Raw genomic sequence first — 68,061 nt, forward strand, 5'->3', positions numbered from 1 at the left:
ATATCTTTATCCACAAAACCATAGGTCCACCAAACCGCACACACACATCTCAGCAATGGCATAAAGACAATAAAGGCTTTAATTTGTTTTTAATTTAAACATGACTATGTTTCATATTCAAGGGAAATATTTTTAAATTTTTTACAAAGGTTACCTAATTAGATGGAGATGGGTATCTGAGGGCACGTATCTTACGTTAATATTTATCTAAAGTTCCCTTAACACCGAACAAAGCATATATTATATACTTATTTGTCTAGAGATGATAGGTCTATAATAGATGAGAGAAATAAATCTGCATTACTTCTTCGGAGAGATATTCATTAATAAACCAAGCACTGAAAACAGAGTTAAAGTGCTTCAAATCACAAATGCAGATTCTAGCAGAAAGAGGTTTTCCTAAGGCCTCAGAGTAGGAGAGGAATTGTATAAGATTTCCTTAATGCATTAGGAATAGCATCTCTGCAGAAACGTGAGGATGGTCTTTTTTCCCATTTTGCTTATAGTGGCTCAGCTGAAGGAGAGAAGGCCCCCACTGCAGAGAGCTGGAGTTGGAGGATTCAAGGGGTCTTCCCCAAGCTCAAATCCTCACTGTATTTCCTTTTCTTTCACCATCATCAGCCTGCCCTCACCAGCACCCCTGTCATGACCAACCTGTAAATGTCTCCATGCTAGCACAATGCACACCCATCACAATACATGTTCCCCCAGCCTGTGTACTATCCAGTAGTGCTCAAAAACCAGGACTCAACAGTCACGCTCCCCAGAAATGCTGAAGGCCATCAAGTGCACGAAGTCTGAGGTGGTCTCTATACCTTGAAAGATATTTCTTGTTATCTGAGTTAAATTTTCTCTGACTATGCAAGTGAGTGCTGCAATCTTTGCGAGGAGAGAAAATGGATGTCCCCATCTTCCTTTCTAGTTCTTTAGATTTCATCGACTTTGCTTCATGCATGTATAAAACAACACCACAACCAAGAGAAAAAATTCTTCTAAATACTCCCTAGAGAAGGATAAATATGGGTGAGAGGGAAGAGACAGTGAGGGAGAGAAAATCTAGCAGCCCCCTCCATAAGGATATCATAGGGATAGTTTCCCTCCAGTAACTAATATTTCACCAAATTATATCTTTTTAGGAAGGTGGAATTAGTTGCCACCAGCAGGAATCTCGTCCCAAGTACCCAGACATTCAAGCTCCTTCCTGCATTTTTGCTCCATAGATCCCAAGCAAGATTGGCTATTTGAGCAAAGAGGGGTTCTCGCCCTTTAGTTGAGTCTTAGGTTTTCATTTCCCTCTTTTTGGAGATAGGAAAATTAAATTTTCTTTCTTTTGGTAAGGCATCTTTTGAAGGTCCCTTAATTTCTGGTGTCAAGCTCAATTATTTTCAAATTAGAATGATTAGAATGTATCTTCTGCTGTGACTTCTGAGGGTATCTGGTCATGGGGAGAACTAGGCTGTAATCCATTTAGGGTATAATTTTTCTCCTTCCTCATAATGAAATATACTTACATCCTCTACCATCTGCCTCTTAGGACCCACTAAACTCCAGGTCTCAGCATCATGGTGGAATTGAGGGCAGTATTTCACCTAGTTAGAGATGAAATGTCCAGTGCTTCAGCTATGTCTTTTATATTTAGTCATTCTTATTTAAAAGGATATATAGGGTAAACAGTCCATTTTGATCCAGAAGAATGCTGTATTGAGGTCTACAACCCCTTCTGAGAAAAATGTTATTTTCCATTATCTTCTTTTAAAGTAACTGGAAATCCTAAAGAGACACACAGAAAGAGAGAGAGAGAGAGAGAGGGAGAGGGAGAGGGAGAGGGAGAGGGAGAGGGAGAGGGAGAGAGAAAGGAAGGAAGGGAAGGCAAGGGACGGCAAGGCAAGGGAAGGGAAGGGAAGGGAAAGGAAGAGAAGAGAAGAGATTGATCTGTCTCATTTCTAGGAGCAGCAAATTTAAACTTTAAAAGATGGAGGAAATGATTGAAAGTGATAAATACCTTTTCCAAGCATTCGGTTTGTTGGCTTTCTGACCAAAAGGGCCCGTTGTTAGATCTCTGAAAGGAAGCCAAATCCAGCCCCCTGCAAACACTCCTCCACCTCTTCCCCAACCCCCCTCAACTCCCTTGTCTAACTTGAAAATGAACTTGGACTTCCCTCTCAGACAGGCCCTAAAACCAGGAGAGATTTTATTTGTCTGTTTTTGAAGGACTTCCTAAAAGGAGGAGGTGTCTGGGGTGAGGGGAGGGGAACAGAGGGCCCTCTCCCACTGCAGGGATGGGGTAAGTGTAGGGGCTCTGGGGAGGCAAGAAGCCGAGAGATATATTTTGTTAATTTCTTAACTCTGTGTTTATTTCCGGAACTTCTGTCATTGGGGGTGGGGGGAGGGCAAGTGACTGGCTGAGATGCTGCTGAAAAAGAAAAGGGAGTAGGAGGGATGAGGATTAGAAAGGGGATGGGTCTGGGGAAGGAGAGGATGAGGAGGGTTGGGAAGGGTCTCTGTGAGGAGCTTGGCAGGGCTGAGAGGACAGTGATGGAAGCAATGGAAGAATGAGGGCCGAGGTAGGGACACTGGAGGCCACTGGAGGGGGCTTCCTGAGACTTCCCCATGGAAGCAGCTACCTGATCTCCCCACTCAAACACAGAGCACCACAGGTGTGATTGGGGGCAGGCTGGAGGAGAATCCAGGAAAAGATTGGTGATGGCAGCCTAAACCCCGACCCTCGAGTGGATCCCTGCAGAACTATAGAGGGAAGTTTGATGGGACTTCCCAAACGCTCAGCCAACACTGCCGTCCTAAATTGACAGCAGAAGAGATTGGATTTCCCTGACGTCTAGGAGAGGGAAGTGAATAGGGCCTGGAGGAAGGCAAGTTTGGGTTTGACAGCAGAAAACTCTGAAATTAGGAGCAAAGCGATGCCTCAGCCCATCCTGGTCCCATCTTCCTCAAGCTGGGGGCCCAAGGAGGAAGAACAATATAGGTGGAAGATGCCAGGGTGGCAGCTGCTGTCCAGGAGGTGAGTCTCAGACCGGGAGGAGAGGCCTGGGTGGCCCTCCTCTGAGTCCACACTGTGGGGGTGGAGAGATTAAAGTGGAGCAGGTTCCAGAGGGGTCCAGGAGCCTGGGAGTGGCATCTGCACACTCCTTGGGCCGCCCCCAACCTCTTAGAGCCAAGGGAGCTGGAGGGAAAGGAGGGAGGAGGGGACTGGGCAGGGCCAGGGAGCCCCAGGATCAGCCACTTTTCTTTCCTTCCCCACCAGTATCACCCTTTGTGACCCAACAGGAATTAATCTCCTCTGAGTGTGTAAGCCTCTCCCAGCTCAGTCACACTCCCAGGGGGCTCTCTCATAGTTCCACCCCCCCACCCCGGAACTCCCAACCCTTCCTGTAAGTGACCTCTCTATCCCAAACATCCCTTTTTTTCCTAGATAGCTCAAGCCCTACGTCCTCAATCCTCCACAAATCTCTTCCATCCTGCCTGCAGCCTGTATCCTGGACAGGAAAGGGCCCCCCAAACTCTATGCCCGCCCACCAAGGCCCCAAGTCTGGGCGAGAATCCAGACCCCATGGTGGTAAGGCTCTTTGTTCTCCTGCAGTCTCAACCCACCCCCTCCTTTTTTTAAACTGGAATTTCTCCCATAAAAAAAAAAGGGGGGGGGGGGGGGGGCAGGAGCTTCAGAGCTTCAAGCTCTTTTTTTTTTTTTTCCTGGGCAATATGGAGGAAACAGAGGAAAGAGGGGGAGGAAGGGAAATCAACTTATGCTTGCTTTCCAAAGAAGGCAATCTGGGCACTGAATAAGGGGCACACCAACCTCATTTCTCTCATCCCCTTCTCCCTCGGCTGGAATTCAAGCTTCACCCAGCCCTCGAGTGTGTACAGCAACTCCTGCTGCAAATGCTGCTAGCTTACCCCACCGACTTGGTCTCTAACACAGCGGACCAGGAATTTCACCCCTCAACTTCAGAAAGACACAGACATCTGCCTCTTCATTTTCCTGGGGGTGTCTAAGTAGAGAACAGGATGAGCATATAAATCAAGTGTGTATCCAGAGAAATAAACAGACCAGCAGAGATCTTTATTTGCATAGAGAGGATTTCGGCGAGGGCTGGGTATTTTCATGAATACACTTGGGCCGTATCCACAAGGGCATGTGCTGGAACAGTGCATGGAGCCTGCCCACAATCACAGACCCACAGGCCGGTCGTGTGCACACGTATACCGTGCAAACACACACACACACACACTTCCAGTGAGACGGCACATTGAATATCTCCTTTATATATTGGAGTCTTTGAAAACAAGAATTTCAGAGTTGAACTTAGCGGGGAACTCAGTCCATAGAGGAAGCTGAGAGCAGAGCGGCTCCCGTGGCCTCGCCATCACAAATGTCCCTTTGAAAAAAGAGCGGACAGCGCAGCCCGGGGCTTCTCGACGGGGCTAGAGGGGCCGTTTTCCATTTTCCTTTGGTGTGATGAAATGCTCCGTCCTTTCCCGCACACACCAACATCATCACAGCTAGGGACCGAAGGGTCACATTCCTATTCATTCCTCCCGATTTCCTCTCAACCAGGTCCGCAGTCCAGCTCCATCGGCCCACCCGCGAAGCCCCCGGCGGGGCGAGGTGTGGCTCAGCGGCGGGGGGTGAGCGCCGAAGCCGAGGGTTTCAGCGCCTGGCTTTCTAGGGCGGGATCGCCTCATCGCTTCGGCGATGTAATTACTGTTTCCAGTAGTGCATATTCTCCTGGAGGGTTTAATTTGGTTTTATTTGCGTCTCAGCGAGATCCACATCTTTTTTTTCGGGGGAGGAGGAAGAAGCGACCCCAGGCTTAAAGTTAATTAACCAACAAGGCTCTACTTTGAGGCGCCCGGCCGCAGGCTCTCGCCTCGTCGCCTTCCTCCCTGCTCCGGGTGCGCCCCAGTCTTGGAGTCGGCAGTTTCAGGCGCGGAAGGTCTTGGGGAACCCAGCGAAAGAGTGGGAAATCGTTCAGAGCATGCAGACCCTTCTCTGGCGCTTTCAACGCCCTGAGTCCTGAACTTTCGCCTCCAGCCTTCCCACTCTCTCAGGTCTCTGGGGGGCCTACATCTTCTTCGGCTGGTCTCCTTGACGAAGGGAACTTTTCCCTCTCTTTCCGCTCGTCGCTAAATTTTGGCCGCATAAAGCCCCTAATAAATGGAATTGTAAAATTGCTGGGTTAAATCTATATCTCATTGCAATAGGAATAGTTAATGCCCTTATATAAATCTGGAAAAGAACCTACTATTGATTTTATTTATTGCTGGGCCGCCTGCACCCAGAGCCTTTCTGCTGTTCTGCCCCTTACTCCCAAAGGCTGGGGGACCCGTCTTTGGGTTCTGGCCCGTGAAGACGCATCTGGCGTTGAGCTAGACCATTCCCGGACCCGGGAGGGAGCCCCAGGAACGGGGTGGCCATTTCAGGCCCTTTGTTTCGCCCGGCTGCCCCACTCAGCCCGGTCCACGTTGCTCCAGGTTCTCCACGCGGAACCGGACCCCGCACTGCACAGGAGGGGAAGCTAGGGCCTCCGCACCACCCCTACACCTGCGGAGGGAAAAAACGGCAGACCTCTCCACCCACCTACCCCCACCAGGCAGGCCGCAGGCAGACGCGGGGGGCCAAGGTCACACGACCCAGTCTAGACTAGCCAGGCCATGTTTGCTTTCCTCCTTTTACCTTGACCTTGGGACTCCGGAGGCAGAGAAGCCAGTTTCCTAGCCAAGAGCCGGCTCCCAGCAAGACCCACCTTCCCCTCCACTCCTCTCTCCTCCTTCCACCATCATCGCCCTCAACACACACTCAAGCTAGCCTGCTCATGTTCCAAGCTTCCTGATATATTTTTCCTCCTACTGCCAGCCCAGCCCAAAGCCTGCTTTCTGGAACTCTGAGGTGACCCTCCCGAATGAAGAGCACTCTGATAAAGATTGCGTCTCTTATCCTAAGTCACCCACGCCAGGGCGCTCTCCATCGTCCAACACCACTTTGCCCCTACCGGTAGAAGGGAGGCAGCCCGTGGGCCAGATCTCAGTACAGACCTGGCCATTTGCTCTCAAGTTGAAGGGATCCAGCGGGTTCGGCTTAGCCCGAGGCTATTTCCTGGCCGCGGTCTGGACAGGAGCACCCAGCATTTAAAATCTTTGGCAGAGGCAGGAAAGAGGGAGATGCTGTAGCCCCTCTCCCCTTTTTTCTCTCTCTCTTTATTACCTCTTCTCCTCAGGGAGGCCCTGTGCTGAAAGGGAACTTGGCTCAATCCCACGGAGATGCTCTCTGGAAAGGGGTGCCTCTACTGAGGCACCAAACTGAGCACAGGAAGCCCGACAAGTCTGGAGACTGGGAAGAGAGAAGAGGGGGGCTTTTTTAGAAAATTAGTAAGTTGGTGTTAATTTTTTCTTTGAAAAGATTGGGTAGTTTCAAAGCATCGAAACACTTCACGTTAAAAGGAGGGAATGCTATGGGAGCTAAAGTTGGGGTTATCCAGCTGGGAACTGCGTTGATCCCGGCTCTGCCTGGCCCCTCAGCCTATGGCCGGCTCAACCCAGGCGGCCGAGGGCGGAGGCGGATCCGCCGGGCTCGGATCGGGCCTCCTGGGGTCTCCCAGAGTAGCGCCTGGGAAATGTCCCTCCAAAGGGGCAGCGCTGCCGACTCTCCCTCGTCCCACGTTTCCTTTTGTACACGGATCTGAGAGCGCGTGCTCTTCTTGTTCGCATGAAGAGCTTTTCAGCTTTCCTAGACCGAATCCCTGCTCCTCCTCCCCCTTTTCTTTGAAAAATCTCACTCCGAGTCTTTTAACTTCTATTGTATGTTGAAATACCCCTCTATTCTATTGCCCCCATTTCTCTTCTTTATTCTATCTCAATTTTTCGTTGAGAGCATCCCGCCCTCCGTGTGATGATGTTTGTGTTTGGGGGCTATTACATCCTCCTAGCCTTCTCTGCTCCGCTGGAGGAAGACCTGCGGGCAACGAGCCTAGAGAGGGTCCCTCTTAGACAACTGGGGCTTTGGGGAAAGTGGCTGAAAGTCGGAAATGGAAACACAATCCCGGCATCAAAGTCTTGCTGCTCGGTGTCGGGTTCTTTCCAGCCGGAGCTCCCAGGGAGTCAGCCAAGGCCAGACCCAGGGCTCCCCACGCCCTGCCGGTGCGCTTCCGCCTGCTTTCCAGTTTTTTTATTTATTAAGAAAAAAAAAAATACGGTGTCTCCCTGACCCTTAGCTCCAAGCCCCAATCCAGTCAGCAATCTTTTGGGGTAGGAATCAGTCTCCCCCACACGTCTCCTAAGCCTAGTGGGAGGCTCCCAGGAAAAGTCCTGGTCTTGCCAGACCCCTTTGCGTCGGCCAAATTCAGCCTCCCCCTCCTCATTCTCCCTCCCCGAGGCCGGCCAGGGGGCGTTGCCCTGTCCCTTTAAATCTCCCAGCTCCCTCCTCTTTGCCCCTCCTGAGAGCCAATCAGCAGAGACCTCTTCCCTTTCGCCCCGCCCCACCTCTAGGGGTGGGAACCCCAGAAGACCCGGCCAAGGCATCACGTGCACGGGTGGCGTCACGTGGGCGCGGGAGGGTTGCAGAGGGGAGGCTGGCGGGAGCCGGTGATTTCTTAATGAAATGTCCCCGCATGCGTAGAGGACACGTAGGGAGGGAGGTGGAAGCACCAGGAGGAGGAGGGGAGGGGTAGAGAGAGAAGGGAGGAGGGATGGGGGAGGGGAAAAGGGAGCGAGGTGTCTCCCCAGCTCGCAGCCTCTGGCAAGTGGAGTTTTTAAAAAGCTCGAGCAGATCATGTCATGACGACTTCGCTGCTCCTGCATCCTCGCTGGCCGGAGAGCCTTATGTACGTCTATGAGGACAGCGCGGCGGAGAGCGGCAGCGGCGGCGGCGGCGGGGGAGGCGGCGGCGCGGGCGGCGCGGGGGGTGGCTGCAGCGGAGCGAGCCCCGGCAAAGCCCCGAGCATGGACGGGCTGGGCAGCAGCTGCCCGGCCAGCCACTGCCGCGACCTGCTTCCGCACCCCGTGCTGGGCCGCCCGCCGGCTCCCCTGGGCGCCCCTCAGGGCGCCGTCTACACGGACATCCCGGCCCCGGAGGCGGCGCGCCAATGCGCCCCGCCGCCGGCGCCCCCCACCTCGTCCAGCGCCACCCTGGGCTATGGCTACCCTTTCGGTGGCAGCTACTACGGCTGCCGCCTGTCGCACAACGTGAACCTGCAGCAAAAGCCTTGCGCCTACCACCCGGGCGATAAGTACCCCGAGCCGTCGGGCGCCCTGCCGGGTGACGACCTGTCCTCCAGGGCCAAGGAGTTCGCCTTCTATCCCAGCTTCGCCAGCTCCTACCAGGCGATGCCCGGCTACCTGGACGTGTCTGTGGTGCCTGGGATCAGCGGGCACCCGGAGCCGCGTCACGACGCGCTCATCCCCGTCGAAGGCTACCAGCACTGGGCTCTCTCCAACGGCTGGGACAGTCAGGTGTACTGCTCCAAGGAGCAGTCTCAGTCCGCCCACCTCTGGAAGTCTCCCTTTCCAGGTAAGGAAGGGGCCCGAGCGCCGCCGCCGCCGCCGCCAGGGACCCGTCCCAGCCCCGCCTGCCCCGGGGCTCCGCGCCCCAGCCACCCCCGCCGTCTGGCCCCGGCGCGCCGGCTCTGCTGGGCTGCCGATGGAGCCGGCCGGGCGAGCTGCGCTGAGGAATGCGCCGGGGAAGAAATCTGCTCCGACACGTTCCCCGGAGCTGCCGGGCGGAGAGTGAAGCAATCACAGGCGCCCGAGCGCCCGGCCGCCGGCTCCGCTCCAGTCGGGAGCTTGTCTCCTCCTCCCCCAGCGGGCTCCAGTCTCACGCGCGGCTCTTGGCCTCCTAAGCCCGCTTCCGGCCAGGAATGAGGGGTGGGGTGGGCCTTGGGTGCCTTGGAATCCAAAACCACTAGGACAAAACGCTCAACCCACCGATTAATTGGGGAAAAATATTAGAACCCCCAAACATTTTGTTTGCCTGAATGTCCAAGATCATTCAGGCACTTCAGGCACTGGACAGTTTTTGTTGTTGTTTTTAAATAGGGGTCTAATTTGCCGGGATCTACAGAAATGTAGGATGTTTTCTTTTTTCTTTTCTTGATTTATTTTAAGAATTTGGCCACGAATTTCCTGATTGTTAAAGGAACAAGAGAGCTAAAATCTCTGGAGAGGGTGTGGAGAAAAGGGAATTCACATCCCTCTCCTGGATTATCAAATTCTTTGCCTCTCTGGTGTACTGAACTCAAATCCTGTGGGTGTTCGCACTACCAACTCCCCCAGATGCGGGGGAGAACGAGAGTTACCCACGCCTTAGACACAGGGCAGTGTCTCTTTCTCTTAGAGGGGAGTGAGGATGAGGGTGGGGGGGAGACCTGCTTTGGAAGGATCTGAGGTCCAGGCCCAGGCGGGGGACCCCTCTGTATTGTCTGGCTCCATATGCGGTGGGGGATTGGAATTTACTGGTGTTCTGTTCCCTTTCCAGTTGAGGCTATCTCTGAACAGGAAGGGATCCTGCAAACCACCCCCGCCCCGCCACTCCACAGGGGAAAAGACCAGTTCCAGGTTTCTCAAAACCACATCAGGAGCTTCGTATTCAGCTTTGTGCTGAGAAATCAGGATTCAGGATCTAGTGAATCCAGAGCTTGAGTCTGCTCTTGCTATATATGAGCAGAGCTCAGTGGGAGAGGGCTGACTGGCTCCGTTCTGATGCCTACAGGGGTCCTGGGGGCCCCGAACAGCCATATATGGCTCCCCACACTGCCCAGAGCCCCCCCCTCCCCAACTCTACATGTGGACCCAGGGACATCTTCATTGGGAAGTGTAGACCTGAAGACCTCCTAAGGGTGGGCCTGAAATTCCTCTGCATCCGGGATTGGGGCAAGGACAGATGGTTAAAGACAATTCCTGAATGATATTAAAAAGTGTAGCAAATGACATTCTTGTAAATATTATAAGATGATTTAGTATAACACAACTGACCAAGGTGGGACCCACGCTAGACACCCAATTTCTGGCTGCCAGAAGATTTAGGTTGATAGAATTTTAGTCCATGGTGTCATGTGTTACCTACTCTGCATTGACTATATTTTTATATAATATGATTTCTGTTATTAACCACCTAATATGAAACACATAATAACACTTTTCTAGAAGATAGGCAGCTCACATGTAGGTGTACAATAGTGTGTTGTGGAGATATGGCCCTTTAATTTCCCATCCCACCCAGATGGGAAGCTGCTTAGGAGATGGGGGTTTAGCAGGAATTCCTGGAGCATCAGTAGCTGGTAGCCAACAGGCCATGCTAAGGGGCTGAAGGGCAGAGGGGCAGATGCCCACCAAGCCCACTGTGGGCAGAGGCACAAGTCTAGAGCAGTGGGCGGTGGGTTTAGTGTGAAGAGGGGATGAGAGGGAGCTGCTCTGGCATTGCTGTGTATGCATGTGGAGCAAGGTGGGAGTGAGAGATTGGAGAGATGCTCAGAAATATCTCTGAGCAAAATAAACATCTTAAAGATTCCCAGAAAAAAAAAAAACTAAAAGTAAGCACTTTTTTATCACAGCCTCCTAGAGAAAAATATCTTTGACATAAAAAAATATATAGCCCAATTGAGATTTAATACACTTGCAAATTATGGCATGGAAGTGGATATAAAAACCCAGTGTATCTCAACAGCTATGTGCTCACACACTCCCGGTGTGGAAATAGAATCGGGCTGGTGTATCTCAGTGAGTGCAGAGGTCCAGGCAAAAGGCAGATGAATAAGAAATTATGCTCAGACACCCTCCATCTTTCTACCCACACAGAGCTCCTTTAAAGTAGTGAGATTTCCAGATAACTCTGTCTATGCAATTATGGTTTGTTCGGCAGCATCTAGGCATAAACACTACTGTCTCTTTTCAGTGCCTCTGGCTCTGAGAGACCTCATCTATGGCAGTCTGGGCTGGTGTGGGAGATGAAGGCAATTGTTCAGAAAGATCCAGATAATTAGGGCCCAGATGAGTTGTGGCTTCTTCCTTCACCCAATTATCTAGACCCTTGCTTCTTTGCTCTTTTTTTTTTCTTCCTATAGTGCGTATAGACAGTTTTTAATTTTGACAGAGAGAGGCAGAAATTCCAAGAGAGAATCAGCAGGAATTCCAAGAGAGAAGCAAAGAGGAGGGGGGCGGGGTGGGGGAGACAGGGAGAGACAGAGACAGATAGGATAGGAGGAGACAGTAAGAGAGAGAAGGAGATAATGGGCTCTTTGGGCCATACTGGAAGTCTCTACTGACAAGTCTTTGGAATTTGCTTGAGAAGAGTGGCTAGGATTTCTAGCTGAACAAGGTCCTCTTCGGAGGACCAGAGCCCTGTTTTGGGAGTGGGTGGGTCAAGAGCCAGTGGGCAGTAGGAACATGTACACAGGACCCCAAGAGAGAGCTATGGCTGAGCATTGATCTGATTTTCATCTGCTCCTCAAAAGTGTCTTTTAGGTTCCCAGGTATGAAGTGGTGTGTGTGTGTGTGTGTGCGTGCGTGCACGCCCACACGCTCTGAAGGGAGATTAGGGAAAGGTTGATTGTAAAATTAATCACCAAGTCCTCTACTTACTTTAGGCAGCATAGACACAACTCGAGGCCTAAGCTTCCAGATGTTTCCACATCTGCAGATCCCACTTCCTTTCCAGACAAGACAGCAGACAATGAAAGGGGGCTTCTTTCAGAAGGCAAGACTGAAGGTATTTCCCCAGTTGGCCAAAACAACCAGCCGTTAGGTCTGATCCATGAAAAACTTGGCCAAATCAACTCTTGGCATTCTGTAGAGAAAAATAACCAATTTAGACCAGTTATCTGCTTTTTTTAAACTGCTTTTTTAGGGTTTGTTGATTAAGCCTCATTGGAAATTTATAGTTGGGGTTTAGGAGACCCAAAATTGGGTAGATAACTGTGGGCGTTTCCAGAAAGTGAAGTTTAAAAAAATCAGGGACGATTATCTGGTTAATTCAGGAACCCAAACCCACTTTTATCCCATTTGCTCTCCAGGAAAAAGGAGGTATTTTAAAGCTAAATTGTACCAAGTGGTCTGTTTCCATTTTAGAACTTACTGTGTCATTATGTTGAGTCCAAAAATCTGGGTTTAAAATCTGGCTCTGCCACTTAAGTTCTTTTACCTACTCTGAGCCTCAGATTCCTTATCTTGTAAAATGGGTTTGATAAAATAAGGCTGGAAAAAATGTTCCGAGGATTAAAAGAAAAGCCTCACGGTATCATTACTGACCCTCTCTGTTTTACTCCTATTGTAGAATCATGAGTTTCTCAAATCATAGTTACATCTGTGAGAGTAAGACACACATTTAGGAGCTGTGAGACTTTCAAAAATTATCTTGTGCAAAAAAAAAATCCTTTTTAACATAAAGGATCTGCTCTGCTGAAGTGAAGTTGTTTTGTTTTGCAGATTAAAAAAAAAAAACTCGGCCTATTCCTGTATAGGCAGAGAAAAGTGACAAGTCCAACAATTTTCCTGAAAAATTGTCGTCATGAAGACAGCCAAACCAGGCCACTGGAAACCCCTCTCTCCCATATTCTTTCTGCGTACTTTATTCCCCCCCTGCATTTGATGGTGACCTCTTCTCTCCCCATCCTGTGTAGACAAGGGTCCCTGAGAGAGAGCAGACCCAATGAGAATGGGTATAAGGAAGGTGTTTCATGAGGGCGGGGTGGGGGGGCAGTGAGAACACGCATTTCAGAAAGAGCTTTGTGTCCTTATTCTAGACTGTGTCTACACTTCCAAAGGGCAGTAAGAATGAAGGGGAAATCTCAAATATTCAGTCCTACTCATTAAATCCTGCATGAAGAAGTCTGCCAATTACGTTTTTAAAAATTGAAGGGTGAGTTACTCAGATAATTTCCCTAGTTCCCCACTTCGCCTTGAAAGTGTTGCTATGATCTTTTTATTGACAGAGGTGAGGGTGGAGTGGAAGGGGGGATATAAGTGACACGTATTACCTGTGACATTCTCAGAGCATGAAGAAATTGAACTAGTGGTGGGATGACAAGGTATTTAGGATTAGGGTTCCCGCATGGGGTGGGGACGGTCTCCTTCAGCCTCAGAGGAATGACAGAGATAGCACATGGGAGCAGGATTTGCTGTTTTGCTGAGTGGACATTTATGGGGGCAAGGGAGGGCCACTGATTTCTTTTTATAGAAGACCTAAGTGAACAGCTGGTTTCAACCGAAGAAGGGCTCTCTTAGTGTCTCCTCTGGTGGGCACACACCTGGGTGTGGACCCTCCACTTCTAGGGACCTGATTCCCTACGCCTCAGTGCTAGGACTTCCCACCTTGGATGTTACTAAGTGGCTCACAACACTGGACTCCTAGAGATTGGCTCCCAGGCAGTCTGGCTTCACCTGGCCACTTTTCTTCTCTCTAGCTGTCGGTGCTGGCCTCAGATTCCTAGTGCAGAGCCAGTGACCAAAGGCAAGAGGCCCCACTTGGGGGTCTGTGCCCACTGAAACTGTCTCCCTGCCCACCATGCCCTCCCTCAAACATACAAAAGAACACCTTCCTCTGATAATGGGGCAGAGGATAAACTGACCCATGCCCAAATGACCTACCTGCAGGAAAGAGGGATTTTCCTGAATACCTGCGATCCTGCAGGCTAGCAGACCAGGGTGCAATTTGGAGGGACCCCTCTAAGGGAACAAGGATTCTAATAAGGAGTGCTGTGTAGAGCCATACTGGAAGCTGAGGCAAAAGGAAAAATCAGTAATACTGGTCCCGTATTTATTTAAAATTTTCATATTTTGTTCATCATGGATTCCTGGGCATTCATTTATATATTTTAAAACATTGCATTAAAATATCATACATCTTGGTTACTGAGTTTTGGGCGCCCCCTCCTTTAAAGTTTGCGCCAGAGGCAATACCCCAGGGTCCTCACCTAAGTCGAGGCCTTGCTAATAACAGAGGTGCAAAAGATTTGGGGACAATCCGTCAGCTCCCTTTGAGTCCCTGCCGGAACCTGCGCCTCCGCAGCCGCGCGGACTTGAGGCCCCTCGCAGGGTCCTGGGTCCGACCATGCGACTCACTTCCTGCCGCCCGCCTTCTCTCTCCCCCCAGACGTGGTCCCCCTACAGCCCGAGGTCAACAGCTACCGCCGCGGGCGCAAGAAACGCGTGCCCTACACCAAGGTGCAGCTGAAGGAGCTGGAGAAGGAGTATGCGGCCAGCAAGTTCATCACCAAAGAGAAGCGCCGGCGCATCTCGGCTACCACGAACCTCTCGGAGCGCCAGGTCACCATCTGGTTCCAGAACCGGCGGGTCAAAGAGAAGAAGGTGGTCAGCAAATCAAAAGCGCCTCATCTTCACTCTACCTGACCGCCCACCCAGCTGCCCGCCCCGTCTATTTATGTCGCCGATTTGTACCATATCCGAACACACCGAAGGACGCTTTTCGGGTACAGACAAATATTTAATGTTAGCCAGAAAGAGGAACCACTCCGCTGGGAGGCAGAGGGTATCAAAGGGTGTGCTCTGCCGCCTTCTACTCCCCACCCCATCCTCAACCCTCACCCCTATGCAGATGGCACCTACCCCGCCTCAGCGGCTTTGGAGGTGGGTCCAGGCGGGCGTGGGAGGAAGGCAGCCTGCCTCCACTCCCTCTGGCCGTTGCCCCTCGCCTTGCCAGAGCGCCGAGTGGCAGCCAAGAGCCCAATCATTCCAGCCAAAGCAGAGTTGGGGAACCCCGAATGACCCCATTTTTGCCTCATCCTTTGCCCAGGCAGGTAGATGACCCCCCTGACGGTGCGACCCCGAGCAGGACCTGGCGAGCTCCTACTTTCCGTCCAGTCCTTCCTCCCGTTCCCTGTCCCTCTGGCACTCTTCAGTTAGGCAAGGTTTCCCAGTTAAGATTTTTCTGTGCATATTTTAAAAGTCACATTAATATTAATGATAAGTGTTAGGGACCTGGCATCGTGATTGGAGTACAGACAGCGCTTAGGTTTTTTCTTTCCTGTTTCAACAAAAGCTGGAATTGGATGAGGAGACACCTACCCTTCTCCCCCACCTGGACCAAGGAACTGAGTTTCTGAGGAGCCACCTTTGCCCCCATGGCCTCCTCTGTTCTGCTTCTCAATCAACATGCAGAAATCCAGGGAAGACAGAAACTCCCACCATGCTGCTAAATCTGTCTTCTCCCCTTCTCCCTCTGGGGCGAGACTGAGGGTCAGCCCATGCACAGAAGCAGAACTTTTTTCTAGGGAACGGACAAGCTTCTCTTCCAAGGGGATGGAGAGCGGGTCCCCCAGCCGATTCCCTCTCCAGTTGCTTCTCCATCAAGGCAGTAGCTGAGAAGGCCTCACATTTTCACTTTTACTCATTGTCCTGAGGACAGCAGTTTTTCTTCCAGGAGGCCAAGATAGCTGGCTCCCAATTAGCCAGCTAACGTAGACGCTGCCTGACATTTCCCTCCTCAAAGGCCAACTTGGTGCTGGGGGATGGGGGCTCACCTTCTCCCTTCCCACTGGTGCATTACAAAAGCGTGTTCTTTTGAAGTGTTCATCCAAAACAGGCTTTTTAAAAATGTTGTGTATCTGTATATAGTATTGTGATGTCTGAATGACAATGTACTGAATGCAAAAAGGAAAAAAATACCACAAACCTGTTTTTAAAATAAAATCTTTTTTTTTTTTTTGCCTTGATTTTATCGCTCAGATTCCTTCTGAAACTCCTTCTATCCACTGGCTCTTGGGGTAGGCTCTGTTGCCCTGACTCAGCCAGAATGGGCAGGGGGAAGAGTAGAGAGAACACCCCCAGCTGGATAGATCCCAAATTTATATTCTGCTCCATGTAAGTTTTTTAAGTGAGGTTTTCAGATTGTTGATACGATCTAGACAGAAGAAAACTCTTTCCCATCCTGATGCCCCAAATAGATGAGTACGGTTGGGAGAGAAGGATGTGATCAGCGACTGAAAAGGCCTGGGAGCAAGTGAGTGGGTTCACTTCCGTTAATAGTCAGAGCTCAGAGCTGGATCTCTGTGCTGAGAAAGCGGTGTCCTAGCTGGCGACTGGATGCTGTGGTGGTGGCAGCGTGGCGGCAGTGGGGCGCTAATCTTAGGCCCCTGAGGCTCTACTGCCCCCAGAGGGTCCCAAATCCCTCCAGACAGTTCAGAGCTGGAGCTGGGAAGGGGTCCCCTCAGTCTGCCCTGCTGGGAGGCCGCTGCAAGCTCCGCATTCCCAAGCTGCTCCCTTTTCCTCTCCACCAACCTATGCAAGAGGTCGGGCTACTAGGACCCCATGGGCCCCCAGTCCTCTAAGCCAATCTCACTTGTATTCTCCAGCATTCTCAGGAACCCCAGTCTTCCAGGCAATCAGGAGCCCTGTAGACTCTGCCACTAATTTGTTTTCCCTGCCGCGTCCGTCTGTGCCTATCTCCCTATCTGGCTGAGTTAATGAGATCATTAAGTTGTCAGGTTAAGAGACTTAAAAAGCGATATAGCCTAAAACAATGTTATCTCAGATTAAATCTTTACTGCAGCAATTTTTATTTATATATAATATTTTTTCCACTCCTGAGACACAGAAAGACTGGAGGCATTGGGTTGGAAATCAGAGTTCTCTGATCTCACTTTGCCTGATGGCTGAAGTTCTTAAAATTTTATTTAAATAAATGTTTCAGGGGTGTGTGTGTGTGCTACACACACACACACACACACACACACACACCCCGAATCTGAGAGACAAAGAGCCTGAGGAATTCACCCTCTGTGGAGGCTCCGCTACTGATACTGCTGCCAGTCCTTTTCTACTCCATTTCAACTCTGGGTTAACCACCAAAGAATCCCACGCTGGGCAGTACAGATCTAGGAGGGAATAGATGAATCTCCCAGGAATAATGTTCATTCTTAATTCCATCTCTCCTTTCTCTCCCCACTCACCACCTTAACCTCTCTCCAAAACCCCTGAGTCTCTCCTGAGATGGGAAGAATTGAAAATTAAATGTGTGTGTTTGGTCAGAAAAAGGAACTGAGTAGACAAGAGACCTGGGGCTCCCTTGATACCCCCACCCCTCTTGACTTGGGGGTACATTGGGCAGTCCCATGACACAGCTGTAGAGTCAGTGGCTGGAGACTCAGTGGGGAAAGAGAAGTCTATAGTTCTCCAAGGCATCCTTCCACTTCTGCACACAAATCCACATGAGGGCAAATGAGCGAGTCTTCCCACATGGAGGGATACGCCCTAAGGCCCCAGAAGGGGGCGATGGAAAAGAGAAGAAAGCTTGCGCGGGCTCACTGGGGTTGCACTGGGACACCAGTGACCCAAGCAAGCACTGCGGTCCCTCTGAGTCCCTGTGAGCCCCAGTGTGCGACAGGGTGTTTAAGATGCCTCCCATGCACTGGATCAAATATTCCTGGATCAATTTTGGAGATGCCTCTTCCATAAAAGTAAGCATGAGAATGGAAACTACTAGGTGAGACAGGTATTGTGTGAGTATGTGTTCTGGGGAGACACACACTTCCCAGAGTTGGGAAAAAGTATGATTCTTTCCCTGATTGTGTTGGTTCCTTACCTTTCCTTCCTCCGAGAGTCGGCATTCTCATTGGGGAACTCTGTGAGACATTCCTGTGAAGGTGTGTGTATACGTGTGTTTGTGTGTATGTGTGTGTGTAGAGCCTCTGACCAGTGCAGAATTTCCTCAGCCTTTTCTGCCTGTGTGTGTGCACGTGTAGCAATGTTGTCAGCCGGCACTGATCTCAGGGCATAGAGTGTGTTTTCTTTTCTTTATGCAAATCTATAGAAAGCCTTTCTTTCCAAGGCCAGTCCTCTAGTGTCTGTGTGAGAGTGAGGATGCAATAAATATGCGGGTGCAAGGGGATAGAAAATGTCTGAAGGATTTTGAGTATAGAGGCATCCCCGGGAAATGGACAGCTCTTCTCTGGGACTGAGGTTCCTGCTATCTTTCTCATAATCCGATGACATCCCCGGCTCCTTGTGGCTCCCCGTGGCAAGGGCTGGGGGGACCCGGGTGAGCTGGAGCCTCACAGGACTCTCGGTCTGGAGGGCTCTATACCAGGCTGCCAGGGAGGGCTCAGTTAGATCTTTTCCTGAGCTTGGGGAGAAAACCCCTTCCCCACCCACATCTTAGTCCTCAGACCTAGGGCCAGCAGAATGGGCCTTTTGGCCGGTAGTCAGTCCCACAGCTAGGAACCCACCTGAGGGAGCAAGGCCAGCAGTTCTCGGGAGATCCCTCCAGGACTGTCTCCAGACCATCTGCTCCTGAGGCTTTTCGACAGGCGGCTCGGTCAGCAGGCCCCGTGTGGGTATAAGGCGGGGGCAGCCCCTGGGACACTCTCCATCTCTCAGAGGATTGAAGCTGGGGACCCTGCAGCAGCCCCCTCTGTTCAGAAGAGAACTCCCCACCCTAGGATCCACCTGGGTCTGACTTGGATGGTGTCAGGAGCCCACTCCTCAAAAAACTCCAAGTGCCGGATCAGGCAGATGTGTATCTAGACCCGCGCTGGTGGAGGATTGAGGGGCCCTGGGGAGCCAGGGGCTTCTGGGAGGAGGAGGGGGCCAGAGCCTTTTCGCAACCAACCAGGCTCTTCCTCTTTTAGCCTTGACCGTGACTAGGTCTTTCTGACCTTGACATCACAGGGAGCACAGGGAAGGGGGGAGGGTGGAAAAGGCCTTGATCTTCCGGTGGCCAGAGAAGGGGAGGGCCACTCGCCCCCTTGACGCGCCATCCCCCTTCCCGCCAGAGCCCGCCGCCTCTGTTTACACACAGAGGTGTCGTCTCCAGTCTAGACAGGGGCGCTAATAACGCCCATAAAAGGCGGCCTCTCCAGAGATGCTCTGCAACTCGGCTCCCGCGCGCCTACCGCTGGCCGCAGCCTCCGCCTCTTCCGCCCCGCCCTCCTCAGATACCTCGTCTGGGCTTGCGGGCCGCCTTGGGAGGGGGCACCCAGAGGGTTTCTAGAGGCTGAGAACCCCTGCCCCGCACCCTTCTGAACCTCTTCCGTCTCCAAAGGTAAGTGGACCCCCGCTCTTCCAGCCCAGACAGCCTCGGGGATAGCGCATCCTCCCACCCCCACCAGCCTCCCGGGCCCGTTGCCCTTACCCCAATCCGCCCCTGCCCAGCGCCACACCCGCCCCCGCCCCGAACTGGAGGCTTGGATTTGGGTAGCAGTTGGGTAGCTGGGCAGATCAGACCCCAGGCAGAGCTCAGCCCCTCCCCAGAGCTAGGCCTGGTCAGAGGCCATGGTCACAGGGAGCGGCTGGCTGTGGGGCAGAGGGCACTCTGGGTAGTCCTCACCCCATACTGAGCTTCGAGGTCCACGGAGACCAGGCCCTGGGCTCCCCATACTTTGCTGGCGACTGTAGGTGTGGTGTTTGTGGAGAAGGTGCTTTTTTTTTTTTTTTATAACTTGGTCCCCACACCTTTCCTGATACTCAGTAATTCACTAGGCGGAAGAGATCCTCTGCTGGCGAGGGGGAAAATTTCAGAACCCCGAAATTATTTAACTATTAGTGCGCCGAAAGGACAGTGAAAATGGGGGAAGATGGCTCACTTAGGGATGCTCAGGTGAGGGGTGGAGGGATGGTCTCCCAGATGTTCCTGCCTGGGACCACCCCTATCCCTTCCCCATTTCCTGAGTAGCAATCGGGCTGGGATCTTGTGGTGGGAGGGGGACAAGTGGAGCCACTTAATGCTTGGAGGAGGTTAGGACGCTGCTGACCCCAGGCTGCTTGTGTGAGCCTGAGAGCCTGACTAGGCCCCCTCACCCAAGGTCCCTCTCACACCCCGCTCCTCCAGGCTGCAGAGCCCTGGAAGGCAGCACGGGGGAAGGGACCTCCTCATCTCCTCCTTAAGTCCTAGGCACCCGTAAGGAGGCCTGGGAGCCAGGTGGGCTCGGACCCCTGGATGAGCTGGTGAAGCGAAGAACGAGGAGTCTGAGCCCCCTACCTCCACCCGTCAGCCTTGGCTGAACCCGACAAAATCCTGCCCCAAGCCTAAGATGCCCTAAAGGGGCGACATAGAGAGAGCCGAGGGGTCGGGCTGGGGCCCAGACCTTCCCCACCCGCCGCTTTTCGTCTCGCCTCTCCCGCCCAGCCCAGCTCCTGCTCACCTCCCTTCAGAGACCCAGGCCCTGCCTCATGTGCATAGGCAGCAGAACCGTTTTGTTCAAACTAGGCAGTGACCTTGAACTGGGCCGCCTTGGCCTCTCGACTGTTGCGAGAGAAGGCAGCACCGCGCGGTATAATTTCGACCTCGGTTTGCCTGGGGAGCCCGAACACTGCGGCTCACAGCCACTCCGCGGTGGCCTAAGCCTCCCGCAGCTGCTCTGCCCCTGCCACCAGAGCCGGCGTAGATTTTATAATAACTCCTTTCGCCTGGCTCGGCGGTGGTGGGGACTCGAGGACCAGCGCAGAGCCCGTGAAGATGCAGGAGGGACGGAGGCTTAGACAGAGTCGGTGCGGGAGAGGCGGCGGCGCATCCAGCTGGTGGATGCGAGGAAGCAGGAGGGCTGCCGCGGGTCTTCAAGGAAAGCCTTGGACCACATCCTGGCCTTCAGTTTTAGTTAACCCCTGAGTTAATGAGCGGGCCATGGTTGAGCCAGGCCAGCTGCATCAGGAACCTGTGGTCCAGGGTCCAGCAGGCAGTCCACCTCTTCTAATCTCGTGATTTGATGAATGTGCGGAAGAGCGGGCACAGAGATTGCTCCGCGGGTCCAGAGCCTTGCCAGGCCAGTACAGTTTTCCATGTGAGCTGCGAAGTGCCGGCAGATTAAACCCAACTAGAAGCCGCTGCCCAGCGCCTTCGGCTGCTGCGAGTCCTAAGCATTCTCCTCACCAAGTCCCCCGTCGGCTCCTGGAGAGCAGCTCTCGCCGAGGCTGGATTTAGATCTGAAGCTTTGCACCCGAGCCTCCCGCCGGTCCCGGGGACCCAGGCTGGGAGCGGAGCTCTGCAGCCAGTTAGTCCGAGTAGGGTTAAGAAAGGGGTGCCTGAGCTGCGTGTGCGGCGGGGAGCCTTAAAGGCGCACAGAACCGCGGTGGTACACGAGGAGGCTGGGCGCCTAGATTGCCTGGGTCCTCGCCGGGGTCCTGATAACCCCTAGGTTCCTAGTGATCCTCGAGTGGCAGGGCACTGGGGATGTGAATTTTGCTGATGGGCCTCGGCAGCTCTTCCCTAGAGGAATCAGGTCGGCTGCACGGAAGGAAGAGGGGGAAGGAAGAGGGGTTCGTGCATGTGCCAGTGCCCAGGGTCCGAAACGTGGGGAAACTGGTCTTTTTTGATGGGGCCAAATCGGACCGGGAGAAACTGCGTGTCTGGAAGAAGGAAGTCCTCACTCCATCCTCATTTCCCCGGCATTGCATCTGCCGCCCTGTGGCCGCCTCTCTGCGTGCTCAGCGGCCTGGCCAGGAGGGCAGCGAGCACAGCTCCGGGCCTGAGATTTTCGAGCTGGCGAGGGATGAGAAAAGGCTAAGACCTTCCTCCTGGCGTCTCCCTTCCAGGAGATTGGAGTCATCTGGGAGGGGAAAAAGAGAATGGGGAGAAACCTCCACCGCACAAGGACTAGCGATTATCTCGCTAAGCTCAACTTGGCCTCCCCCACACCAACAATAGCGGCTGAGCGCGAGGCCTGGAGGCCTGGAGACCTCGCCGCCGGTGCAACGTTCTGATTGAAAACAGCAATGATATTAAAGTCACACCCTGTTTATCTTTATGACCAAAAATAACCCCCAAATAAAATTTTTAAATTAAATATTCAGTAACGCTCATTAATGCATCTTGAAAAGAGGCATAAATAAGATGTTGGAGATGCTGTGACGTGGATTTTGCAGCCGAGGGATGCTCTGTGCAGCCGCGCAGCCCCTTAATCAATTAGGCACGAAAAGGCCAATTCAGGCTCTCTCCTGCCCGCTCCTCGGCGCCCCGGCTCTCGTGGTTCTGACTGAAGGTGACTGCGCCGGGGCTGGCATCCCGCCGCTTGGCTTCGGTTCTGGCAAGTGGGCCCGGCGCGGGGCGGGCTCCTGGGGGGGCGGGAGGGACCTTGGCCGGCCAGGGCAGGGAAGAGGAAGAGGGGCGAGGGGCGGGTGCCGAGCTGCGAGCTGTGCCGGGCAGGGTGAAGCCCGCGCGGACACATTTCTGTCCCAGCTCTGGTTTGGGATATGAAATCGCCCAGGGAGCTGTGGAATTCGAAGAATCTGCGTTTCTCTCTGCCATGTCCTGCAGAAGAGAGAAAAAGAGGGAGATGAGAATCTTCTGCTTTGCTCTGCTTTTGTAGCTTCCGCTCGTTCTCAGATATTTAACTTTCACCCACATGGATTTCTTTCTCCCAGATACTCTCAGACTCACGTCTCTCTCATTTTCTCCAAATCTTCTGGTGTTTTGTCATATTTAGACTTTTGCTGAACTATTGATCTCACCTGGTATTACTTAAAGCCATGCTTTTGCTGGAGCCCGAAGTAATCGCATAGAAATCTGAGTATTGTGTCTACTGGACTCCAATAGAATACACCTAGTTTTGAGGGTTTGTTTCCTTTTTCATTTTAATCTGTTTGGCTGTGTCTGTGGACTTGGTTGAGACCGAATTGTGGTTTCCAGATGTCGATTAATTTCGCCTATGGCCAGCGTTGGGTTCTCAGCCTTCTGTGGAAGGAGCTACTGAGGTTAGCACTATAAAAATAATTTTAAACCCCTAACAAGATAATTCTCTGGCATTCTTTCCCTTACTCCCAGCACACCTATTGGGCTTGGCACAGTTATCTGATGGTCCCAGTGGTATGCTAGGCTGGTTCTGGGGTGTGAGTGTCTCCTCCACAGTGAGAATCAAGAGCCTCTTGGGCCAGCCAAGCCCTGCTGGGAGCCCAGAGCCTCTTGCTGCAAAGTCTCCAAGAGACGCCCCCAGAAGCCCCCCTGACCCACAGAAGTCATGGGGAAGAGTAGTTCAGCCCCCAGATTTTCAGGAGCAGGCAGGCAAGTCCTCATGGAGCTGGGTGCTTCCTTTTTCTGCTGCTTCTGCCTCTCTTCTGCATCCCTCCTCTGACGGTGAGTGAAGGTGTGTGGCTGGGTGGTTCCCAGCTGGAGAATGGGGAAGACCCAGCATTAGTAATCCTCCCTGAGCCCTTCCTATAGGAGAGGACCCCAGGTGTCTCCCTAAATTCCTGGGGAGAAAGAGCTGAGGAAAAGGAGCACAGCAGCGGCAGGGCTGGGAGAGACAGCGGCAGGGAAACCTGTCTTTACGCCCACTTCTCCTCTACTGTAAATAAACCCCGAGCCAAAGGGCTCATCCGTCTCCTTAAACAGCCAGTAAACTTTATATGACACAATATCTAATAGTAATTTATTGGGGAGATATTGTAAATTCCAACGGTTTTAGTTAATAAAGGAGCTAATTAAAGAGGGACGGGCTGGGCTCGGCCAGCTGTTGGTGAGAAGATAGTACATCTGTGGGGGGTAGTGCAGGGTGCAGAAGCGTGTATGTGCGAGTATTTTTGGTGTGGTTTTTTTCCTCTTGCCCCGTGTCGGGCGATTGCCTCGATCTCTGCGTTAGGTTTTATATGATTTTTTAAAAACCAGAAGCCAGAGAATAAATCTGCCCCCGCGGTTCGTTCCCTCCCCCCCCATTGGGGAAGGGGGAAGTTGGAGTTGGTGCGGGGTGGGGGGATTCTCTGTCCCCACCCATCCCCCTGGCGGCGGCACCCACGTGAGCTGGACGGCCAATGGGTGGCCGGTGCAGGTTTAACTATGTTTAATGTCAGATAGCAATAAAGTAGAAGCTGCCGGTCGGGCCCCGCGGAAATGGGCGAGCATAATCTCCTGAATCCCGGGTTTGTGGGGCCGCTGGTGAACATCCACACGGGAGACACCTTCTACTTCCCCAACTTCCGTGCGTCCGGGGCGCAGCTGCCCGGGCTGCCTTCGCTGTCCTACCCGCGCCGCGACAACGTGTGCTCGCTGCCCTGGCCGTCGGCGGAGCCGTGCAATGGCTATCCGCAGCCCTATCTCGGCAGCCCCGTGTCGCTCAACCCGCCCTTCGGCCGCACGTGCGAGCTGGCGCGCGTGGAGGACAGCAAGGGTTATTACCGCGAGCCGTGCGCCGAGGGCGGCGGCGGGGGCCTGAAGCGTGAGGAGCGCGGGCGCGACCCCGGCCCAGGAGTCGGGCCCGGGGCAGCGCTGCTGCAGCTGGAGCCGTCGGGGCCGCCTGCGCTCGGTTTCAAGTACGACTACGCGGCAGGCGGCGAGGGTGGCGCGGGACCCCCGCACGACCCGCCCTCGTGCCAGTCGCTGGAATCCGACTCCAGTTCGTCCCTGCTTAACGAGGGCAACAAGGGCGCCGGCGCGGGCGACCCCGGCAGCTTGGTATCGCCTTTAAACCCCGGCGGCGGCCTCGCGGCCAGCGGTAAGGACCCCGGCCCATTCGCGAGGCTACTCCGGATGGGACGTCTGACCCGGGGCGGGGCGGGGGGGGGCAGTGTGGGACTGAGCTAGGGCCTCCTGGGGTGACAGACTGTGTGGTGAGGAAGTGCTTCTTTTAAAAAAGGGAGTTGGGGGGGAAAGCCCTATAAACATGTAAATATCCCCGTAAAAGAACTGGAGATTCCCTTTTTCCTCGGCCTGCAGCTGGAGGGGTCAGGGAGCTCCGGAGAAAGGAGATTCTGACAGACTTCCCCAGGCCTTGGGGAGTGGGGACCCAGAGGCTGGTCCCTGCCCTCCCAGGGCCTCTCTTTCCACCTTCCCACAGGCCCCCATTACCTACTTTTTTTTTTTTTTTTTTTTTAAGAAAGGCCAGTTGTTGTCTCTTGTCATTCGTTCATGTCTGTTCTAACTAATCAGGACCCCATCCTGGAGGATGTGAGAGGAAGGGGCCAGGATATCCTGGAGAAGAAGAGGTTTGGGGAGAAGTGAGAGGATAGGAATTTGGAAGGTTCTGGGATACTGCAGTGAGAAGTAGGGGAGGCAAGGAGAAAGAGTGAAAGGGGAAAAAGAGATTGATGGAGGCAGAGGAATTGGTGGGGATGGGAGTCTTCCTAAGAGAGGAGAGGAAGAGCCTGGGGTCGGGTGTTAGGCCAAGGTGAAAGGGGCTGGGGAAGGACCGACGGTACTGGGCTTGTCACCTCTTGGTCCCCTGGCCAACCCTGCTGGTTCGTCTCCACCCAGGCGCGCCCTGGTACCCGATCCACAGCCGCTCACGGAAGAAGCGCAAACCCTATTCGAAGTTGCAGCTGGCGGAGCTGGAGGGCGAGTTTCTGGTGAACGAGTTCATCACAAGGCAGCGCCGGAGGGAACTCTCAGACCGCTTGAATCTTAGTGACCAGCAGGTCAAGATCTGGTTTCAGAACCGCAGAATGAAAAAGAAAAGACTTCTGTTGAGGGAGCAAGCTCTCTCCTTCTTTTAGGGGGCAAGACACGGGCGCCAGCCCCAGACTGAGCCTGTCTCTGGCAGAGAGCAAAGAGTGGGCACTGCCTGGGACACAGTCCCCGCTTAGAACGCCAGGCGTCTCTGGCAGGTCCTCCTGGGACGTCCTCTTGTCTGTTTTGTTCGTGGTTCCCTCCCACACACCCCCAGCAGACCCTGCCAGGTCCCAGAGAGAAGGGAAGAACCCAGCCAGGGAGAGAGGAAGCCCACAGCTGCAGGCAGGGGGTAGGGGCAGGGAAGGCTGAGGCGCTGGGGAGGGGCTAGTTTGACGTGGGACCGGGGCGTTGGGCCTCCGTCTGAAGACCTGGAGGAGAGGTGACTCAGGCGTCCCCTCCCACCACTTTCCTTCCGTGGTCTTAGGTCTGTCTGCCTGCAGGAGTAGGCGAGGGTGGGGACAGTGGGACCAAGGCTCTCAGAACTTGCAGTTATTGGGGTTAGGAGAGGCTGCGAGGAGGGAGCAAGAGTGGAGGATGGGCAGAGAGCAGGGAAGGGGTCAGGGTAGCTCTGGGAGGGCAGAAGGAAGTGGGGGGACCTAGGAGGAAGTGTGGTTTGGGAGAACAGAATGAGCAGCAATGTCCAAGTCCGCTGGGGTCTGGGTCCTCCAGGCCTGGACACAGAGCAGGCCCAGGCATAAGCATTTGGCAGACCCGGCTGTGGACAAGGTGATGATCAGGCTTTTGTCCCCTCTAGGGCAGGCCACCCGAACCGTCTCCTGGTCCCCAGCCCTCTCCCGAGCCCCCTGCGCCCATTCGCTCACAGGTGTGCTGCCATCCACTCTTCCTGCCGCTCAGGCGGCTGCGGACCGGAAGCCGCAAGCGAGGAATTGAGAGCTGAGCGGACGCAGCCTCAGGTTCAGTAGCCACCCCAGGGACCCCCACCTGGCCCTCCGGGAAGCCCAGGAAGCTGTAAAAGGAGCTGCGAAGCGCGGCATTGATTGGCCGAGAGAGTTTCTGGCAGCCGCTGCAGATTCTCCCTTCGCCGCTGGCGTTCACGGTCACGGCCGGCCGGAGGCTGGACCGGCGTAATTTACGAGGCGGGAAGAGAATCCGCCCCTAAAAGGGGCTACCGGCCGCGGAGGCCCCCGCTCAGCCCGGGTTTCCCAGGCTGGTAACAATGAAGGAGGGGGCGCTGCAGCCCCCCACCCAACTCCTTTCTCTCTTTTACCCACCCCTACTCCACCTGCTCCCCAACGGCGCCCTTTGTCTCAGGATCCGCTGTCTCCGCCCCCAGGCCGGGGAGCCGCAGATTAGGGGGTCCAGAGCAGAGGGAAGGGCACATCCCCAAAACCCACTGGAGGCCAGAAAGTGGCTTCTCCAGCCGAGGGCCTTTTATTCATAGCCCCCTTCAGGCCCCAGCCCCAGCCCAGTAGATCCCAGGCTGGCTTCCGAAAGAGAAGCTGTGAAGGAGCCCCCCCCACCCCGCGCCTTCTTGCACTCTGTTTTGATTCCCCTTGGTGAGAGTCCCCCAACCTCCCACCTGCTGACCCACCCTTGCCAGGATCAAGAGGGCGAGAAGCAGGGGAATGATGGGAGTTAAGCCCAGCCTGGACAGTGTGAAACTGGCCCGCCAGCTTGGAGTTCTTCCCACCTGGGGAAAGTCTCTCCTTCCACACCCTGGAAAGGCAATCCACTCTCCCACCAGATTCAAGTCCCTGTGAAAGACCGTGCAGAGGCATGGGCAAGCATATAGGCACAGCTGCCCAGTGCAGCACTTGGCCCACACCACTCTCCTGACTGTACTTGCAAAGAGGCAGCCTCATATCCCCAAATAACAGCCCTGCAGAGTAGCTGTACAATCACATACCCTCATCCCGCACTGGGCACCTGACACACTTCCCCACCCACATTAACCTATGTACACGTTTGCAGAAATCACCACCGTTCCAGCTGTCTGCACACTCCCCTGTGGGCTGGCGCTGGGTATGAGGTACTCCCCTCTTTGCCTGGTCACCCATGTACCCCTTCATACAGCCCCTCCTGTGACCTCTTGGTCTCTGGGGTGCTGGATTTGAGTTTCACCACTCCAGCCTGACTCTCCCAGCTTAATAAAGGAGACCAAAACACTCCAAAAGGGGTGGGGGGACAAAGATATGCAATATTCTCTTCCTGTCGCTTTAAACTTGATTTCTGTGAGCTCTCTGTCAATCTGTGTCCTGTTCTCTGTGTCTGTTGCTATAGTACCTAGTGTGATCCCTGTGGGTAGATGCCCTTCTTTCCTCCCTCCCCGGTTCTCTGTAGTGTGCCCTCCTATGCAAACGTCTGTCTCTAGCACATTTTCCCTTTATATAGTCCTTGTACAGAGTTGCTTCATCATATTAATATTAATAATAATAATTAAAACATGATGGCATGATGATGTGATTTTTTTGAGAGAAAATTTTAAACTGGCTCCATACACATGGTCTCCTATGCCCAGAAAGAATGGGATCCCCAACCTCCTAGCTGTTCCCCCACTTTACTTTTTCCAGCCCAGGTGAATAATAAAAATAATAAACGTATAATAATAAAGGAAGAGTGGTTGCAGGGGCAACAAAAATATACAAGCAACCAAGATCTGTTGATGAGCTGCCATCTCCAGTCCCAAGCAATTACTAGCAGAGAGAAAATTGGGGGATGGTAGATTAGGGGGGAGGAGAGGGATATCTGAGGAGTCGTGGGGTTGTAAAAATAATGTGGACAGCCCAGAGGAGGCTGAAACTACCTTCAGGACCACAAAAAGGAAGTCTGAGCTGCAAGATCTCCAAGAAGTGAAGTCAGGGTAGGGGCAAGAGCTGGTTGGAGCTGGGATGGTGAGAGTGCCATGGGGTAGGGGCAGGGGTTGATGGGTCCACATTTCACCCTGATGGTTCTAACCCTGTGACTTCACTCTGAGAGCACATTTTGTGCACTGCAAGATGACTGGAGGGGGTACTAAAGACCCCTTGAAGCTGATGACATAGGCTCCGCCTCTGTCAGCTGCAGCCCCTCCAGGCCATGACAGAGAGAGGCCCAGGTCCAGGCCAGAGTCTAGTCTCAGCTGAGCCCATGAGTCCTCTGCACCTCCACCTCACTCCTTCCTTATGGATGGGATGCCCTCCCTCTGCCTCCACCCGTGAGCCTCTGATCCCCGAGTTTCCCTTTCTCACAGCCAGGCTCCAATCACGGAGTCTCCTCCAAATTCCCCCTCCACCCTCCTGGGCCTGCTCCAGAATAACAAGAGCCCCCCTCTGAGCCCAGCCTCCCGAGCCACGCCTCCTGCCCTGAAATCTTTCTTTCTCTTTCTCCCCTCCTTTCTTTACTCCTGCAACTAGGAAAAGTAGCAGATTTAGACCAAATCCCATCGTCCCTTTGCCCCAACCCCCTGCTGAGTGTGTATCTGAAGGATTCAGGCAGGAAGCAGGTCCCAAGCTTTGGGAGTACTCCTATAAAGGGCCCACAGAGTTCAGGGCAGGCTGGGGACTGGATAGCTTCTGGCAGCCTTGAGCTGGTGGTGTAGGGGAGGGACTGAGTGGCTGCCCTTGAGTCTGAATAAAGGTGGGGGGAGGTATGAATCCCAGTGAATCCAGGCAAGAGGCTACCCTCTTCTTAAGCCACATCTATACAGGAAGAGTTAACAGTGAAGGCATTTCTGGCTAAATAGGAAAGAGGGAATTTAGAGAGGTCAGGAATAACTGGCCTTTAATTTATTCCCTTGATTTATTCCCAGAGACACTGCAGATCTGAGAGAGAAGGTTCCTTGTTGGGTTTTGTCTATGCAGGCCCTGAGACTCAATAACTGGGGAAGCTGTCAGAGAAGGAAAAACGCTATAACCTCCTCCCAACGGCTGAATAACAAGTCCTTGGGTCTCCTGGCCAAAGAGAAGGTCATGGCTGGAGCCACAACCCAAATACCCAGGACTTGGCTGAGCTCTGGATCTGGGCAAAGATTGCATCTATTTTGCAAGTATTTGTCTGGCTTAAGCCCTCAAACTACAATTTACTCCACTGATTTAAGACAAAGCACCCTGTGTCTCTAACTGGGTCTTGAGGAACAAGAAAAGGAGAGAGTTATCTGGATAATCCAGGTAGAAAAATAATTTCACTGTTGTGTATGTGTAAGCTTATGCCATTCAAATGAGTTTTGTATTTGGCCCTGATTATCACCCAGTTCTACTCCACTCTGAGCTGCGTACACGCAGCTAGGGTATTTAAAGCCACTATCGAGCGGGCGGGTGATGGGCCCGGCAGCCCGGGCTCTGTGGATGCTAATGCAGCCAGAAACCCGGCGCGATCGATGGCTCAGACCCAGAGCGGTGCAGGGACCGCCGGCCCCGATCTTCGAAAAATCAAACCCCCGGGACCTTGGGTTCCGGACCGGCCGGAGCTCCCGCCCATCCTCCCCGCCATTACCAGGAAAGTAGGAGCGGTTTTTAGGCCCCCGACCCGTGCGGGAAACGCACCCCGGAGCCCCCAACCCTCTCTGCGCGGCGGGCACAGGGAGGCGCCGAAGGTCCCGGTGTAATTTAGCGCGAGGTGGGCTGCAGGCCTGGGATCCCGCAGCCGCGTATAAGCCGAGCGTTAGGCTCGAGCGGCCGCCCTTCGGTATCCGCCTCCGTCGAGACGGAGCTGCCGGTTTTCCGCGGAGAAGCGTGCGTCCCGGGCCCTCCGCCACCGGACGCGCAGCGCCGCGGCAGCTGGGGTCCGAGCTCGCGATGGCCGCTCAGGGGAGGCCCCGAGACAAAGGCCCGCCGGCCGCTGGTGGCCGACGCGGGCGCCTGGCCGCTCGCTCCCCTCCCCGCGCCCGGAGCGCTCCGTGCCCCGGCCCGGCGGACAGGGTTCCGGGGCCTCAGCCCAGTTCCCCGCCCGCCTGGCCCGGCCCCGGCTCCGGTGTGCCCGAGGTCCCGGGGAGAGGAAACCCGGCGCGCCTCCCAGCCCCGGCCCCGCCGCCCGAACAGAGCCGGCAGCTCCGGTCGCCGCGCGAGGGCCGCCGGCTCCCGCGAAGGACCGGATGACCCCTGCTGGCCAGATCCGCGGAGACCGCGAAGACCCGGACCCGCCCAGCCGCTCGGCCTTGAGCCATAGCCCGGGGGCGGGGGGACGCTCCGTGGGTTTGTGGGTGACCTCAAAGAACAGCCCGAGTCCGAGGCGCTGCCGGGCTGCGGGAACCAGGCCTTTCTCCCAAGTGCCCTCCCTCTGCTGGGCACGCGGCGTCCCCACAGCGGCGGCCCGCCCTCCCGCCGGGTTCGTCACCGCCGGCGGCTCTGCCCCAGGCTCCGAAAGGCTGTGCCGCCCGAGGGAGCCTGGCACCGGAGCCGAGGAACTGGGCTTGGATGAGACCAAACGCAGCGGACCTTTAGCCATTGTGACCCAGCCGGTTGCCTGGGGGTGAGTTCTCTCTGAGCCGGAGCCGCTTCCTGGGGACTCCGAGATAAGCCTTCCGTTTGTCAGTTTCCCTGAACCGGAGTGGAGAACTTCCTTCAACGACCGGTCTGTGCGGAACTCACCGGCAGTTGTTGCTAGAAAAGCTCCCTGTGAAAGACGCATAGTCCACATTCGGAGCATGGAAAAGCTGTTCCACAAAATGCACGCTTGGCCATACTGCCGACATAACCGATATACTGAAACAGTCTAAAATGCACAGCGATCTATATTACATGTACATTCTGGGCATGGAAAATGTATTTCTCTAGAAAATATACATATGGAGGCACTCTTATCTATTGTATGGGAAAACAACCTCCTGGGAAAAGATTATATATAGCATGTATACCCATCACATGTAAAATTCATTTACATAGATTAAACAGTACCCTTGCACACATCCTGCGCAGGGAAGGTACAGTCCTACATCTATTTAGCTACATGGATGTATACACTCCAAAGGGCATATAAAATCAGTACATGGACAATGCATCCAGATATTAATATATCCACATTAAAAAACTGCATGAAAAATATACATCATGTTATTATATATACACAAAGTGCCTATCAACCCAGTGTATGAAAAATATATTCTGTGAATTATGTTTGTATACATGGTGTATGTGTACCAAATACATTGAAGTACATACTTTGATTTCACATATTACTGTATTTATAATACACATTTCTCTTAAAAACAGTAGCAGGAGGAAGCTCAGGCATTGGCAATGACATTCTCTATCAGCTGAACCTCTTTTCTGTCCTGTATTTCTATTATTTCTGTCTTTTACAAACCCCCTTCTGTGTCTACGTGGATTATTTATATGAGTGGTCTTCTATCTCTATTTAACTGTTGCTTCTCTTGTCTGAGGTCAGGGTCTATATTTAGAGCCCTAGGTCCTGTTTGCGGCAGGGTCTGACTGCATAACCACTCCTGTATGGAATTAGCATTGTATAATTACGTTACCCCTTCTGTCTCAGGATGTGTTCTTCTAGATATAATATAAATATAGTTACTCTGAGCTGCCAGTTAGGGAAGGGGGAAAGAAGGAAGTGCAGCAACCAGGTGAGGTGTGTAACAGGTAGGTTCCGGCTGTGTGCTGGGCATGCAAGGGCTTCTTGAAAGCTAAGGTTTGTTTAACTTTTTAAAAATTTACTTAAAAAACTCAAGTCCAGGGAAGTATGAAGTAAAGGCTGGACCTTGTCTTCTATGCTCCTCTCAAATCCGAGAGCAGCCCCACTCCATCCCAGACGACCAGGAAGAGGACTCCGGCCTGCTCAACTCGACTCCAGTTCCCATCCTTAACCTTAACCAAGCAACTGGGAAAGGTTATCCAATAACCCAAGTTTTTCTCAACAAAACCCATTCCCAACGCTTTTTCAGAGGCAGTCATAAAGTATTTTCTGGAGCTGAGCTAACTCCGATCTGGCCCCCTAAAAATGAAACCCACTTGGGTCTTTCTTTAGCAGCTAAAAATCCTGGACTACATGACACACGCCTATGGAAAAATTCTTTGAGAGACAATACACTCACACCCAACAGAGATATTGTTTATGAGTCGATAGGTTCCTTGTAGATGCGGCCATACTTTACTGTCCAAAGAAATCAATTAATTAGTGCCTCGCCAGTCCCCTCCCCACCCCGCCCCCGCCGGCCGCTGCTTGGCTGAGCTCGAGCGGCAGAGATAGATGTGCGTGGCCAGCTCGCTGGTCTTGTTAACAAGCCTCGTCATAAAGATGGAATGATAAGGAGAGCGAGGAAGCCCTGGTGGCCGCGAGGGGGGGCTTCGATAGCCCAGCCCGACGGGCTGTGGGACGGCGGCAAATCGGAACCAGAGCGAGCCCAGTGCAGCTCCTGCTCCAGCACCAGCACCGGGGATCACCGAGGATCTGGTGTATCCAGTGTTCTCCCCTTCTGGGGTGGTCACGCTGTAACTCGAATAATTCCCTCTCCCCTCCCCTCTCCTGAGTTGTCCCTTCTCTTCACTGAGCCCCAAATTTTAAAAAAAATTAATAAAAATACATAAACCTCTGTCCTTGAGTGCCTGTCTTGCCCTCTGCCACGTTTGTTCCGGGACCTGCCGCCTCCTTCTTTCCCTGCATTTCTCCGCGTGGTTCCTTTTCATCTCCATCTGGCGCTCTCTTCCCTCCTTTGGCTCTCTCTCCGGCTTCATGGTTGCGTTTTCTACCAGGTTGGTACTGGCTCAGGCCCCAATGAGCTTGTAAAAATAATACAAATACCCCCTGGTTATCTCTCGGCAGAGTAAACATCCCCAGATAAGCCCAATGGAAAACAAAAAAACAAATAACAACGAAACACTCCCCCCCAAAAAACCCTTGGATATAATTGCTGGTTTGGGTTGCAGCACTTAATTCTGTTTATTCTCACCAATGTGCATACTTAACAGAGAGATATTGATATTAAAAGGCAGGGGGGGATTAATTTTACTTTTATAGTCATCTATTAAGAGCAGAGGATGATCTGGGTCTCCTTTAAAGGGACCGGAAAAAGGGAGGAGGGAGAGAGAGAGAAAGGGAGGGGGAAGGGAGAAATATGACTGAAAGCGAACAAAGATCTTTGCCTGAAGAAACAATGTAACACTAGACAGAACTATAAAGTATGGGAATGTAAGAACACAGGACTCTCTCAGCTTCCCCCATTTGGAGTCCTGTCCCTTGCACTTCCTGCTGAAATCTCAACCCTGACTACACAGCAATATTCAAGGAAGAATTCATGCAATTATCTGGATAATTGTAGGGGGAGAGAGAAAGAATTTCCCTTTGATTGTCTGATCCTCTCTGGTGTCTGTGCAAAGGAGGAGGAGAAGTGGGATGTAGCGGGGAAAAGGAAGTGGTAGGGTCTCCCAATATGACCCTATCCCCTACAAGATGGCTACTCCTAAATCAAGGAGGTCCTAGGCAGGCTTACAGATTCTGGAACATACTCAAGAATGGACACAGATTCACTTTCATTTTCCAGGATATTTGCTTGGCTTTACATTGTCTGCATAGATCTGCCTCATCCAGTATTTTAATTATCACAAGTAAGTGAATAATAGATAATTATAGGGGTGTCCATAATATCATTTATTTTATAGCCACACAAGATATGATTAGAGTTAATGTCCGAGGCTTTGTTGGAGCCTGGGAGGCAACAAGAGGCAAAGCAGAGAGGCCTGGATAATCTATCTCTTTCCTATTTTCATGTGTGTGGGAATCTCCAGAAATCCCAAATTCTCTAAATTCCCTCCCCAAAGGTCTTAAGTGAAATCTCTAGGATTTTAGGGGCTGGAAGCTGAGAGAAGGGCAAACAACAATTTGGTCCTTAAGTCTCCCCCTTAGTCTCAAGAGCAGTGATCTCTGCTCTCCCCATACTGCCACAAACAAGGGCTTCAGTCCTCCATTCAAGACGACTAGGGTCACAGAGACTTGGCGGGTGAGGCCAGTGAGAGGAAGACAGAGTCTTACCAAAACCAAATTCACTGCCATCCTCAAGTGGGCACTGGGCCCAGAGTGAAGCCCCTATAATCCTAAATCGGCCTTCTTTCCTGGACCCTCTTCCCCAGGGATACCTGGATGGGGGCAGAGGCCAGGCTAGGGCTGTGGAAGTCAGCTGGGGTGGGGATGGGAGAGTACTGAAAATATTTATTCTTGTTTCCGGGATTCAAAAGATCAGGAAAGAGAGAGAGAGAGAGAGAGATTGCAATAGAGAGCTGGGCAAGAGAGAATCAAGGGAAACCATGAAACCAGTGGGCAAGAATAAAAGGAATGAGTGAAAGGAAAGGGGCAGGAAGAAGAAAAGCAGGGGAAAAAGAGAAGGAAGGGAATAAAAAGAAAAGGTAGGAAAAAGTGAAGAAAAGGACAAAAGAGAAAAAGAGAAAGTGAAAAAAAAAGGAAAGGAGAGATTTGACAGAGAAAAAGAAGCAGGGAGGCAGAGGCCAGGGTCGCCTGGGCTCTGCCTGGCCGCCTGCAGCGGTCTGGGTGGGCGGGGGGCGCCCTGACAAAGTGAAGGTCAAGTTAGCATCGTACCTTATAAGGAAGGCGTCAGTCCTCCATTTCAGCCTTTCTTTCTGCCAGGATGTGGCCGTGGCATTTCTGGTCTTGTAAACACTGGACTCTTTGGGGCCTTAAAAAAAAAAAATAAAGACCCCCCCCTCCTTCCTTTATTGGAGGTGAGCACGGCCGGCTGGGGGAAGCAGTGGACAGAGAAGTCAACTAATGAAGACTCCGGGAAACTTTTCTCTCCTTTTCTCTCTCTCTGGCTCCGCTCCCGCCAGCTGGGGCTCCCTCCCTCCCGCCCTCCCTCCATCCATCCCTCCCTCTCCCTCCCTCCTCTCCCCACCCCAATGCCTCTTTTTCTCTCCGTATCTCTCCGTCTTCCGTATCTCTCGCCACCGCCTGTAACTCTGGGCTCCATCTCTCCACTCCCCCCCTCCCATACGCAGACTTCTAAATCCATTCCATTCCACCGCGAAGCGGAGCAAGACGTAAGAATTGGAGAGAAAATTAGCCGTCACAAAGAAAAAAAATGTTCATTTACAGCTTAGATGTCTATTAAGATTTTCTTCGAAAACAAGGCGGTACACTCGGTAAGGAGGAGGGGGAGTGAGGCAGCAGGAGTGGGGAGGGCTGATGCGGCATGAGCCGTGGATTTATTTATTTCTCATATCCAGAGGCGGAAAGAAAGGGGGAAGAAGAGGCAAAGCGAGAGAGAAGCTGTTGAACCCGGCAACTAGCAAAGTAGGAGGCTGCAGCTGAGGGACGGGGAGCGAAGCGCGCCGCGCTAGGACCCTGTAACGCGGCTGCGATCCCCGAGCGTTGAGCCGGCTCAGCCTAGACAAGTATATTAGATATCTGTTGGTCTGAGACGTGGGGGAAAGGCAGGGATGGAGGGAGGCAGGGAGAGAGGCGGAGTAAGGCGACGCCGCAGCCTGCCCGCTGGAGGGAAAGCGAGTTCCAGAGTGGAGGCGGCGGCGGGCTGGGCTGCGGGAAGCCGGCAGCGGGCAGCGGGCAGCCGGCGGACTCAGGCGAAGGAAGGCGGCCGAAGAAAGGAGCCTGAAGTAGAATCATTGGCCCTCTCCCTCCAGGGTACCAGGGTAGCAGCACTAGGGCGGGGAGAGAGAGAGAGAGAGAGAGAGAGAGAGAGAGAGAGAGAGAGAGAGAGAGAGAATGAATATGACATGGAGGTGTCTGTGAAGGGCTCACCTCTTTCCAGGACCTCACAGCTTGTTTTCGCCAGCTCTGCGCCCACTCAGCCCTTTTTAGGCCTAATCATTGCTTTTGAAATGGGAATTCTAATGGCAAGGGAAGGGAGGGATGCACTGATGGGGGGCTTCTGGTTAAATCTGATGCCCCACAAACCCCTGCTGGTTGTCACCTACACCCTTCTCAACTGGAAAACCGGACGGAGTCTGGGATCAGTCCCGTCCCACTTGACCTACCTGGTTGAGGGTGCCTAAGGACTATCTGGGACCTGAAGTGGGGTCTGGGGCCCAGGTGGGAGCCGCCAGGAACGGTGGGGGCAGGCAGGGAGCTCCCAGGCCTGTATGCCTGGAGCCCTGCCACCCTGTGTTCCGATCATGAGAAACAAAGGGAGAGGATCTGATTATCTCTGCTGGTGTTAAAGGAGCCTGGCTTTCAAAAACAGCCTCTGACCCTGAGATCTAAGGTGATAAGTGTCTCTCCCACTGACGTTTAATCTGGGCAAACGTCCTACTGCCTGGGCTCAAGGGGCGGAGGGGGTGGCCAGGGTGAGGACAGTTGCTGCCAGGAAGCGCCAGGGAGGGAGTGGCAGGCCCTCTCTGTCATTATCTGGAGTTGTCTGGAGAGTATCTTTAAAGGTCAGAGTGGACTGGGGAAGCCCTTTCTGATGTCCCCCTCAGCCCAGAGAAGGGGAGCCCCAAGAAGGGAGGGAGTTTACTACGAGCTGCGACATTTCCCCCTAGTGTGGGAAAGGCAAAGATAGCCAGACCTCATCCTGCAAAAATGTATTTTGTGTCTGTGACAGAAAATTGGTAGTCACTTGGGAGAGGTAGGAACTTGCAGTGAGCGAAGCAAGGCAAGACATTGTGGTGAAGGCAGAGGCTGAGGTGTGATTTAGGCTGAGGTGGTGCAGGAATCTGAGGGAGAGACTGGAAAGGTATCACCCAAACCCATTTTCTCAGAGAAGCCAAACACACACACACAATGGGCCCAATACTGAAAAACACCAGATGATCTGCTTCCAAGGGACATTAACAGGCCAAGCGGATACAGGTTAATAAAACCCGCAAAAGCCCAGACAGGAACACTTAAAATGCCCGAGAAACAAAGCATACTGTGACAAATTCTGACCCAACACACAAGTACATGCACCAGAACGTTCCCAGGCACAGACAGACCTTCCCCATTTCGAGCCCTCACCCTTGGACACTCAGGTATACCTGCCCAGCTCCAAGGGCACACACACACTTGCGTCCCCCCCTAAACCTACCCACAGAAACCCCTGGGGGCAAGGGGGCAAGCACTCAGCTGCACGCACACCCCACAGAGCAAGGCCCGTGTCTCCTGAGCCTCAATAATGCACGATCCATACCCGGAGATAAAAGTCTAGACAATAGACGGTTGTTTATTACAAGGCTCTCCAAGTTTGGGGCCAGGCGATAAATCTCTGGCGAATCTTCTTGTAACTCAACTTCTGGCTGTAGTGACCGGAGGACCACGGAGACCTCAGAGAGGAGAGCAGCAAAATGGGAGAGACTTTTGAATCGTGAGCAGAAGGCAACTTCCCCGCTGGGGCAAGTGCGTGCAGGCAGCCACATTCTGCCCCACGTGGCAGGTCCACACTGTGGAAGCTTTCGTATCAGGCTTCAGAACACAGGCGAGTCAGGTTTCCTGGCTCCCGAAACTGGGGAGAAATGGCAGGGCCTGGAGGCTGGGACTGACCCACAAACAATTCTTGCTGCAGGCAAAGGGTCTTTTTTGTGGGTGACTGGAATCTTCTTGCTATGTGTCACCTGAATTTTTTCACCCCATGCCTGTGCCTTCTCTCTCTCTCTCTCCTTTTCCTTTTTGGGTTGATGGGCTGTTCCCTTTTGCATTTTCAACCCAGGCATCTGATCACAAGTAAAGAACCACTGAAGTTGATCTCATAAAAATGCCGCCAGCTCACTTTGATCTGCGAGGACTGGGTCCGAGCCTAAGTAGGCGCGCTGAAGCTGGGGAATGGCGGCTCCGGCCAACCCGGCCTGCACTGGGCCAAGAGTTCGGAGATCTGGGTGGCTCAGCACTGCAGTTCTGCCCAGAAAGGGCATTTTGTGTGTGTGTGTGTGCTGTTGCAGCTGAGTTTGGAGACCAAGGTCCAATGGTAGTGGCTCCATTTCCAGACTGCTTTTAAGACATTTCCTTGATTTTAGAGCATTTGATGAGGGGCCAGTGAAACTGGCTCGTAAAATGGGACTTTTATTGGGAGAAATGGGGTCGCGTTGCTAGCCTCCCAGGACAATCCCTCCTCCGAAGAGGAAAGGGGGTGGGGCTGTGGGGGCAGAGGGGCTGCCCTTCTCCCTCCTCCTTTCCTGTCCAGGGGCCGGAGGAACCTTGGAGCAGCGTCCTCTTAGGTGACCTGACTTGGGGCCTTGGGCTTGGGGCAATGGCCAGGGCTGAGGAGAGATGGGAGTCTGAGAACGGGCGGTCCCTTTCCCTTCTAGTTCCCTGGCTGGGGGTGGGAGGTGTCACGGGGTGCAGGATAAACCGCTGGCCTGAAAATCCCCAAGCACATGAAGGGGATTATTAAACTCAGTGGCATTGCAAGGGAGAGAGATTTGTGCAAAAGGATGCAATCCTTGCTGGCCCAGCCTCGGATCCACTGAGGGTGTCCATGCGCTGATTGCCTATCTCTTTATTGACCCCACACAAACTGAACTTACAGACCAGAGAGCTCTAAGGGCCCCCTTTCTCCAAACTGGGGTTTCCTCCCAGTTCTTGGTCTGTGGGGTGGGCCCCTTTCCCTACCACAGTCTGCTCTCTCCAGAGCAGCAGCAGGAGGTGGACAAGCTCTGAGGGGGCCCAGTACTGTGTGTGGGGTGCTGGGCTAGGACTTAGAGATACTGCCCCCTTCTGAAGCCACCTCGGGTGTCTGTGTGTGAAAGGGAAGAGTCTGTCGAGGCCCTGGCCAGAGTACCGAGGCGGCTGCCCAGACCGCAGCTGCCTGCTAGCCGCCTGAATGAGGCCACCCAGAGTCAGTGGGGCGGGCAGGATGGCCCTGCTAAGGAGGATTTCAGGTGAAAGCTGGGACTCCAGTAGGTGGAGAGGCCACAGGCACCCATGAGATGAGGGGGGAAAGCAGCCTCCTCTCCACAGCGTGGGGCTTGCCAGGGCTCCTGGGAATCAATTTGGGGACCGATTTTTGATTTTGGGTCTCACGTCGGGGGAGGCACGGATGCTCAGGGATGCCGGCTGGGGCAGGCAGCTCAGCCTATGCTTCAGGGTGGCCTGGACCTAGGACTGGGCAGGGAGGCCACTCGCCCACACCGTGGGTACTTTTGCCAATCAATGTCTCCCTGACTTCAGCAGCCAAGGCCTTCTCTCCTTGACCCCAGCAGCAACCTCCAGTTGTTGGGATTTTTTTAAGTTGTTAAAAAATTAAACGTCAGACCAAAACTAGAAAAAATATTTTTGAACTTTGTGCCTTAATTTTAGGGGGAAAAATATTAATGTTCACAAGCCTCTATTGGGAGACCCTAGAATTTCCTGAACATCCACTCCTTTGACATCCTTTCTTGCCTTTCTTTTTTGTTTCAAGGAAATAGAGCCGCCAGCAGCTCCTTGTAGCAGCCTGGCTCACTTTTATGGTGGCCCTGGAATAAACTTTGGTGGTCAAATTCAAGTGCTCAGGCCCACAGCTGTCTCCTCACAGGAAGCGAACCCCTCCCCACTGTCGGCCCTGGCGGTGCAGAATTTGCCTTGGGGGCTTGGGCCCCACAAGGCCCAGGAGGCCAGGATTGAGGGGGAACCAGGGCCCTGGGGGGAAGTGGGGAAAGCCAGAGTGGAGACTTTGAATGCTCATCCACACCTCTGCAAGGGGTACCTCTCAGCTCCCTCTTACCAGTTCCCATCACTGTTTGGGGAGCATTTTGCCTCCAATAAACTCGAGTTTAATGAGGAGAGCACAAACCCCATAAAAGCCATAGTCCATAGTTCCCCATCATTATAATTAAAAATGCCAGCCCCAGTACACCCTATAAAAAGAGGTAGGGGAAAGAGGAAAAGCAACAGATTTTTTTTTTCTTGCAGCCTTCTCGTTAGCAAAGTCCTAATCTAGTTCCTTTTTGCCCTTAGTTAAGTTCCGGCCCTTAGTTAAGATCTGGCCAGGACTAAAGGAGGGCTCAGGAAGCAGTGCCCAGCAATGAATGGGTACAGGGATGCCAGAGACCTATCCGTGGGTATGCCAGAGCCTCCCTGAGAATGGGACCCATGGCCAAGGCTGTTCCAACCCAGGTGTTGCTCTGAAGCAAATTTGAGGAGACAGGAGGGTTGGGAAAGAATGATTTGGGGAGGGGTTGTATTTGGGCTCAAGGTACCATTTTTTTGTGTCTTCCCCATCTACTATCGGGGCCTCAGTACCTTGTCAAGTTCAACAAGGAAAATCAAATACAAATAATATTTTTACAGTGGAAACCAATTTTAAACAAGAGTTAGGAGTTAAAAGAGGGTTTGGGCCATTTCTGGCTTTTCCTAAGGGTGCGGTAGACTTCGTCCCCGGGGGCTTCAGTTCCTCCTGCTGATCTGAACAGAACAGATCATGCCCTAGTGGCTCCTCCTTGGATGCAAGGTTGCTTTCTGCTTGTGGGCAGTTGCTCTGGTACCCAGTCTAGAACCTTTCAATAAACTGATTTTCAGCTGCTCAAACGTGTCCTGTGCGAAGAAAGGCAAGGGAGCTCAGAACCACTCAGTCCACCTCTGGGGTCACAGCCGCCCAGGAGGCTGGCAGGGAAGGGCAGGACTGAGAAACAGGAAAGTGGCACCCACCAGGGGGCCTGGCTGCAGCCCCCCGGGGAGCAGGGAGAGGGGCTGGGGTTTTCCACTAGAGAGTGACCCCTGGCCCTGCCCAGCCCACCCAGGGTCCTCCGTTCCCTTCCACTGCCCTGCTGGTCTATTCCAGAGACCTGTACCTGGCCCCACCATCCACCTCACAGCCCCCAAATCGTCCAAGGATAGGAGCCCCAAGCCCAGTCCCTCCACCATATCCTTCCTAGAGCCGACACTGGGCTTCTTTTCAGTGAAGAAGCTGAGACTGAACCACCAACCCAAAGGGCCCCTGACAGAGAAGACACAGGACTCTCATTCCAACCTCTTTCTTGCGGGTTTGAGACTTAAAAATCCACAGTGGATGTAGCTTTCTGTGCATTGATTGACAATAAAGTCAGGCATGAAATATTCACCCAGGGCCACTCTCTCATACTAAATATTTAACACAACATTAGAGAAGGTTTTTCCCAGACTTCGCCAGGCACCGGCTGGGCGGCTGGCTCACTGCTTACCACTGTTTATGACTAATCTAAGTCCCTAGCCGCCAGCAGCACAGCAAGCCAGACAAAGTTGGGACACTGGCTTGCTGCTGGGCCGCCTCACCTTTGGGAAACTTCAGATACACTTCCAGGGAGTCTCTCCAAAGGGGAAAGGGAGCCTTGATAGCCAGCCCTGGCCAGGAAAAGAATCAACTTCTTCAAACTCTTGTAAACAGGCGCTGTGACCCTCTTCAGGTTGGTGGGGTAAGAGTCCCTGAGAGTTGGGGAAAAAGATTCACATCTCTGGCAGAATCAGGCAATGGGGAAAGAGGTCCTCATCCCTAGCCCTGTCTTGGGCTGATCACAGGGAGGAGGCAAGACCACCCCCCCCATACGTGAGAACCCTCCTCCTTCTCCCAATCCTGGGGGGGGGGAAGAGCAGCAGCTAGAAAAAAATACAATTACCCCTCCTAGCCCCCGCCCCCGCCCATCCCACCGCCCACCCCACCCCAACCCTCTCTCTCTCCTCCTTTGCTCGCTCTGTGGAATGGAGAGGAGGGGAGTGTCAAGAGAAAAACGAATACAAATCTGCAATTGATTTTCATAATGTTTCTGCGGTGTTTGCAAACCAATCGCCTGAACGTCCCCATCTTACCTAAGAGAGAACCCCTCCTACGACTGCGAAGTGCTCCGAACTGATATATGACAATATCTACTTTGGATCACGTGCTCGGGGAGAGAGACTAAGACGGATAACGCGTCATCTCGCCTTCCCAAATTTTCCCCCCTCGCTAGATCAGGTCCAAAACCTCCATCTGGAGCCGGCAGGAGAAGAGAACGATGTTTAACTCGGTCAACCTGGGCAACTTCTGCTCGCCGTCGCGCAAGGAGAGGGGCGCTGATTTCGGCGAGCGAGGGAGCTGCGCCTCCAACCTCTATCTGCCCAGTTGCACTTACTACGTGCCCGAGTTCTCCACGGTCTCCTCCTTCCTGCCCCAGGCCCCCTCTCGTCAGATCTCCTATCCCTACCCGGCCCAAGTGCCCCCGGTCCGGGAGGTCTCCTACGGCCTGGAGCCCTCCGGCAAGTGGCACCACCGGAACAGCTATTCCTCCTGCTATGCGGCGGCCGACGAGCTCATGCACCGGGAGTGCCTGCCTCCTTCCACCGTCACCGAGATCCTCATGAAAAACGAAGGCTCCTACGGCGGCCACCACCACCCCAGCGCCCCGCACGCCGCCCCCGCCGGCTTCTACTCCTCAGTCAACAAGAACAGCGTCCTGCCCCAAGCCTTCGACCGTTTCTTCGACAACGCCTACTGCGGTGGCGGCGATGCGCCCGCCGAGCCCCCCTGCCCGGGCAAGGGTGAGGCCAAGGGGGAGCCCGAGGCGCCCCCGGCCTCGGGACTGGCGTCCCGGGCTGAGGCGGGGCCCGAGGCGGCCGAGGCCGAGGAGGAAAACACGAATCCCAGCTCGTCCGGTTCAGCCCACTCGGCGGCCAAGGAGCCGGCCAAGGGAGCCGCCCCCAGTAGGTAGCAGCGGCCGTGAAACAGGCGGGCAGGAGGGAGGGAGCCAGAGAGGGAGGGCGAGAGTAGGGGGGAGGCGAGGGGAGCGGGGACGGCCTCGTGTTTTGGGTCAGTCCGATTTTATGTGGAGTTTTATAAGCATTCAAAGGATTTTATTATAACCTACAAAGCCCTCTCTCCCAACGACTCGACTTTTTACGATGGAGAAGGGGTGGGGACGGAGGGAAAAGGGCTCTTTGGAAAAGCTGGGTGAACCCCCTCCCCGTTATCTCCCTCGGTCTGTGAAATTTTTAAAAGCGCCACCATCGCGGGCTATATTAACTTTGATCGTGAACTTAGAGGAGCATTTAAGGAAGGATGGGGAGCCCGACTGCCGGGGGGCGGGAGGGAGGGGAGGGGTGGAGGGGGAGAAAGGGGAGGGCAAGGGAAAGACAGGGAGAAACTCAGAGAGGGGGAGTGGTGGGGGAGAGAGGCAATGGAGCAGAACCTGAGGCCGGGGAGGCCAGCGAGGGCCGCTCTGCTTCTTTCAAAAACTATTTTCCAAATGTTCAAACTGTGTTCGCGCGTCCCTGAGCAGAACCCGGAGCAAGCCGGGGGTCAGCGGCGACAGGGGGTGGGGACGAGGCGGCTCAGGGCTCCACTCTGCTCCAGGCCTGGGGCCCAGCGTTTCTCTGCGGCCCGCGGCCTCTGCGCCGGCCTAGCCTGGCCGCGGGGAAGGCGCGGCCCGCCGGGCGTCCCGGGGCGCCAGGGCCCCCGGAAGCAGCTCTCGGGTGTCTTTGGTGCCTGCTCGCTCGCTCCCTCCCTGCCTCCCCACGACTCTCGCCCGGTCTCACTTCTTCGCGCCTGTTCTCCGCGGTTCCCCCAGATTTCTGGGGGCGGGGGGGCGGTGGGTTTTCAGAGTCACTAGGAGGGCAGCGCAGGAAGGGACAGAGGAGCCCGGCTGAGCAGAAGTCGTGGGGGGGGGGGCGTTGTCCGTGGGGACGCACTTGGCCCCGGCTGGCTTCCTTCTCCCCCAGACTCCACCAGCCCCGTCCCTCGTCCGAGGGGAGGGGGCGCGGGTCCCACGGTGGCCCGGGATGGGGGACGAGCTCGCCCTGCCAGGGGGTCGTGGCCCGGCCCAGCGCTGCGCCCGCGGGAGGGCTGCCCGGCAGTGGGGCTGGGGTCGCCGGGGTCTCACGTGTCTCTCTTCCCCTCTCCTCGCACTTGCCCCCTCCCTCCCCTCCCCTCCAGACGCCCCCCGCACCCGCAAGAAGCGCTGCCCTTATTCGAAATTCCAGATCCGGGAACTGGAGCGAGAGTTTTTCTTCAACGTGTATATCAACAAAGAAAAGCGGCTGCAGCTGTCTCGGATGCTGAACCTGACGGACCGACAAGTGAAAATTTGGTTTCAGAACAGAAGGATGAAAGAAAAAAAACTAAGCAGAGACCGGCTGCAGTATTTCTCGGGAAATCCTCTGCTGTAACCGCAGACCGGGCCCTTTGGGGGGAGGGGGGAAAGGGGGAGATTATTTTATTTTATTTTTATTTTTTATTTTCTAACTCGCCTTCTTTCCGCGGGTGGAAAACTGGACTGTGGCCAGGGCTGGCCCCCACTGCCGTTGCCCGCACTTCTTTCCGGAACCTCCTTCACCTTGGTCTGACTCAGTGTGGGACAGGGACCGGGCCTGGAAAGGGGGGTGAAGGAAAGTGTCTGATCCACGGCGAGTGGACACCGTTGGCGCCGAGGCCAAGAATCTTTATTTAAAATAAAACACACCTCGCGACAATGTCTTGCTGCTCGGATTGGGTGGGGGGAGGGGCGTGAGTAGTGAGCGCCTGAGCCTTACAATCCTCGAACTGTAAGCCTTCCCTTGCCCATGTGAGAAGATCTGCTAGGACACCGTGTCTGCGAGGGGAGGCTTCCCGGGCTCCCCGTCCCTACCCCACCACTCCCCACTGCTGGGGAGCAGCTAAATGTGATCCCGCCTTGCTGTGAAATTTCTGTTCCTTTGACCTGGTGTTAGGTGTGCAAAGTCGTGTCCTACCTCTGTCTGTGCCCAGGCCCTGCCCAAGCCTATTTGTTCTCCCCCTTGAACGTGTAGAGCCCTCCTTTGAAATTTCTTAACTGGTGCGTTGAGGTTTCCTAACCTTTTTCCAAGCTGTGCCCCACTCCGCGAATTTATAGCTATAGTCTATGCATTTGTTACCTTCTTTTTTTAAAAAAAAAAGATTGGGGTGGAAGAGGCAGTAGGGAGATGGGATTGGACGCCTCCCCCATGCTGAGGCCTGAAGTTTTGTAAATAAATTTCACAAGCATTTCTTTCTACCCGGAGGGGATATGGGGAGGACTCGCCTGGAATGAGATTTGAATCACCCATCTCCTTGTGTGTGAGTGCGTGTGTACGTGTGCAATCCCCACCCGGCTCCTGTCCCAGAGGGATTGCTGTGAATTTTTTTTTTTGGTGGCAAATAAAGATATTTCATTCTGTTCAATATTATGATTTTATTTGACCCTTTTATTAGCCCCTCTCCTCTTAAAACCCTCAATGCTCCCAAGGCGGAGGAGGTGGAAGCAGGCAGGCAGAGCCCAGCAGAGGAGGACAGGCGTGTGAAGGTGAGGTAGGCCGGAGCTGGCGGGCCTGCACCCCTCTCTCCACGGGCAGGGGCAAGAGTGTGGCGGTAGCTTCCTCCCGCTCTCAAGTTGAGGACTTTCCACTGCGACTCTTAAAGCTCTCATTTCTCACGTGCAGCTCGAGCTGCGTCCAAACGCCCAGCAACGCTTTCCGTTTAAGCACACGTTTGTTGTGGAGTTAATTGTAACCATCATCGAATTTAAATTTATAGGAATTTTCTTGGCTCCACCGCCCTCCCACCAGATGTCTCCATCTGTGGCAGTTAAATGTGTAGGGTTGAGGGTAGGGCTTTCGTTTTTTCTTTTCTTCTTTTTCCCTCTATGAGAAGACTGTATTGGAATTTTTATATACAGTTTTGAGGGAGGGAAGGGAGAGGGGGAGAAACCAGCCCCCTCCCTTTCCTCACCGCGCCAGCCCCTGAGGGTGGGAGGGTAGGGCTGGGCCCCTTCCCCTCACGCACAAATGGCCGGGCTCCTCCAGACACAACAAGACCCTAGGCTGGGGCCACCCTGATGTTTGTACATTGGTCTCCGAGCGTGGAAAGCCCCAGAGATCTGTTTTGTAAGAGGTTGGCTTGGGGTGGGGCGCTGGGGAAGGAGGTGACCCGTGAGGATGGTCACCACACCCATACATATATTTGCTGTATGTTTCTTCCGGATGAAGATAACTATAGTCCTTTCAGCGCATTCGTTGAGGGCACTCTGGCGATCTCTGTTCCAAATTCGTTATTTGGGGGCAGAGGTTTAGGACCAATTCTCTCATCTTTCCCTTTTCTTTGGAACTGTTCTTCTGTAATTCGAAGAAAATGTTTTCGTCAATATAATTCTGTTGAGTGAAAGAAAAAAGCACCACGACTATGGACTATTGCATCTAGGTTCCGTCGTTTTTGATGACGGGGTATCTGAATCTCTCATTTGTAAATGTAGGTCTTGAGACAAAATTTGCAAACTGGGGTGTATATACAACCCCACAATTGCCTCATGTGCCCACACACAAATATTTGTCGGATGCCTATGGGTGCACATGAAAAGGAATATTATGTGTACTCTTTTGCTTATAGTATGGAGTAAAACTGACCACATGCACATCTAGGGCTTGTGTCCTCTGAGGTGTGTAACCACTGTCAGTGTGTAGTGAGTGTCAGAAGGAATGCAGCTGAGGATCGTCTCTGTGTGTGTGCATGCACGTTTGCATGCGCGTGCACTTGTGCATGAGAGATATCTCTAGGTATGATGTTTATCCACTAGTCATAACAAGGACTATTGGCCTGCCAGCCGTGCTTCCAATAAAATAGGATGGAGATAACTATATAGAACCTGTTTATAAAGCAAAATACTGATCTCTAAATGGCTCTTGATTTTGGAGAAGAATATTTAAAATCCAAAGCTACCACTTTCCCTGCAATGTGCAGCCCAGAAAAGGTCCCCAGCTCTAGAAGGGATTTCTGAAGGAAGGCGGGGTGTCATGGTGAAAGAAAAACAAAAGCTTTCTATGATCCCAGCCCAGGAAGCTGCCAGTCTTCGGTGACCTTCTAAAAATTAGAAAAAAGAGGTCTCTGTCCCCCCAACAAACCCACCTTCGGGCCCCTGGGATGTCCGACCCCCCTTGGCGGTCAGGGGCACTCTGGGCTCAACCTCTTCGGGTAATCCCCTCCAGCCGTGGCGCTGCCCGGGAACAAAAGAGCCTCGTCTAGACGCCGCCATAAAGTGCCCCCACCCCACCCCGCGTCTCTAAACCCAGTTTCATTTCGCCCTTAACGACCCAATCTGGCCTGTGTTAGAAAACGCTTCCGCCCTAACTAGTAAACAAATCCGCAGTGGACAGTCTTGGCTCCCCCAACACACCCCATACCCCCACTCCATTACCCCCTTGCCCGCAACCTCCTTCCCCGCCTCTTCTCCTCCAGCCTTTCTCAGCTCCCAGTCCCCCAATCCCACCCCCCACCAGTAAATAAACCCGAGGCCGAGTTCAAAGTTTCCCGGAGCTAAGGAGGAATGTTGGTTGTAAAAATCCAAGTTTATAGCGCACGTGGGAGTTTACAAGGGTATTAAGTGGTGTGGGCTGAGAGAGCACTCTGGGCCCCTCCCCCTCCCACTATGGGCTTTGGGGGTGCAGGGGGAACCTGGGGGACTTGAAAGGAGAAGTGGGTTTGATGTTTCTTTGTCACGCAGACCCCCAGGTTGCTGGGGGATGGTGATGCGAGGGCGCCTTGGAAGACGGTTCACAGATCCCAGCCAAGCGCCTCTGAGAGAAAGCCCGCAGGTTCTAGGTGTCCCAGATGGGGAAAAAGGGGGGCTCCGCTTTAGGCAAGGAAGAAAGTTACAGACTAGGTGTCTGAAAGGTGAATGGAGTTGGGGATACCTGGAGCCGTTTCTCAATCGGAGGAGGAGAAACTACCTGGGGAATAATTTCTCGAGTGGATTGAAGGCAGAGAGGGTTTTTCTCACCAGGACAAAGAACTTTGAACTTCAAGGGAGTCAAGGGCGCCACCCCTTCCCTCTCCCCGCCCCTCTCCGGAATCTGTAGGGCAATTCGTTTCTGGGCCAATATTCCCCCAAGGGGCCAGCCCCTGGGGTTTCCTGTTGCCCCAGGGCTGGATAATGCTGTTTGTTGAACCCTCCCAGCTCAGAGCCCGCCAGAACTGTGTGCACGCGACTGCACTCTTTATTATTCATATAAACCTTTGGAAAAGGCAACGCCCGGGAAGTTTTTATAACTTTGTTTGGCATAAAAGTTTTACAAGATTCCTCCTCTCTTTTTCAAAAACTTAAAGTTTTGGTCTTGCCATGGAACCAAGTCTCAGGGTCTCTGGGAGGTTGGGGAGAGAGAGGTTCTGAGGTCCTGGTGGGAGGGGGGGTGTCTGGAGCTGTATCTCTGACTAAGGCAAAACAAGGCTTAAAGGTTGGGATTAATCCTTCCTGAGGTCCACCTTGGATCCAGCTTTGGGGGCTGCTAGGAAAGTCCCAGCCGCTCTCCTGTTGAGACACACCCTTACAGAACCGCAAAGTTTGGACAATGTCAATTAGACCAGGTCTTCCCCATCACAACCTCTTGTTCTCCTGTAGGCATCTCTCTTTCTCTCTCTCTCTCTCTCTCTCTCTCACACACACACACACACACACACAAACACACACACACACAGCCCTGCACACACCCTCAACCCACTGCACAAAGTGGAGACCCATAACCTTGACTCAGACCGTTAAGTTGGGAAGAGTCTCTGCACACACAGCCCTGCAACCCTGCCTCCTGCAAAGTCCACAAAGGGTTTGATGAAAGACAGAATTCAAGACAAGAAATGCCTGCCCAGAGGTTGCAGTGATTGTAGGACTGAGAGAGAAGGAAGGCCAGCGGGCTGCAATCCAGGAGCTCGAAGAACAAAGGTGCCTGTATAGGGACGCGGCCTTGGACTGCTAAGCCTGCTAGTGACCCCTTGGATCTGCCCCTCACCTGGGACGGACAGAACCCCACTCCTTCATTTCCCCTAGCTCCAGCCTTGGGGTATCAAGTGGGCTCAAACAGGGACTATTTTAATGTTCATCTCTGGAAGTCAGGACAAAGATGGAGCAACTTCTCCAAAGACAGACCTGGTGGATGAGGCTTCTTCGGGGTGATGGACTTGAGGATACCTAAGCCCTGGACCTGGGCACTTCAGGGAGGCAGCGGAGTTGGTCAGGATGTGCCCCAGCGCCTGCTTTTCCTTCCCTCTGATAGTGACTGCTGAGCCCTGGCCGCCAGCGGCTGACAGCCCTACACTTCGCCTTGTGAGGAGTGGAGTTAAGGCTGAAGGCGGGCGAAGGTCAACTCCAAGCTTGAGCAGTGGGGCTGGGAAGGGATGCTACTGAGCCTCGTGCTCTCCCCCTCAGGGTGCCCAGCACAACAGAGAAAAACAAGAAAAGCTAGGGGAGAAAGTCAAGGGGAAGGAAAGCATTTAGGAGGAAAGAAAAGAGTAAAGAATAAATTGTATAACAAAGAAAGAAAGAAGAGAGAACTAAGGAACACAAGAAAGAGAAAGAATCAGAAAAAGAGAAGGAAACAAATGAATTGCAGAGAAAAAGAGAAAGAAACAAATAAAGAGAAAGGAGGAAGATGGAAAAAGAAAGAAAGAGGGGGGAAACAAAGATGGAAAACAAAGATCTTCGAAAAGAAAGTTAGCCAGTAAAGGAGGAGTGGGATTTTCTCCGAAGTAAGCCGGCAGACCGCAGCCCTGACTCCGGCTGGAAACACGACCCACTGGGCAACTTGGGCGCAAACCATAATATGGGGAGCAAGGCTTCCCCCCCCCCTTCCCGCCCGCCAAAGACATCATCCCACCCGTCCTCCTCCCAAAGCTTCTACTGGATGTGTTTACTGTCTGGTTTCAATTCAGGAGGCAAAGTTAAATAACTGGTTGGCTTCGGCAGGGCAAGAAAGCGGTTGTGCTGGCTATCAGACTTCTTCGGGATGCCGGGATCCTAGGGAGTACATTTTTGGGTAAAAGTGAATATCTGTGGCCGTGTACATACAATCAAGCTCCAAGTCAGATACGGGTCTAGGTGGTAACCTCCATAGCATCTGGGTGCAAACGTGTACAACGTCCAGATGTGAGAGCGACTCTGATGGCCAGGCTGCCGCCAGGGTGGCAGTGAGATCCGGGGTAGACCAGAGGCCCCTCCAAGCGTCCTCAGCCTCCCACTTTCCTCTTGTACCTGTTTGAAAATCCGTTTGGGGGCCTTCGGTGCATTGTCTTTTGCCTGGGATTTTTCTGCTCCCAATTCAGCCGAAGTAGAGCCCGGTGTTAGCGAAGAAAAAGAAAGCAAATCTTTCCTTCAGGTTTTGAGAAGAGAATGATTTATTTGGGCCTCCAAAACAAGAGGGGAAAACCTTGCAATTTTAACCACTGGTGTGATTTTGTTTTCCATTTCACTTGAGATTTCAAAACACACACACACACACACACACACACACACACACACACTGTATAATTATTTTATTATTTTATCCCAAAGGGAAAGACACTCTTCCTTCTTTTCACCTCACCTTTAGAATTTCCTAGATGATGTCCTTAGCCTTGTGGGGAAGCTCCACTAATTTTCCTTGGAGAAATCAGGGTGCCTCTGGGGTGCTTTGAGGGCTAGAGCCTGGAAAGCAGCCGAGGTTCCTTTCTGTTCACTGAGCACTAGATTTTCCTTCTTCTGTTTTCACATGGGGACCCCTAGCACCCCAGTCCTCAGCCTGCTGTCTGGAACCCGCTGACCACCCTGAAGTCTGTGAGGAACACCCTTCACCTCTCCCTTGGTCACAGTCCCATGGGCGGCAGGAGGCCCAGCTGCTCATCCCTGCTGCACTTCCAGGGTCTAGGTACCGGGAAGAAGGGCACGGGGACCAGAGCTCTCGGGGTAGAGAGGTTGGTCAAAAGGTAGGTGCAGCCTGAGCCCATCTGGCCTGAAGCCCCTGGATTTTCACACCCCCCAAGTTGAGGCAAGAACAGGGAGCCCCAGGGAGTCAGGCATAGATGCAGCACTCCTGGAAAGTTGGGGAAATGGCTTAACAGGGTGATTTTAGCAACACAGATTTCTTCTGGACCCCAATCGGTTCCCTTGGGGTGCAGGCCTGAGGGTCTTGGCCCGGTGGGGCTTAGCCGGTAGGCGCCCGGCAGTGGCGGCAGGCAGCAAGTGGGATGGCTGGGGCAGCCTGAGTGCCTTTGAACACCAGGCCCGGACAATAGGATGGAAACAGCCTTTGCTCGTGGCCTCGGGAAAGACGGAGCCCAAGGGGGCAGGGCTGGGACCCACACCTGACTGTACTTTCCCAAATCCGCATGAATGCTCCCCTCTCCGTCCTCACCCTCACGTCTTCCTTCCTTTCGTCTCCACTGGCGCAGAATCCCAAGTTTGCAAAAACCCAACAAGTTATTCAAGTCGGCGTCTTCCGGTTCTTGTTTAACAGCTCCAGGTTTGCATTTTTCCTGCGTAATTAAAGGCAAACATTTGTCCCACCGGGGGTCCCACTTAGGCTGATGAATTTGATTTCTTTTTTCATTAATGGGCCATGTTTATCATACTTCTAATTATTTCAACTTTAAACACTATTCGTTCTTGTGAGGAGATGGGAGTAGAGGCGCGAGGCTCCTTCTCCCAGGGGGATTATTTCCATTAATAATGGCAAGGATTCTGAAAGCGACTCCATCCCCACCCAGGGCTGAGGTAAGGAGTGAGTTTGGGATGGGGGTCAGGCTGGTAGCGGAGACAGGTCTCAAAGCCGAGTGACTCTGCTTCTCTACCGCTGATTCCCCAGGTTAAGCCGTGGGGCTTGACGTTTTTGAGAGGTTATCTGGAGTTTGTCTCCTTCACTCTGCCGCCTCCCTCACCCCCTCCCAGGCTGGGCCCAGACCCTTCCACTTCGAGTCTCTTGGAAACCTTCCGCAGCCCCACCCGATCCCAGCCTGGCCTGGGCAGAGAGGCTCAGGGAGTGCTGTCCCGGCCCCCAGCTACTAACACAGAGAGAAAGACCAGGAGAAGCTGAGGTGGTCGAGCGGCACCTGGGTCTGGGGGAGAGGGCCCAGCAGACCCCAAGATGGGGGGCAAGGGCAGGAGACTGGGATGCCAAACTCCAGGGACAGGGACACCAGGCAGGAAAATAAAGGAGATGTGAAAGAGGGGGGAGGGAACACCCCCAAAGCCATATAATTCTCAATTGCTTTGGTCTTTAATTTCACCGCCCCATAAATGAGGAAATATCAGTTCCCATACTAAATTTTTATCCTCGGCTGATAAATATGACGGGGAATTTTCGTTGGGTCCTCGTAAAAGCAAACAGTTTCGATCAAACTGGTGGGGAAAGACTTACGCAGATAATACAAACAGAGTGGCCATAAAGTGTCTGCGTTTCCCGCGGGGTGGGACAAATGGCTCCCTGGATTGACTGCCACCGGGGCCGTCCCAAGTCTCATCTGGGGCCTAAACGGGCTAACCTTGCCGGGGCCAACCCCTTGTGCCGAGCCCATGGCGACCTCTGTAAATGAAAACACGAAAGCATTTCAAATCTCCCCTGGCTGGCCTGCCAGCAAGTCACACATTAAACATTCTCTTCCAGTTTTCCCGGGGTTCGGGGACCCCTGCGCCTTTTCTCTCGCCCTCTGGATGACAGATTTCGGAGGATTTCTTTCCGAAGTCGTCTTCTAGCAGCCGCGGGCTTGGGCCTCCCTAGAAGCGATCCAGCCTTCTCACTCCTCCGCGCCAGGGCGTCTTGGAGCACTGGTCTTTTCCCGGCCAGGCTCCAGCCCTTCGGAAAGTCGAAACCCATGGCTCGGTCCAGGGGAAAATGTGGGGCGACCGGAAAGACAAGTTATACTCCAGATTCCGTTTCCTGAGGAAAGGGTGGAGAGTTAAGTTCGCTTTGTGAGAAAGGCGATGAAGAAACGGAAAGAACTATTTGAAACATACCTTGTCCCTTATTTCTCGCTTCCCTTTCTTAAAAAAATCGCTCTGTTGAAGGACACTTCTCTGGGTCGCATTTTGTCGCGTCCGTTGCCCTGGTTTCCCGGTTGATACGTGACTCCCCCAAACCGCCCGAGGCCCCGAGGGTTCCCTCTTTCTCTCTGGGAATGCTCCCTGTTTTCGTGGGGGCAAGGTCAACTGGAAAGCCAGGGCCGCCAGGGCCTGGAGCAAAGCAGCCGAACCGGCTCCAAGGCCAAAGCCTTCCTGCCCCTGAGTTGATAGCCCAGGAGCCGCCCACCCAGCCAGGTCCAGGCCGCACTCCCTGGTCGGGGAGCCGGTGCCTTTGGTTGCCGGCTTCCTCCTCCCGCGACCCCTCAGTCCCCTCGGAATCCCCCTCTCCCAAGCAGCCCTGAAGTCATCTTGACCTCCTCCCTGGCCTGCCCCAGACACTGGAGATTCCCCGTCAGTCCCCACGGGGAACTTGCAACTCAACCAACTTCCGTGACGGGAGGTCCCGAGCTGAGCTCCCAGCCCCAAGGGCCGAGACCGACGAAAGAGGACGCAGGAGAGGAGAAACTTTAGTTCCGTTTGGGATTCCTTAACTTTTTCCTCTCCCTTTCTCTGCCCGCAGGATCCCTCCCCCAAACCTCACCCCACTCCCATCCCAGGGGAAGAAGTGGGGGCGGGGGCCAAGGCGAGGAAAAGAGGAGGTGAGGAGGGGAAGAAGTACCTGAATCGTGTCTTCACCTTTTAGTTTGAATGTGACTGTTTTGAGCCCCGAGTTGCCTCGCTCTCTCACTCTGTCCCGCATTTTCCCCCCTCTCCGCTCCCCTCTCCCCAAGAGTTACAGGCTGCTTCCCGGGTAAACAAACCCCATCCTCCCTAGAACCCCCTCATCCCCTCCACCCTGCTCCTGCCCCAGTCGCCGCGGGGGCCCTTCCTTTGTTCGCGGGTAAGGGCTCCGGCGCCCCTACCTCGAGGCGGCTGCTAGGTGGCGCTGTTACTCCACGGTGCGCGCTCCGCCTGCAGACAACTTGACCCCGCTGACGTCACGGCCGTCTGAATCATCAAGGCCATTTTCAAATCCCATTGGTCTAGCCGTCACATGGTGAGGGCCGAATGCGCGGATAATTATGGAGCTGATATTTCCCCCCCTCCCCTTCTTTTCCCTCCCGCCCCTCCAACCGCCCCCCCTCCCGGATGGGGAAAAAAAAAGATGTCAGCTCCTCCGCAGTAGTATTGCTCCTTAAAAACCCCTCTCTCTGAAAATGACATGCCCTCGCAATGTAACTCCGAACTCGTACGCGGAGCCCTTGGTTGCGCCTGGCGGAGGAGAGCGCTATAGCCGGAGCGCAGGCATGTATATGCAATCTGGGAGTGACTTCAACTGCGGGGTGATGAGGGGCTGCGGGCTCGCGCCCTCGCTCTCCAAGAGGGACGAGGGCAGCAGCCCCAACCTCGCCCTCAACACCTACCCGTCCTACCTCTCGCAGCTGGACTCCTGGGGCGACCCCAAAGCCGCCTACCGCCTGGAACAACCTGTTGGCAGGCCGCTATCCTCCTGCTCCTACCCACCTAGTGTCAAGGAGGAGAATGTCTGCTGCGTGTACAGCGCAGAGAAGCGGGCGAAAAGTGGCCCCGAGGCAGCTCTCTACTCCCACACCCTGCAGGAGTCCTGCCTCGGGGAGCACGAGGTGCCGGTGCCCAGCTACTACCGCGCCAGCCCGAGCTACTCCGCGCTGGACAAGCCGCCCCACTGTGCCGGGGCCAACGACTTCGAAGCCCCTTTCGAGCAGCGGGCCAGTCTCAACCCGCGCGCCGAACATCTGGAGTCTCCCCAGCTCCGGGGTAAAGTGAGTTTCCCTGAGACACCCAAGTCCGACAGCCAGACCCCCAGCCCCAATGAGATCAAGACCGAGCAGAGCCTGGCGGGCCCAAAGGGCAGCCCCTTGGAGAGCGAAAAGGATCGGGCCAAAACCGCCGACTCCAGCCCAGACACCTCGGATAACGAAGCGAAAGGTAAGGCCTCCTGGGCCGTGGCCCGGGTGGGACGCTCGGGCACTTGGTCTTCGTGGCCGGGGCGGGGGCAGGGAGAGGGTTGGGCCGAGGAGGGCCTGGACGGTCTTGGGAATGCGACCCCGGCTTGGGACTCGTGCCTGCTGAGCGCCAGGCTGGTGGCGCCTCGTTTGGCTAGGGAAGGTAAGCGGCGAAGTGGAGGTGCCGGCGGCAGCGGCTGTGGGCGCCGAGGCCGGGGTGGTGCGCACGGCGGGCAGCCTGCAGCGTCTTGTGTTGCCCAGGGCGGGGGACCGATCCCGGGCGCGTGCTGGCTTTGGTTTGCTTGCTCTGCGTTCGTGTCCTGGGAAGCTGATGCCCCCCCACCACCACACTCCCCCACCACCCCCCCACCCCCGCTCAGGTCAGAAGCATGCAAAAAGCTTAAAATGGCGATCTTGGGCCAGGGGCTAGGACAGACTTGGGAGAAGGGGGATTTCGCTTTACTGCGTTTTCCCAGTTGAAAATTGTTTCCTGCGAGGCGCGATTTGTTGTTTGTGGGTCTGATTTGTGCGTGTGGCTTGGGCCCCTGCGGTTTTTGGCTCGGTCGGGGGGCCTCTGGCCGCGGTGCTGGGGCCGGAAGAGGTGGAGGTGAAGGGCTGCCCTCCACGTCCCTCCCTCCCCCAGACGCCCAGGCTGCGTATGGCGTTGGAACAGGGCATTTGGAATGTTGTAAGTTTTTTGTCTCCCCTTTGAAATTTTGTTTCCTTTTTTTTATAGTTAACGTTTAAAAAATTTTTCCCGTTGGTTTCCAAAAGCAGCTTACAAATGAGTGGTTGGGAAATTTCTGTGTGCATGGTAAGCGGTTTTCTCCTGAAAGGGAGTGAGGCTTTAGTTGGATTTTATTGTAATTTTGGTGGCGAGGGAAAGCCTAGCCAGAGTTCAAGCTCGGGGTTCAAGATTCATTTCTGCTGCAGGTACTGGGGGCCCTCAGGACCCTTCTCTGACACCTGGAGAAAATGTGGAGGAAACGGGAGCAGTGGAGGGAGGCTGAGGGGACTTACCCTGAAAAGTTGGAGCAAAAAGCATCAGAAAAGGCCCGACTGGTGGGGCGGGGGGGACGGGCAGGGGATAAACCTGCTCCCCACAGCACTGGCTACTGGAGGCTGTGCGTAAGAAGGGCTCTTTGGGTGCAGAGGCAGATGAAACAGTGAAAACTGAGCAGAGTGGGGGCGGCCTGGGTCTTATGGCGCTTTGTATATGGATGCGGTCCACACGTATGCCCGGAGGCGACCTGTGTCACACTCACACACACTCACGCATGCCCTCTCATACATGCACACGCACTCTTTTGGCGGGTGAGGGCAGACCCTCGTCCTCTTGGGTATCCTCTGCAAATCAAAGGTGGCCTTGGCAAATCAGCCCATGGAGACCCTAGCCAGAAGGTGGGCACGGGTGTGTTCATGAGGGGGAGGGGGAGAGAGGCACGCATACCCACGAAGCCTTGCTGGTGGCACGTGTGCAGCCCAAAAGTTTAATTTTGTACCATCTCCCCATACCCCGAGCTTGGTTGGGGTGCAGATTTAGGGTAGGAAAAGCTGCGTTCTAGCCCCACCAAAAGCAAAGTCAAGTTTAACAAGCCTACCTCCTAGCTCAAACTGCCCCCATTCTGGTAGGCTCCCCTTTCTCCCCTGCCATCCCCATACCATCTAAACCCTCCCACCCCAACTAATCCCTCTGACTCTGCCTGCTCCCTTCTTGCCTGCCCCCCTCATTTTGGTGCCTCCACCAGGCCAGAGGCAAGAGGGCTTTGGGCCAGACTCCCCATTTGTAATTTCTCCCCTTCCCCCAGACCCCAACAACCCCAATAAAAAATAAATGGCACAGAGTTAGATGTGGAGAGCCTTTAAAAAATTTGGCAGAAGGCTGCAGGTGCAGAGGTGGGAACAGAATTAAGGACATTAAAGTGTTTTAAACTACAGCCTCAAGTCTGCATTTTCTGATGCCTCCTGGTTCCCCTAGGGCCCCCACCCCACTCCCCATCAAGCTAAGATCCAGGAACCTGGCAGTTTCATTTGGCATAGAAGGGGAGATAGAGCACAGAGCCATCAGCAGAGTCCTTTGCTGGGTGTCCCTCTCGGGTCTCTGGACTCTGGGTTTTTCCCTAGAAAAGATGGCCAAGGTCTCTTCTGCTGCTTGAGGAGCAAGGCTGGTTCATTTCAGCAAGAATTTGTGCCGGGGGCGGGGGGGAGAAGCTGTAGATAAGGGAAAGGGAAATGCACACCACACTTATAGCATCTCCTGATATAAATAGACACATGTGTACATATCCCTGTGTGTGTACATATGTGTAGGAGTGTGTATCTCTGCAGAAATACACGTGAACATGCATGCATACATACCTACATAGACTAGGCAGGAGATTTCCAGGAGGCTGCATTTCCTCAGGATCTCTCTCCCTTGACCTTAGGTCTCTGGCCAGGGCAGTTGACTGAGGACTCCTCAGCATGCCCCATAGCTGTTGCCCCTGACCTCCGCTGACTGCACAAGCTCCCTGCCTCGGTTACTCCTGGGGGAAATGGCCGGGATAGGAAAAGCTGGCAATGGGAGATCCAATGGGGTAGAGTCACTCTGTGACACTTCAGGTGGGAGCCAGGGCTGGGGATCTGGTGCAGAGACGGCTGCAATGGCCTCTGGCTGCAGAGTCTGGGGCGACATCCCTCCACTGCGTTGAATGGGGTCAAAGCTCTCTGGAAATTGCTCTGGGCAGCGAGGTGGCCTCTGCCACCGGGTCTGAGGCCTGGAAAACACTTTTTCCTTCTGGTTGGATTTTTACAGAGCTGGAAAGGAACAGAGAGGAGGCGGGGTCTGGTGAGGCTTAGAGGGCACACCAGGGTCAGCTAGCTGAGGGAGAGCAGGAGTTCTCAGAACATGCTAGGTCAAGGTGGATTGGGTGATTAAATTTAATAGACGCGTTGGAGGCAAGTACTTTCTGTCTTTCTCCCCTGTAAGTCTAGACCCCAAAGAAATTCTAAGAGCCTTGAGGCCAGGAGGACCCCACCAGCCAGGCCTGTGGGGCGAGAACAGCTCCCCTGTGCTCCCTCAGCTGCCCCCACTGCAAGCTGGCCAAGGCTGCAGTGCTGCGAGGGTTGCCTCTTCGAGGGATACTTATGTAAATAATGTTATTTTTAACAGAGGAGATAAAGGCAGAAAACACCACAGGAAATTGGCTGACAGCAAAGAGCGGAAGGAAGAAGAGGTGTCCCTATACTAAACACCAGACGCTGGAATTGGAGAAAGAATTTCTGTTCAATATGTATTTGACACGAGAGCGCCGCCTGGAGATTAGCAAGACCATTAACCTTACAGACAGACAAGTCAAAATCTGGTTTCAAAATCGCAGAATGAAACTCAAGAAAATGAACCGAGAGAATCGAATCCGGGAACTGACCTCCAATTTTAATTTCACCTGAGCGAGGGGTCTCCCCTCCCACTCACCCTCTTCCCCCCGTTCCCTCCTTTCCCCGCCCCTCCTCCCTTTGTGCCTGGTGGTATATATATTTTTTCCTCCCTGAGTATAAATGCAACACGCCTGCAAAAAAGGCAAAGACCTCAGACACTCCTTTCAAGGGACCTATGGTTCTTGCTGCGAAGATGTGTCCACCTAAAGCAGGAGAAATGGGGTGCTGGGTTGTGGGGTGTGGTGTGCCCGCATAGACGAGGGTGGGAGTGTGGCTGGTGTGTGTGTCAACCCCTCACTCACCCACGCACTCACACATAGCATCCCGTTCTCCAGGCAAAGTTAAGGTCGAATCCACCCGATTATAGGGGGAAAAAAGAGGAAAAAAAATCAACCAGAGAAGGTCTGTAATCTCGAAGAGCACAGTCAGAATCGCTCCTTCCTTGCTGCATTTCCTCCTTAGAATAATAGACGTTTTTGGAAAGTTCGGCTAGTGTTTGTGTGTTTGTCATAGCGTCCAGCGCCTGCACCAAACCCTCTCTGTGTCTTCACCTCCCAATCGTTCTGAGAATCTGCTTGAAGTCTCGTATTTGTACTGCTTTCTGCTTTACTCCCATTCTCCCAGCACCCGCACATCCCCCATGCACTGCCATCTCAGAAAATCCATCCAGAGGAGCAAAAAAAATTTTTTTAATTTAAAATAGAACATAGTGAAGCAAAGACAGAGTGCCCCTCCCCCAAATATCGCCCTATCCCTGTCTGGGAGTTGTGTTATTTAAAGATATTCTGTACGTTGTATCTTTTGCATGTAGCTTCCTTAATGGAGAAAAAAATCCTAATAAATTTCCAGAATCATGATCCTCAAATGGGTGGTTTTTTGTTTTTAGTGTTTTTTTTAGCGACACCCTCCCCCCAAAGGGGCTGAGTGTGTGGATGTGTGTGTTTTGTGTTTGACTCATCTCCTAGAGCCTTTCTAGAACGTCTCTTGGCGGGTTTAATGTAAGTGAGAGACCATAACGTTGATTTAAATATTATCCAGGTGACCACAATAAGTCAAGGTCATAAAACAGTAATGTCAGGACGGTCTTGGTGCGCGAGGTGGATTTTATGATCTGCAAATATAATGTGGCGCTGTAGTAAAAGATGCATTTAAAGGTGACTGGAGGAGGGAAAGAGGCAGAGAGCAAACTGCAATCTTGAGGAGCAGACGGATCTGATTGCCTGGGGTGCTGGGCCAGGCGCACCCCACCGCTGCTCGGGGGAACCCCAAGAGCCCCCCACCTATCCGAGGAAAGGAATAAACTTAACCGCCGGAGGGGGGCAAGGAGCTCAGCCACCCCCCCCCCCCCGACAGCAGCAGCAGAAGCACGGGCAGCGGCAAGAGGAGGAGGACGACGACGAGGCAGCGACAAGGTAAGAGAAGCGGTTTCTTGTTCTTCTCTTGGCGCTGGAGTGGGGAATAGCGGCGTCCCCAGGTGCCCAGCGCGCAGTGGGCAGAGCAGGGTGGAAGGTGTTTCATGCATCCGCGCTTGCTGAGAGCCCAGGCTTGCCTTGTGGCGGCTCGCGGTGGAGGGCAGTGGCCGTGAGCTCCCCGTCCCCAGCCCCGTTGCCGTGGGGTTCGGCGGTCAAAGGAGTAAATTGGTGGTTTTGGGCTTCTTTCTTTACTCGGTCGCTTAGGGTCTCCTTGAGTTCGACACATGGGTCTAGACGTCTCTCATTCTGGCCGTCTGCTGGGGGAAGCGGAGGGAGGGTGGGCTAGAGAGTGTTGGAGCTTGAAGCTTAGGTCTTCCTGCTTTCTGCTGATTTGGATGTGAGCCTTAACCAGGCTCTCGGTCCCCACTCTGCCCGGCCGTGGGGCTTTGCCAGGCAAGTGGCCTGATCGGAAGAGGCTCTGGAGTGGTTCGGCCACACATAGACGAAGGGAAGCCGGAGTCCAGCTGAGAGACGGAGAAGATCAGAGGGAATCTAGGAGGAGAGCACAGGAGAGCCAGAAGGGCAAGACAGGGGACCCAGCTGGAGAGTGGAAGGACACTCCAGTTTCCCCCAGGGCCAGGGCCAGAGGCAGGGGGGTTGCTCCGCTGCGGTGCTGGGGGCGGGGCGGGGGTTTGGCAGCTGGAGGTCCCATTTCACCAGAGTCTCTCTGAGCGGTTTGTTTAGACTAGCAGCTGACGGGGCAGGCAGATCCCCTACCCACCCAGCCACCCAAAGTCTACCCTCTCGTCCTTAGGGAGGTCGTGAGGGCGGAAAGGGGGATGGGGCTGAATTTCTTCCTTCCCCAACCCCCTTCCCTTCTCCTGATAGATGCAAAGCTGAATCTCCCGCCCTGTTCGCTCAGCTGATCTGTGGCTTAGGTAGTTTCATGTTGTTGGGATTGAGTTTTGAACTCGGCAACAAGAAACTGTCTGAGTTACATCAGTCGGTTATCGTCGAGGGCCCCAACCCACCTACCCCGCTCCTACCCTCCCCGGTGGGACTGCCCCCAGCGCCCCTCCTAGATAAGGCAAAGTGGGTACAGGCTGAGGCGGGCTAGCTGTGAGTGGGGCTACACCACAAGTCTGGAGAACCCCGCTTTACCCTTTCCACTCCTCAGCCTGTCCCCATCCCCGTGATTGAGGGAGAGGAGTTTTTCCTGGAGCTATTGTTTCCTGGGCCCAGCTGATGGAGACAGACAAAGAAGGTCTAACCAATTCCAAGGAAATTCAGGAATTTGAGTAAGAGGTGGCCTGGCGGGCCAGCTCAGTTGGGTAGCAGGGTGGGGCAGGATGATTAAGAGAGAAAAGACCACAGAAAGAGAAAGGGGTCTCTGGAAGAGTTAGCTTCTCCTACCTTCCACCTCCAAGGAAAAAAATCTGCCTCCAGTCGGCTGGGGCTGGAGCTTCTCCTTAGAAAAGTGGGGTGCCTGGGGTCCTAAGAGTTGGGGAACTCTGACCAGCAGCTCAGCCACCTCGCCTTCCCCTTCTGTATCTCCGTCGCCAGGAGAAGGGCACATTTAGGGTGTTAGTAGGCTGGAGGAAAGCCATCCAGTCCAAGTAGAACCCCCCCACACCTACCCTACTGGGAAACATCAGGGCAGGAATCTGGCTCTGGTCTCTTTCTAGCTGTCTGTTGCCCGTAGGCCTTGGTGTGTTGTGTCTGTGCCTGTCAGACAGCTGCTTGTCTTTGCACTGTGTGGAAATGTCTGGGTGAAGGGAGGCTGCCAGCGCCCACCATCACCATATTGCTGGGGAGGTTGTCGGCTGATGCCAGGGGGAGGAGGGGAGGACCTGGGTTAGGGAGAATCCAAGCAGTGTGCAACTTTGCAAAGCTTCTTCGCCTCCTTGGCCCCTCTGGTTGCTCAATTCTGGTCCTGGTTACTAGAGAGAGGGCTCTCCAGCGAGGTTTCGCTGCCTGCAGAGAAAACTGGGGAGGACCAGGGAGAATGGGGAGATACACCCCCGTTCTCAGAGAGACTGGGAAAGAGAAAGCCAGGTTCTTGGTTCTCTTACTTTGGAATTATTATGATTATTAAAACATTATAGACTTTCAGACAAGGGAACAAAATCATGTCCCCGGAACACAATATATACATGGAGTTCTGTATTCACGCAGTTGACTGCTGGGGGCTTATGTGTAACCTTGGATGAGTGTGGTTCTCTGGTTCTATATCTCTATCTCCTCCAGGCTCTCTCAGATCCCCTGTATATATTTTTGAGCACACTCGTGTATCTTTCTCTCTCTCGTGTACGAAGAGACCCAATGGAGACTAGAGGAGGAAATGGGAATAGGGCCTTCCTTCTCCCCAGCTGAAATTGTCAGTCTGTCTTTCTGTCTGTCCCCCAGCCCTTGGTAGGGGAAAAAAATCTCTTCCCTTGGAAGGAAGTGCTCAAATCGCCCTATGGCTCCAGGGGAAATGGGGAGGTTTTCAGAGAGGAAGGCCACCTGGTACAAGGCAGGCAAGGGCTTCCCCAGTTTGGGAGCCCCTAGCAGTCTCTGAGTTTTCAGGCTGTCAGAAGCCCGGGGCCAGCTGGAGTGAAGGGAGTCCCAGGCAGGGGCTGGGTGCTCAGGAGTGCCTGGCTTGGAGACGGCATCCCTGATGGGCCGAAATTCACCAATGAACGACTTCTGTGCTTTGGGTCTCTCTGCCCCAATATCTGTTTCAGAGCTGGTGGGCTTATGGGGTCGGTGGCCCCCCCATATCCTGGGGAATGGGGTACATTCTCACAGGGCCAAGGTGAGGGCCAGTCTGGTGGCCAGAGTCCACCAAGGGGCCCTGGGGCCGTGGATCATGGCTAAGGCAATGGTGATTATTTATTCTCTTCGCTGGAAGGGAGTCTTCAAAAGAAACAGCGTGAAGAGGAGGGAAAAAATTCTCTCTCGTCTGCGGATATTAAGATGGATTTTTATTTCTTAAAGGACCCTCCCCGCCAAGAGTACATAAGCGTAAACGTAATATATGCTCCGCAGCCCAACTCCAGAAATCGCAATAAAAGTTAAAACCTCCCCTACTGTTTTTTTTTAATTATGATATGGGAAAGAGGAGCAGGATTTATAGAGCTGAACTCTCGGCGTGTGAGTGTTTAAGACTCGCAGGAGAAGGAGGAAAAGGCAAGAGCTCACCAAGGAGAGCCTTGGTCTCTGAGATCTCTCGCCTGCCTGCGGGGGCTCCGGCTTAGCCGGCCGAGCCTCTGTGGCCTCCCTGGGACCTCGGCTCCCCAGCACCCTCCGCCCGGGCCCACCGGCCTGCCTCGGCTCGCTCGGAGATGCAGCCCTTCTCGGGAACAGGTGAAGGGCAGCGGGGCCAGGGACAGGGGGCTGCAGGTGGGAGCGTCAGGACACTGGGCTTTGTGTGGGTCCCGTGCAGGGGAGGAGGTTTGCAGCCCCGGGCAAGGCCGCGGCCCGAGGGTGGCCAGTGGGCGCTTTGGCTAGGAAGGGTGTCCGGCCGGGCGCGAGAGCACGAACAAGGTGGATTGTGTGTGGACTTTGGCCGCAGACGGAGCGGAGCGGGCTCCTGGGCAGAGGCCAGCGGCGAGGCGGGCAACCGGAGGTTGAGTCTGTAGTAAGGACCTTGAGGTCTGTTTGGTGTTTGGGCTGCGCGGGCGGCGGCCCAGAGTGTGCAGCGCACAGCGCGCGGGGCGCGGCGGCCAGCGTGGGCGAGGCGGCAGGCCCCGCACACCTCTGCAGCTGCAGGGCCGGGCCCAGGACGTCTGAACTGAGGCCCACCAAGGGTCAGAGCGTGAAAAATAAATGCAGTTAAAGGTCTTTCTTTCTTTCTTTTCCACGTAAGAGGTCCTTTCTTTCTTGTCTCTTTCGGAGCTACCTGGATTTGGTCCAGAACAGGTTGCCCGCGGGAGGGCCCCGCGAGCGGCAGAGCGCGAGGGAGGGAGAGAGGGAGGGAGGGCGAGAAAGAGGGAGGGAGGGAAGAAGGGCGGGCAGCGGCGGCTGCGGTGGCCGGGGCTTCCCTCCCCCGGCGGAGGCGGCTTCCCTGCATCTGTGGCCGTGGGGAGCCGAGGAGCAGGTAACGAAGGCGCTTCCCGAGGCGGGATTGGACCAAGCCAGAGGGACCGAGGCTTCCGGGTCTCTGCCCAACGCCCTGGAGGGGAGAGAAGGTAGGGAGATCGGCGCTCACCCGGCCTGGCAGAGGCCTGGGGAATGTTGAACCTGTATTCGATTTCAGGCTCACACTCATGTTGTGAGTCTGTCTGCCTCCGGAGATGCGGTTTGCCTGGCTGCCTGTCTGTCCGTCCGTCTGAGACGTGCCAAACCCTAGGCTGTCCTTCCAAAGGCTGGAAAAAATCGGGCAAATTTGTCGGAATGTACACTTTCATTCACTGGATTCTCTGCAACTCAGCGGAGCTGCTTGGTGCGCGCCCAAGTTGGAGGGAGCGTTCCTCCTGCTTTCTGGCTGCCGGATCCTCTGGTTCCCTCCACCATGGGCTGAGTTTCTGGCTCCAGGTTCGCGGCTTGCCCTGAGGTTTGAGGCCAGACAGCTCCTAGCCTGGCAGGGAAGGCGGGGGAGAGACTAGCGGCTCTGGCCCCTTAATTGTACTTCGGACACTTATTGTTTCTCCTTTCGCCACCTCGGCTTCCTCAGTCTGGGCTCCAAAGTCACTGCAAATTTCCTTGCGACACACACATCCCACAAAGATCGGGTAACCAGGCGCCCAAGGCCACGGGGGCTCCAAGCGCAGAGCACCCCTAGCTCTGGGGCCGCTCCCCCTCCAGCCACTCCCCAGGCGGGGAAACCGGACCGGGCTGGGGGAGCTGGAAATAGCCCCGTTTGCTGTGGGGCGGCTGGGCAGGGGGCTGGTGGGAATGTAGGCTGTGGCGTTGAGAGGGCCACGTTCACAGCCCCTGGGGGTTTCACTCCTGCTGGGTTTAGCGGCTGGACTCCTAGTGTGTAGGGATCCCGGGTACCCACCTGGGGTGGGTGCAGGACGCTGGTCTCCTCGCCGCAGGCCAGGAGAATTCAGTTTCTGCTTCCAGCGCAGGCCTGAGCTAGGAGGAGTTGTGTGTGTGGGTGTGTTTTTCCCAACAAAGAGGGATCGGGAGAGAAAAGGGGGGAAAGTAGAGGGGAACCAAGGAGGGGGCGGGGAGGAGGAGAGGGCAGCAGAGAGGTGAACTGAGCCCATTTCATGGGGAGAAGGAAAATGAAAGCAAATGGAGTACACACAGCCTCCTCCGCGCTGACGAGCCGGGAGCGGGCGCCCTGCCTTCGGGCTCGGGGATGACCCACTGGGGGACCGGGAAAAGCCTGTTTTAAATTTAATCCGAATTTGTTGGTGTGGATTGAACCGGAGGGAATTTAAATCACTAAAAGGGAGGTGCAGGGCAAGGGGAGGGGATGAGGCTAACCTGCCTGTCTTTCTGTCTGTCTGTCCTTCCCACGGTGGTGCTAGCTTGATTGTGGTCCCAGCTGTCCAGGTCTGAGGTGATGCAGTAAGGGTGCTCCGCCCCCTTAGGGGCCTCTCCTGTGCCCAGTGCCGTCTTTTGGGGTCAGAAGAGAGCTCTAAGAACTAGAGTGGATGCACAGCTGCTAGCTAAAGTTGGGGTCCCCCCGCCCGTCCCCAACAGGGACTCCCAGTGGCCTCCAGTCCCTTGGGTTCCCCATCGGTGATGAGGAAAATTGAAGGGAGTGGTGTGGGTGAGAGGGAGGCTGGGAACCGGGCAGGAGATTCAGCAGGCGCAACTGAACCTGGGAAGACAAACTCCTCCTGCTTGGTGATCCCACCTCCTTTGTGCCCCGACACCTCCAAGCGTGGATTTGGGGGGAGCCTGAAGGTCTGCTTCGGAGCCCTGACCTGCCACCCCATCTCCAAATGCAGAGAAGGGGGGCACTACCCACATGCAGTTGTGGAACCCGAGGGACCTCGGCCTGGTGGCCTGGTGAACTCAGGGACTCCCAGGCTCTTCCAGCCCCCCTCCTCCTGGCTGCCTCTCTCAGCAAGGCCTAGGCAAAATGGGGCATTGGTGGGGAGGGGGCTGTGGGCGAGGCCTGCTTCCTGATCCACAGCTGTGTCTGTGCCTGAGTGAGGAGGGTCTGAGTTCACTCTCCGAAATGAAGGTGGCAATCTCCCCTCGGTTTTACAGGGAATTTGACGGCTGCAGAGTACGTGGGCCTGCTGATCCAGGCTGCCCCACTGCTGCTGCCTCTGCTGGGTGGGCAGGCTGCTCAGGAGTTGAAAAGAAGGCGGTGACCGAAGTGGGTAGCAGAGAAAGGGGCATCTGTTTACAGCCAGTATGTCTGGGGTCTCTCCCAAATAGTAGAGGCCCACAGGAGAGGGGCTGTAGGGGCATCTTTCTTCTAAGAAGACTGAGGTTGGGACAGATGGGCTCTGTTCCCTGGCGAAGATGCAGAGAAGGAGCGGGTGTGAAACCTTCTCCTTCCTCATGTCTTCTTTGCTCCTTGACGAGTCCGTGGCTCAGCTCCCAGCTGCCTGGGCGGCTGCCTAGGCCGAGATAGGGTTCTATATCCCAGAGGCCTGATGTACCCACCTCAGCAGGTCGCCCGGGAGAGGCAGGAGAGAAGGCCTCTTCCTCCTTTGTGTCCAGACAGAAGTGGCCGCCGCGCCCGGAGCCGGTCCTGCGGCAAAGGCCCGGCCAGCCAGCGGGCTGCACAATGCCACGGCTGCCCGGCCAGCCCGCGCCCTACCCCGTCCTGCCTTCCTGTCACCGCCCTTCCTCCGGCTCGCTCTCTACACGCCTTCCTTTCCCTGCTCTCCCCCTCTTTTCATCCTGCCTCCCCTCTTTTCTGTAATTCTCCCCTTTCTTTCTTTTATTCTAATCCGTTTTCTTTTTTCCTTCCCTCCTTCCTTCCTCCCTTCCTCTCTATGGGCCTGGCGCCGGGCTTCAATCTTGTTGTCTCAGGCTGTCTCGGGCTCTGTCCTCTGATGTCCCCTTGGTCGCAGTCTGGCCCCAGGCCCTCTGACGGCTACACAGCTCTGCTCAGCATTGCCAGCAGTCACCCCAGAGCCAGGCAGGGTCCCCAGCCGCCTGGGCTGGGGGAGGTGCTGATGGCTCTGGGGATCTGGAGGAAGCCTCGGCAGGGGAACAGGAATCTCCTGTCTTTTCCTTGAAATAGTGAGGGAGAATTTTTGATTGACAGCTAACCCGACTCCATCAAGGCCAAAGAGGTATGTTGTTTCTTGGTGTAATTTGGATTTCCCAGACCAGTCCAGGCCGGGGCAGGAGAACATAATCAGAGCCGAGGGTAAAGAAGCTGAGGTCCCGGGTCGTCTCTCCCCAGCCGGGTACTTCTCACGTCACGCGCCCCCCCATGCGTCGAAATCCCAGCCCTGCTAGACCGAAAAGGACATAACCGGGGTGGTGGTGGTGGGGTAAGTAGGGACTGGGGAGGGGGCCTGGCAGGCTGGGGTCAGTGCTTCGAGCTGCAGATCTATCCTTCCCCCTCAACTTCCCCCCACCCCAAACACACATATTACACTCTCTGGGACACCTCTCTCTAGCCCTTCTCCTCCCCAGAGGAGACAGGTCGACAGAGATGTGCGGTGGGGGGGAAGCAGCCTCTGCCCCCCACCCCTGGCATTTGGTCCCTTCCTGGGGACAAGAGGGGAAAGAAGGGCAGGCGTCTCGGATCTGGGAAAACTCATCCTTCCCTGCTGCCTCAGAGCCTGTGTCTTAGCCTCAGCTCCTGCCTATTTCCTCTAGCGCAAACTGGACTCTTCCCTGCTGACCCTGAAATTGTACCCCTCCTTCAAACTCACTCTGCCCTGCCTAGGGTACATCTGTCTCTGGGGACATCACCTGCTCTTCTCCCCCGCCCCCAGCCAACTTCCCTGCCCCCTCTCTTGCACCCACACTGAGAATTTCCTGCTTGCCTAAAGCCCACTTTTGCTAAACCACCATGGGACAGTGTGATGGAAAGCAGAGGGCTGGGCAATGAACCCCAGATTCAAGGAGGAGGGTAGCGACCAACTTATTGGGGGGAGGAATCCAAGTTGTGTGATCTTCCCTACAATCACACTACCCCTCCAGAATTCCTGTGTCTGACTCCAAAGAAATTGCTTTCTCCCATTCCTCTGTAGCTTTTTTCCCGTTCCAAAAACAGCCTACAATTTTATTTAATGAAAGACACATTTATGAACAATCAAATGATCCTCATAAAATTTTTATTGAAGGACGTAAAAACAAGCTACTTGCCCACGACCGAGGTCGCTCTCTCGCCTTGCCCGCTCTCACCCTGGCTCTCTGCAGACAGAGCCCTGGAGTGACTTCTTTTTGGGGGGCGGGGGAGGGCAGGATGTCTCAGAGGTGGAGTTGGGGGCAAAGGAGGGCGAGCAGGAAGACGGGATGGGGACACC

General features: G+C 54.2%; 5 protein-coding genes across 5 annotated transcripts in view; all 5 read left to right on the forward strand.

Annotated features, from left to right (window-relative positions):
- The first annotated feature begins 7,749 nt into the window (after positions 1 to 7,749).
- HOXC13 (homeobox C13) lies at positions 7,750 to 15,661 on the forward strand. The gene is made up of 2 exons (XM_029206207.1): positions 7,750 to 8,521; positions 14,096 to 15,661. Exons 1-2 carry the CDS (start codon positions 7,789 to 7,791, stop codon positions 14,350 to 14,352), a joined length of 990 nt encoding a protein of 329 aa, XP_029062040.1. The 5' UTR covers positions 7,750 to 7,788; the 3' UTR covers positions 14,353 to 15,661.
- An 8,115-nt stretch (positions 15,662 to 23,776) lies between these two features.
- Positions 23,777 to 25,374, forward strand: HOXC12 (homeobox C12). The gene is made up of 2 exons (XM_029206770.1): positions 23,777 to 24,377; positions 25,136 to 25,374. Exons 1-2 carry the CDS (start codon positions 23,777 to 23,779, stop codon positions 25,372 to 25,374), a joined length of 840 nt encoding a protein of 279 aa, XP_029062603.1.
- Positions 25,375 to 41,985: 16,611 nt separating this feature from the next.
- HOXC11 (homeobox C11) lies at positions 41,986 to 45,254 on the forward strand. Its single transcript, XM_029206044.1, has 2 exons — positions 41,986 to 42,784; positions 44,013 to 45,254. Exons 1-2 carry the CDS (start codon positions 42,100 to 42,102, stop codon positions 44,243 to 44,245), a joined length of 918 nt encoding a protein of 305 aa, XP_029061877.1. The 5' UTR covers positions 41,986 to 42,099; the 3' UTR covers positions 44,246 to 45,254.
- An 8,714-nt stretch (positions 45,255 to 53,968) lies between these two features.
- HOXC10 (homeobox C10) lies at positions 53,969 to 59,130 on the forward strand. Its single transcript, XM_029204690.1, has 2 exons — positions 53,969 to 54,831; positions 58,000 to 59,130. The coding sequence occupies exons 1-2, from the start codon at positions 54,081 to 54,083 to the stop codon at positions 58,275 to 58,277; spliced, it is 1,029 nt and encodes a 342-aa protein (XP_029060523.1). The 5' UTR covers positions 53,969 to 54,080; the 3' UTR covers positions 58,278 to 59,130.
- A 351-nt stretch (positions 59,131 to 59,481) lies between these two features.
- HOXC6 (homeobox C6) overlaps positions 59,482 to 68,061 on the forward strand; it is a 40,009-nt gene continuing 31,429 nt past the window's right edge. The window contains exon 1 of the mRNA XM_029204695.1: positions 59,482 to 59,677. The gene's annotated coding sequence lies outside the window, so the exon portion shown is untranslated. The remainder of the gene's footprint in view (positions 59,678 to 68,061) is intronic.

Source organism: Monodon monoceros, unplaced genomic scaffold (genome assembly GCF_005190385.1).
Source record: "Monodon monoceros isolate NGI ecotype Baffin Bay Population unplaced genomic scaffold, NGI_Narwhal_1 Super_Scaffold_6, whole genome shotgun sequence".
Taxonomy (NCBI): Eukaryota; Metazoa; Chordata; class Mammalia; order Artiodactyla; family Monodontidae; genus Monodon; species Monodon monoceros.

Excerpts from the sequence above, each read along its gene's own strand:
- HOXC13 (XM_029206207.1), top strand. The coding sequence starts at position 7,789 with ATGACGACTTCGCTGCTCCTGCATCCTCGCTGGCCGGAGAGCCTTATG. Across the intron at positions 8,522-14,095 it reads CTGGAAGTCTCCCTTTCCAG|ACGTGGTCCCCCTACAGCCC; the intron begins GTAAGGAAGGGG and ends CTCTCCCCCCAG.
- HOXC12 (XM_029206770.1), top strand. The coding sequence starts at position 23,777 with ATGGGCGAGCATAATCTCCTGAATCCCGGGTTTGTGGGGCCGCTGGTG. Across the intron at positions 24,378-25,135 it reads CGGCGGCCTCGCGGCCAGCG|GCGCGCCCTGGTACCCGATC; the intron begins GTAAGGACCCCG and ends GTCTCCACCCAG.
- HOXC11 (XM_029206044.1), top strand. The coding sequence starts at position 42,100 with ATGTTTAACTCGGTCAACCTGGGCAACTTCTGCTCGCCGTCGCGCAAG. Across the intron at positions 42,785-44,012 it reads GGCCAAGGGAGCCGCCCCCA|ACGCCCCCCGCACCCGCAAG; the intron begins GTAGGTAGCAGC and ends CCTCCCCTCCAG.
- HOXC10 (XM_029204690.1), top strand. The coding sequence starts at position 54,081 with ATGACATGCCCTCGCAATGTAACTCCGAACTCGTACGCGGAGCCCTTG. Across the intron at positions 54,832-57,999 it reads CTCGGATAACGAAGCGAAAG|AGGAGATAAAGGCAGAAAAC; the intron begins GTAAGGCCTCCT and ends TATTTTTAACAG.